The sequence below is a fragment of the Aegilops tauschii genome, chromosome 3 (assembly GCF_002575655.3).
Source record: "Aegilops tauschii subsp. strangulata cultivar AL8/78 chromosome 3, Aet v6.0, whole genome shotgun sequence".
Lineage (NCBI taxonomy): Eukaryota > Viridiplantae > Streptophyta > Magnoliopsida > Poales > Poaceae > Aegilops > Aegilops tauschii.
Window position 1 is genome coordinate 8,713,849 of NC_053037.3, and position 72,089 is coordinate 8,785,937.

General features: G+C 47.7%; 3 protein-coding genes across 5 annotated transcripts; all 3 read left to right on the plus strand.

The window, feature by feature from the left end:
• Positions 1-18,823: 18,823 nt before the first annotated feature.
• On the plus strand, positions 18,824-19,856 carry LOC109777560 (E3 ubiquitin-protein ligase EL5-like). The gene has a single exon (XM_020336175.3). The coding sequence runs from the start codon at positions 18,924-18,926 to the stop codon at positions 19,722-19,724; it is 801 nt and encodes a 266-aa protein (XP_020191764.1). The 5' UTR covers positions 18,824-18,923; the 3' UTR covers positions 19,725-19,856.
• A 31,273-nt stretch (positions 19,857-51,129) lies between these two features.
• On the plus strand, positions 51,130-54,471 carry LOC109778280 (F-box/FBD/LRR-repeat protein At5g56420). Of its 3 annotated transcripts, none has more exons than XM_040403217.3 (5): positions 51,130-51,288; positions 51,636-51,912; positions 52,081-52,974; positions 53,081-53,227; positions 53,761-54,471. In XM_040403217.3, exons 2-5 carry the CDS (start codon positions 51,892-51,894, stop codon positions 54,094-54,096), a joined length of 1,398 nt encoding a protein of 465 aa, XP_040259151.1. In that variant the 5' UTR covers positions 51,130-51,288; positions 51,636-51,891; the 3' UTR covers positions 54,097-54,471. The 3 variants fall into 3 exon arrangements, with proteins under 3 accessions (XP_040259151.1, XP_020192419.1, XP_040259149.1); XM_020336830.4 differs by having other exon boundaries at positions 51,155-51,497; XM_040403215.3 differs by having other exon boundaries at positions 51,189-51,497; positions 51,593-51,912.
• A 12,533-nt stretch (positions 54,472-67,004) lies between these two features.
• Positions 67,005-68,858, plus strand: LOC141042596 (uncharacterized). The gene is made up of 2 exons (XM_073511436.1): positions 67,005-67,403; positions 67,497-68,858. Exons 1-2 carry the CDS (start codon positions 67,134-67,136, stop codon positions 68,856-68,858), a joined length of 1,632 nt encoding a protein of 543 aa, XP_073367537.1. The 5' UTR covers positions 67,005-67,133.
• Positions 68,859-72,089: the final 3,231 nt, after the last annotated feature.

Genomic DNA, 72,089 nt, shown 5'->3' on the forward strand with positions numbered 1-72,089 from the left:
AACCGGGTTATATTATTCAAATCTTTAATAGCCAACATGGCTGGATTTTTATTATGGTTATCAATAACCAATATTATGATTGAGGTTTTCAAAGTCGCTTCAGCGCAATGGATATTATTTTATCAATGGATATAATTTATTCTACAATGGAAGGAATAGTCCCGAGTCGCTGTAGGCTTACGACCCGACACTTGGGGGCTACATTATTCAAGTTGAGACTACATCAAATATGCAGTGTCATTTTTTGCTCACCTTATTGAAGACCCGACTCATCACATTGTAATGAGCCGGCCCTTGGAGGCTACCAATTGCTCTTGTCAACAATTCAAGCTCTACCGCTTCTAACTGCATAAGGTTGCTCAATCGACAGTCTAAGCATAAAGCCATAGGTATGATATTTTATGTTAAACATTACGGTCAGAGTAGCCCTGGTTATGGACTATTTGTCCCCAGTGGCTTCAATGGGATATCATGACCTGCCCGGCGGTAAGCCGCCAGGGCACTTGTGCTTTCTTTGTGTGCAGGGTAATGATAAACCAGATTTACATCAATCAATGCTATTATAAGCATAAAGTGATCGTTTTTTAACCAACGGACCAGTAGTGTTGCGCAAAAACAGAAACGTGCACGATGGCAGGACAGATTCAAGTTTTCACTACCCTATTACATGGCTGTATGAGCCGAATGAGATCAAGTTTTTCAAGGATCAAATATATAAACCGCCAGGCGGTTCAATCTTCTTGGCCTTGCTGATTGGAGGCCTCTGGTTCATCCCTTTCCGGTTCTTCGTCCTCCTCCACCATCTGAAAGTTTGGTGATGACCAATTGATACCAGATAAAGCTTGAAATTCAGCTTCGTCATCTATAAGATCAGACGGCTCAACTTCAGGGGAAAAAGTGTGCTTTCGAATTGGGGGGATTAAGTCCATCACTCTATAAGCCGGGGTCGGCATCTTCTGATTCTCCTGGTTATAAGCCGGATGGTACTTCGCAAGATCAGAATCATTGGCAATCAGAGTCGCCATTGGACGTATTTCCTTTACGCAAGCTGAGAAGTCCTTCTGATCAAACGGAGTGCCATCTTCCTTTAAGCTTGGGTATCCAGTGGCTACCTCAGACGGGTCAAGCTCTGGTACCCATGCCTTGGCCCGGCTCAAAGCCGTCACGGCGCCAGCTCTTGCAGACGATCGCTTCATCTCCTCAAACCTAGCAGGCAGCACAGAAAGCTTTTTCAACACATCTATCAACAGAGTAGGCGCCTGGTTCGTTGGAGAAATTGCGGCCAATGCACGTTGGGTTCCGGTGTACAGCTATTCGACAAGTGTGTAGACAGCCTTGAGCTTCACACGCATGTCTTGGTTCAAGTTGCTGCTCCTGGGACCTGGATACATCACAAATTGGTTAAATGGCGGTTTGTATTATAACGACAAGGATTCACTTTTGATGACTAGCAAGGTGAGACCATCTGAGAAACACGATGTTTTAAGCCGGTGGGCTCAGTGGTCACCTCTTGAAGAGCCGCCTCTGCTTTTTCAGCCCGCTGCGTTAAAACAGTCTTTTCTTCAGCCCAAGTGCTTTTCTCCGCCTCAAAACTGGTCTTCAGCTTCTCCGATTCAGCTACGCTAAACTAGAATTTTGACTCAGCTTTCCGGGTCTCAGATTCCTGAGTCGCCAGCCGGGTCTGTGCATCATTTAACTGTGACTCCAGTTCAGCGACAGCAGTCTGTATGAAGCACAGAGTTGTCAATACATTCATATCAGGATTACAAGAGTATAAGTCCCAAGCCTTTTGCAAGCAATAACACTTGGCACTTGGGGGCTAATGTCTGTCAAAGAGTTTCTTTAAGTAACACGGCTCTTCTGAATAAAGTCCCAAGCACTTTGCAAGCAAGATTACTTGGCACTTGGGGGCTAATGCATATTGCTTGTGTCTTTCTATTGATGAGCCGGCTGTGCTGTAAACAGTCCCAGCCGACTCATGGGGGCTACACAGATAAGCTCTCTTTTCTTAAGACAATGGTAAATAGGACCGGCCTATTCATGCTGATTAAACCGGCCCTTGGGGACTACGGATGCAAGGCTACATTGTTTCAAACATCCGGTTTAATTTTAAACCGGCCTTGGAGGGATTCTATGACAGAAGCTTATGGATTCTTCTAACTCTACGGCCTATTATCATAACCAGTAGACTTGGGGCTGGAAGGATATACATAACTTATTTAAAAGCCGGAAGACATACCTCATATTTTTGGTGCATCTGCTTCACCATATCAATTTCAAGGTCGCGACAGGAATGAACTTGGTTGAGATAACCAGAGAATACTTCATTAACGTTCAGTTGAGAGTAATCAGCAATGTCTAATTTCATTTTCCGCTTCTCGATGAACTCATCTTTCGCGGAGTGTTTGGCCAAGACGGTTGGATGTTCCGGTTCTTTGAAGCTGGTGCCAGTAATTATGACATCTTCACCATGATCTTCTGGCGGCTTAAGTGGATCGGATGACTCGGTGAGTTCAGGATTGACATCCGTGTGATCACGGGAGAGGTCAGGAATTTCAGGTGAAGCGTCAGAGGCCGGTTTTTCTAGTTGTTTGTCAGAAGTTTCAGGTACAGAGATTTGCTGTTCCGGCTCAGTGACTGTAGGCGCTTCGGTTGGCTTGGTCGCTTTCGCCTTCTTATTTGGCTTCGCTTGTCCACTGTACGGGTTATGATAAGTCAATATAAGCATAAGAATATAAAGAGGTACAGAGTAAAAAGTGATTGCCGTTACCCAGGGGTAGTTTTAAAAGCCGGCAACTCAGTTTGCGATGAGTCGCCAGAGGAAGAGCGGGCAATTTCCTGGTCAAATGAAATCAACAGGGTTAAATGATAGACAAATAAGACCCACCAGCAGGTAAAAGGAGTAAGTTAAAAAAGGACTTCGTTTCGCCGTTTTAGAGGAGCGGGAGTGTTCGGTAAACCGGAGGACAATTCTTCACCTCCACTGGTCCGGGTCTGACATCGATTCTCGTGTTGCTGTTGCTTCAAAAGAAAGTGAGGATCTAAATAAGCCAAGGGGTGTGAAAACATTACTTTCCGGGTTACTTGCCGAAGTTTCTGTCTTGGCAAAGGTTCTGAACCGGAGGAAATAATAGTTACCTCTTCTTCAACTGCTTGGCTGGCTCTCGTGTCATCCTGATAATAGTCAGTGTCAATAAGATGATTGAAAAACAAGCCAAGAGAGTCAAGGGCTACCTCCGACTCAGAGGTGTCATCCAGACTAAGCATATCAGAGGCGCTTGGTTTCTTCTTTTTCTTGGTGGTCTTCTGGGAGGCTTTCTTGGCGGCTTTCTTGACAACCCTGGCCTTCTTGGCAGTTTCATGATCATATTTCTCTTTCCAAAAGTCAAACTTCGCCTGTAAAGGTCATTAAAGGTTGAGTTAATAAAGGTATTTGAATAATGAAGTAAAGGTAAAAAAATCAGAGACTCACATCCGGTGGTGGGTTAAGTTCGCAGAAAGGGGCCAGACCCACTTTAACGCAGTCTTCCGGGTCTTCATTCAGAAGGGACTCGGTCATTTCATTAATTGCCTCGTCAGTTAATTGCACAGAGGTGTGGCGCAGTGGATCCTTTACACCACCAGTGTAAGTACACATTAAGCCGGGCCGACGACTCAAGGGTATGATCCGCCAAGAAACCCAGCACCGAACCAAGTCAATGCCAGTTAACCCATTGGCCAGCAGAGCCTTGACTTTTGCAATAGTAGGGGCAAGCTTTGCACGTTCAGCAGTGGTAAGTTTTTCATGAAGATGACGCTTTGGGTCCAGGCGCTCAATGCGATAACCCGGCAATGGATTCTCGTTAGCCGGAGAGGTATATTTGCAATAAAACCATGTCTTATTCCAATCTTTGGGGTGACTCGGCAAGGTCGCGTAAGGAAAGATGGCGTCTCTTCTTCGCTGAATTGAGATTCCGCCAAGTTCCAAGCTGGGTCCGTTCGTGTACTCATTTTGGCGGTTTAAATAGAAGTATTCTCTAAAAAGTTCAACACTGGGCTCCTCTTGAAGGTATACTTCACAAAAGACTTGAAAATTGCAGATATTTGACACGGAATTGGGTCCGATGTCTTGAGGATGGAGCTGAAAGAAGTGCAGAACATCCCGGAAAAACTTAGAGCCGGGTGGTGAGAAGCCCCGGTTCATGTGATCAGTGAATACAATGACTTCGCCATCCTTTGGCTCAGGTTTTTCTTCGCCCGGTTCAGGGGCGCGGTAATGCATAACACTCTTTGCGGGCAAGTACCCGACTTTGACAAAGTCTCTGAATGTGCCCTCAGTGACGACGGAGGGGACCCAATTGCATGTATAGACTGTCTTTGGCGGCATTGTGAAAGAAAGAAAACCTAAAGGAAGGGAATAATTTACCGGTTCAATTCAGTTGGTGAAATCACAAGTTAACAGTTGTAGTATACGTTCAGAATGGCGGCTTAAGTGAGGACTAATGATATATGATTAATTATAAACCGGATATGTAAGCCGCCAGGACACGTACTGGTATTCAAGATCTGATAAGAGCAAAATTTTACTAAGTGTTGGGAAAAACAAGTTTCACAGATTGAAGCTATGAGATTGGATCTGCGGCAGTTCAGAAAAAAGGAAATAAATCCTAAACCTAAGGTGGCGGCAGCAGAAAAGTGGGGGTGCCTAGATGAGATCTGCTGCGATGAGGATATGCTCTAGTATCAAAAACAGGTGCCAAAAGTGCTACCGCGCGAGATTTGTACAACTTTCCAATGAAAACTATGCGATTTGAGACGGAGAAGGGGAAGAACGGTGATGAACACCGACGAGCAGAGAAACCCTAAAAACAGATCTATGAAGGGGAATGGGGAAGACTTACTGACGCTGATTGACAGCAGAGGAGCACCGTGGCGTTTCTGGTCAGTTCAGGGTGATGAAGTGGCCGGAGTTGATGAAGAGGACGAAGGTCGACGGCGGCGGAGCTCGGGTGCACTGGGACGTCGCGAGGAGGAAGAAGAAGGAGAGAAGGCAAAGGGGGAGAATGAGAAGTGAGCTCATGGCCCTATTTATAAGGCCGGAAGGATAAGTGGCATGCGCGGGAATCGAGGAGACAGAAAAGTGGATATGTGACGGCGTGAGCGCCTCGATTTTTGGAAGGGTCAGTTAAGAAAAAGATTTATTAAGATTTGGGCCATGCGTCGTATGAATTACAGGTGACGTCACGGCGGGTTACCGCAATTTCCGGGGATGATGTCATGGCGGGTTACAGCATTGCACAGGAAGATGAAGAAAGATTTCTTTCTAAAATGTTGAAGATTGACATGAACAAGTTCAAATCAACCTGAGGCCTAATGTTGGGGATATGACTATCAGATAAGACCCGCCCGGGAGGGGCCGGGTCATCCATTATGACGGTTCATCTAAATGAAGCCCAAGAGTATACTCAAGATGGCGGTTTATAGATCGGCTTGTTAAAAGGCCCAAATCCGGAGGCGGCTTAAGGCCCGTAAGTGTAAACCGCCATGTATATGTAAAATTGTATTGTAAGGCATGTAAGATAAGTTACCGAGCCGTACACGTTTGTATGAGCCGGCCGGGACTCTGTAGGCCACAGGGCATCAACCCATGTATATAAGGGGACGACCCAGCAGCGGCTTAGGGCAAGAAACAACAACTCGAGAGCCAGGCAAAGCGTGTTTGCTCCCTAGTAATCGAAACCCTAGCAATACCACCTCAAACTGGACTAGGCCCTTACCTTCACCGCAAGGGGCCGAACCAGTATAAACTCCTCGTGTCCTTGTCCCGTTTAACCCCTTTAAGCTAACCTCGTCGCAATGGTTCCACAACTAAGTCCTTCTATGAGGACATCTGCCGTTACACTTCCACGACAGAAGGTGTACCCAATTGTTTCCTTAGGGTATCCTATGAAGACGCACTTCTCCGATTTGGGTTCGAGCTTATCAGGCTGAAGCCTTTTCACACACACACACACACACACACACACACACACACACACACACACACATATATATATATTCGTCGCCCTGGGTGAGGAATAGTTATTCTTCACCCCCCTCTATTTTACCATCAATACACCGTAATTTTACGTTCCGTAAGTTTTGTCTTATTTCTGACGTAAAAAGAGACCGTAAGAAAATATATAATCGTCGTAAAAAATATTTTATGTTATGTAAAATTACAAACGTAAAAATATAGTGTAAAATACACATAAACTGCAAATAAAAAAGAATTAAATGGAAAACACAAAATTAAAGGAAAAAGAAATCATAAACCCAAAACCCCTAAACCTTTTAGAACCGGTAGGTGTTACCAACCGGTACTAAAGGTCTCCCAGCCCCCGGTGCAGGCTCGAGCCACGTGGTGGCCCTTTAGTGGCGGTTCGTGTTGAACTGGGACTAAAGGGGGGGGGGCTTTAGTCCCCACCCTTTAGTGCCGGTTACAGAACCGGCACTAAAGGGCCTTACGAACTGGTGCTATAGCCCGGTTCTGCACTAGTGTCCCCATGATCTTGAAGTCTCCGAGTGGTCCGGGGGAGGCAATCTAACACGTGGCAGGGTTGCATATGGCGAGGAAGACACCGGTGCCAGCCATATAGACACGCCTCTCGAAGAGGGGAGGCCGTCGCAGGAGGCCACCAGATGGTAAGGCTCGTCGAACCGGACGACGGTGCCGGCCTTTCCGGCCTGGTAGTTGAAGGCAAGGATTACTTTGTGGCCATGGTTGTGATTGGCGTAGTGTGATAGAATGGGGAGGGCGGGCTGGCGGGTGTGGTGGGCGAGGAGGAAGTCGCGGGTGGGGGTGGCGCTGCGCCAGTCGCGGCGGACGGCACGACAGCGGAGGTGTTGGGGAACGCAGTAATTTCAAAAAAATTCCTACAAACACGCAAGATCTATCTAGGTGATGCATAGAAACGAGAGGGGAGAGTGTTGTCTACGTACCCTCGTAGACCGAAAGCGGAAGCGTTATGACAACGCGGTTGATGTAGTCGTACGTCTTCACGATCCGATCGATCCTAGCACCGAAGGTACGGCACCTCCGCGATCTGCACACGTTCAGCTCGGTGACGTCCCATGAACTCTAGATCCAGCCGAGGTCGCGGGAGAGTTTCGTCAGCACGACGGCGTGATGACGGTGATGATGAAGTTACCGACGCAGGGCTTCGCCTAAGCACTGCAACGATATGACCGAGGTGGAAATCTGTGGAGGGGGGCACCGCACACGGCTAAACAATCAACTTGTGTGTCTATGGGGTGCCCCCTCCCCTGTATATAAAGGAGTGGAGGAGGGGAGGGTCGGCCCTCTCTATGGCGCGCCCAAGGGGAGTCCTACTCCCACCGGGAGTAGGATTCCCCCCTTCCCTAGTTGGAGTAGGAGAGGAAGGAAGGAGGAGAGACGGAGAAGGAAAGGGGGGCCAGCCCCCACCCCAATTCGGATTGGGCTTGGGGGGGGCGCCCCCACCTCGGCCTCCTCTACCTCTCTCCCACTAAGGCCCAATAAGGCCCATATACTCCCCGGGGGGTTCCGATAACCTCCCGGTACTCCGGTAAATGCCCGAACTCACCCGGAACCATCCATTGTCCAAACATCGCCATCCAATATATCGATCTTTATGTCTCGACCATTTCGAGACTCCTCGTTACGTTCGTGATCACATCCGGGACTCCGAACAACCTTCGGTACATCAAAACACATAAACTCATAATACCGATCGTCACCGAACATTAAGTGTGCGGACCCTACGGGTTCGAGAACTATGTAGACATGACCGAGACTCATCTTCGGTCAATAACCAATAGTGGAACCTGGATGCTCATATTGGTTCCTACATATTCTACGAAGATCTTTATCGGTCAAACCGCATAACAACATACGTTGTTCCCTTTGTCATTGGTATGTTACTTGCCCGAGATTCGATCATCGGTATCCCAATACCTAGTTCAATATCGTTACCGGCAAGTCTCTTTACTCGTTCCGTAATACATCATCCCGCAACTAACTCATTAGTCACATTGCTTGCAAGGCTTATAGTGATGTGCATTACTGAGAGGGCCCAGAGATACCTCTCCGATACTTGGAGTGACAAATCCTAATCTCGATCTATGCCAACTCAACAAACACCATCGGAGACACCTGTAGAGCATCTTTATAATCACCCAGTTACGTTGTGACGTTTGATAGCACACTAAGTGTTCCTCCGGTATTCGGGAGTTGCATAATCTCATAGTCATAGGAACATGTATAAGTCATGAAGAAAGAAATAGCAACAAACTAAACGATCAAGTGCTAAGCTAACGGAATGGGTCAAGTCAATCACATCATTCTCTAATGATGTGATCCTGTTAATCAAATGACAACTCATGTCTATGGCTAGGAAACTTAACCATCTTTGATTCAACGAGCTAGTCAAGTAGAGGCATACTAGTGACACTCTGTTTGTCTATGTATTCACACATGTAGTAAGTTTCCGGTTAAAACAATTCTAGCATGAATAATAAACATTTACCATGATTTAAGGAAATATAAATAACAACTTTATTATTGCCTCTAGGGCATATTTCCTTCAGTCTCCCACTTGCACTAGAGTCAATAATCTAGATTACATTGTCATGATTCTAACACCCATGGAGTCTTGGTGTTGATCATGTTTTGCTTGTGAGAGAGGCTTAGTCAACGGGTCTGCAACATTCATATCCGTATGTATCTTGCAAATCTCTATGTCCCCTTCTGACACTTGATGACGGATGGAATTGAAGCATCTCTTGATGTGCTTGGTTCTCTTGTGAAATCTGGATTCCTTCGCCAAGGCAATTGCTCCAGTATTGTCACAAAAGATTTTCATTGGACCCGATGCACTAGGTATGACACCTAGATCGGATATGAACTCCTTCATCCAGACTCCTTCATTTGCTGCTTCTGAAGCAGCTATGTATTCCGCTTCACACGTAGATCCCACCATGACGATCTGCTTAGAACTGCACCAACTGACAGATCCACCGTTCAATATAAACATGTATCCGGTTTGCGACTTAGAGTCATCCGGATCAGTGTCAAAGCTTGCATCGACGTAACCATTTACGAGGAGCTCTGTTTCACCTCCATAAACGAGAAACATATCCTTAGTCCTTTTCAGGTATTTCAGGATGTTCTTGACCGCTGTCCAGTGATCCACTCCTGGATTACTTTGGTACCTCCCTACTATACTTATAGCAAGGCACACATCAGGTCTGGTACACAACATTGCATACATGATAGCACCTATGGCTGAAGCATAGGGAATGACTTTCATTTTCTCTCTATCTTCTGCAGTGGTCGGGCATTGACTCTCACTCAACTTCACACCTTGTAACACAGGCAAGAACCCTTTCTTTGACTGGTCCATTTTGAACTTCTTAAAAATCTTATCAAGGTATGTGCTTTGTGAAAGTCCAATTAAGCGTCTTGATCTATCTCTATAGATCTTGATGCCCAATATATCAGCTTCACCGAGGTCTTTCATTGAAAAACTTTTATTCAAGTATCCTTTTATGCTATCCAGAAATTCTATATCATTTCCAATCAACAATATGTCATCCACATATAATATTAGAAATGCTACAGAGCTCCCACTCACTTTCTTGTAAATACAGGCTTCTCCAAAAGTCTGTATAAAACCATATGCTTTGATCACACCATCAAAACGTTTATTCCAACTCCGAGAGGCTTGCACCAGTCCATAAATGGATCGCTGGAGCTTGCACACTTTGTTAGCATCCTTTGGATCGACAAAACCTTCTGGTTGCATCATATGCAACTCTTCTTCCAGAAATCCATTCAGGAATGCAGTTTTGACATCCATTTGCCAAATTTCATAATCATAAAATGCGGCAATTGCAAACATGATTCGGACAGACTTAAGCATCGCTACGGGTGAGAAAGTCTCATCGTAGTCAACTCCTTGAACTTGTTGAAAAACTTTCGCAACAAGTCGAGCTTTGAAGATAGTAACATTACCGTCAGCGTCAGTCTTCTTCTTGAAGATCCATTTATTCTCGATGGCTTGCCGATCATCGGGCAAGTCAACCAATGTCCACACTTTGTTCTCATACATGGATCCCATCTCAGATTTCATGGCCTCAAGCCATTTCACGGAATCTGGGCTCATCATCGCTTCCTCATACTTCGTAGGTTCGTCATGGTCTAGTAACATGACGTCCAGAACAGGATTACTGTACCACTCTGGTGCGGATCTTACTCTGGTTGACCTACGAGGTTCAGTAGTAACTTGATCTGAAGTTTCATGATCACTATCATTAGCTTCCTCACTAATTGGTGTAGGAATCACTGGAACTGATTTATGTGATGAACTACTTTCCAATTCGGGAGAAGGTACAATTACCTCATCAAGTTCTACTTTCCTCCCACTCACTTCTTTCGAGAGAAACTCCTTCTCTAGAAAGGATCCATTCTTAGCAATGAATATCTTGCCTTCGGATCTGTGATAGAAGGTATACCCAACAGTCTCCTTTGGGTATCCTATGAAGATACATTTCTCCGATTTGGGTCCGAGCTTATCAAGTTGAAGCTTTTTCACATAAGCATCGCAGCCCCAAACTTTCAGAAACGACAACTTGGGTTTCTTGCCAAACCACAGTTCATAAGGTGTCGTCTCAACGGATTTAGTGCCCTATTTAACGTGAATGCAGCCGTCTCTAAAGCATAACCCCAAAACGATAGCGGTAAATCAGTAAGAGACATCATAGATCGCACCATATCTAATAAAGTGTGGTTACGACGTTCGGACACAGCATTACGCTGTGGTGTTCCAGGTGGCGTGAGTTGCGAAACTATTCCACATTGTTTCAAATGAAGGCCAAACTCGTAACTCAAATATTCTCCTCCACGATCAAATCATAGAAACTTAATTTTCTTGTTACGATGATTTTCCACTTCACTCTGAAATTCTTTGAACTTATCAAATGTTTCAGACTTATGTTTCATCAAGTAGATATACCCATATCTGCTCAAATCATCTGTGAAGGTCAGAAAATAACGATACCCGCCGCGAGCATCAACACTCATCGGACCGCATACATTGGTATGTATTATTTCCAACAAGTCTGTTGCTCGCTCCATAGTTCCGGAGAACGGAGTCTTAGTCATCTTGCCCATGAGGCATGGTTCACAAGTATCAAGTGATTCATAATCAAGTGATTCCAAAAGCCCATCAGCATGGAGTTTCTTCATGCGCTTTACACTAATATGACCTAAACGGCAGTGCCACAAATAAGTTGCACTATGATTATTAAACTTATATGTTTTGGCTTCAATCTATGAATATGTGTATCACTACTATCGAGATTCAACAAAAATAGACCACTCATCAGGGGTGCATGACCATAAAAGATATTACTCATATAAATAGAACAACCATTATTCTCTGATTTAAATGAATAACCGTCTCGCATCAAACAAGATCTAGATATAATGTTCATGCTCAACGCTGGCGCCAAATAACAATTATGCAGGTCTAACCCTAATCCCGAAGGTAGATGTAGAGGTAGCGTGCCGACCGCGATCACATCGACTTTGGAACCATTTCCCACGCGCATCGTCACCTCGTCCTTAGCCAATCCTCGCTTAATCCGTAGCCCTGTTTCGAGTTGCAAATATGAGCAACAGAACCAGTATCAAATACCCAGGCGCTACTGCGAGCATTAGTTAAGTACACATCAATAACATGTATATCAAATATACCTTTCACTTTGCCATCCTTCTTATCCGCCAAATACTTGGGGCAGTTCCGCTTCCAGTGACCAGTCCCTTTGCAGTAGAAGCACTCAGTCTCAGGCTTAGGTCCAGACTTGGGCTTCTTCACTTGAGCAGCAACTTGCTTGTCGTTCTTCTTGAAGTTCCCCTTCTTCCCTTTGCCCTTTTTCTTGAAACTGGTGGTCTTGTTGACCATCAACACTTGATGCTCCTTCTTGATTTCTACCTCCGCAGCTTTTAGCATTGCGAAGAGCTCGGGAATTGTTTTATCCATCCCTTGCATATTATAGTTCATCACGAAGCTTTTGTAGCTTGGTGGCGGTGATTGAAGAACTCTGTCAATGACACTATCATCACGAGGATTAATTCCCAGTTGAGTCAAGTGGTTATGGTACCTAGACATTCTGAGTATATGTTCACTGATAGAACTATTCTCCTCCATCTTGTAGCTATAGAACTTACTGGAGACTTCATATCTCTCAATCCGGGCATTTGCTTGAAATATTAACTTCAACTCCTGGAACATCTCATATGCTCCATGACGTTCAAAACGTCGTTGAAGTCCCGGTTCTAAGCCGTAAAGCATGGCACACTGAACTATCAAGTAGTCATCAGCTTTGCTCTGCCAGACGTTCTTAACGTCATCAGTAGCACTGCAGCAGGCCTAGCACCCAGCGGTGCTTCCAGGACGTAATTCTTCTGTGCAGCAATGAGGATAATCCTCAAGTTACGGACCCAGTCTGTGTAGTTGCTACCATCATCTTTCAACTTAGCTTTCTCTAGGAACGCATTAAAATTCAACGGAACAGTAGCGCGGGCCATTTATCTACAACAACATAGACATGCAAAATACTACCAGGTACTAAGTTCATGATAAATTAAAGTTTATTTAATCATATTACTTAAGAACTCCCACTTAGATAGACATCCCTCTAATCATCTAAGTGATCACGTGATCCATATCAACTAAACCATGTCCGATCATCACGTGAGATGGAGTAGTTTTCAATGGTGAACATCACTATGTTGATCATATGTACTATATGATTCACGCTCGACCTTTCGGTCTTAGTGTTCCGAGGCCATATCTGCATATGCTAGGCTCGTCAAGTTTAACCTGAGTATTCTGCGTGTGCAAAACTGGCTTGCACCCGTTGTATGTGAACGTAGAGCTTATCACACCCGATCATCACGTGGTGTCTCGGCACGACGAACTGTCGCAACGGTGCATACTCAGCGAGAGCACTTATACCTTGAAATTTAGTGAGAGATCATCTTATAATGCTACCGCCGAACTAAGTAAAATAAGATGCATAAAGGATAAACATCACATGCAATCAATATAAGTGATATGATATGGCCATCATCATCTTGTGCCTTTGATCTCCATCTCCAAAGCACCATCATGATCACCATCGTCATCGGCTTGACACCTTGATCTCCATCGAAGCATCCTTGTCGTCTCGCCAACTATTGCTATCACGACTATCACTGCCGCTTAGTGATAAAGTAAAGCAATTACATGGCGATTGCATTTCATACAATAAAGCGACAACCATAAGGCTCCTGCCAGTTGCCGATAACTTTTACAAAACATGATCATCTCATACAACAATTTATATATCATCACATCCTGACCATATCACATCACAATATGCCCTGCAAAAACAAGTTAGACGTCCTCTACTTTGTTGTTGCAAGTTTTACGTGGCTGCTATGGGCTCAGCAAGAACCGTTCTTACCTACGCATCAAAAACCACAATGATTTTTTGTCAAGTGTGTTGTTTTAACCTTCAACAAGGACCGGGCGTAGTCACACTCGATTCAACTAAAGCTGGAGAAACAGACACCCATTAGCCACCTGTGTGCGAAGCACGTCGGTAGAACTAGTCTCGCGTAAGCGTATGCGTAATGTCGGTCTGGGCCGCTTCATCCAACAATACAGCCGAATCAAAGTATGACATGCTGGTAAGCAGTATGACTATTATCGCCCACAACTCTTTGTGTTCTACTCGTGCATATAACATCTACGCATAGACCTGGCTCTGATGCCACTGTTGGGGAACGCAGTAATTTCAAAAAAATTCCTATGAACACGCAAGATCTATCTAGGTGATGCATAGCAACGAGAGGGGAGAGTGTTGTCTACGTACCCTCGTAGACCGAAAGCGGAAGCGTTATGACAACGCGGTTGATGTAGTCATACGTCTTCACGATCCGACCGATCGTAGCACCGAAGGTACGGCACCTCCGCAGTCTGCACACATTCAGCTCGGTGACGTCCCACGAACTCTAGATCCAGCTGAGGTCGCGGGAGAGTTTCGTCAGCACGACGGTGTGATGACGGTGATGATGAAGTTACCGATGCATGGCTTCGCCTAAGCACTGCAATGATATGACCGAGGTGGAAATCTATGGAGGGGGCACCGCACACGGCACAATCAACTTGTGTGTCTATGGAGTGTCCCCTTCCCCCGTATATAAAGGAGTGGAGGAGGGGAGAGCCGGCCCTCTCTATGGCGCGCCCAAGGGGGAGTCCTACTCCCACCGAGAGTAGGATCCCCCCTTCCCTAGTTGGAGTAGGAGAGGAAGGAAGGAGGAGAGAGGGAGAAGGAAAGGGGGGCCGGCCCCCACCCCAGTTCAGATTGGGTATGGGGGGCGTGCCCCCACCTTGGCCGCCTCCTCCTCTCTCCCACTAAGGCCCAATAAGGGCCATATACTCCCCGGGGGGTTCCGGTAACCTCCCGGTACTCCGGTAAATGCCCGAACTCACCCGGAACAATTCCGATGTCCAAACATAGCCATCCAATATATCGATCTTTATGTCTCGACCATTTCAAGACTCCTCGTTATGTCCGTGATTACATCCGGGACTCCGAACAACCTTCGGTACATCAAAACACGTAAACTCATAATACCGATCGTCACCGAACGTTAAGCGTGCGGACCCTACGGGTTCGAGAACTATGTAGACATGACCAAGACTCATCTCCGGTCAATAACCAATAGCGGAACCTGGATGCTCATATTGGTTCCTACATATTCTACGAAGATCTTTATCGGTCAAACCGCATAACAACATACGTTGTTCCCTTTGTCATCGGTATGTTACTTGCCCGAGATTCAATTGTCGGTATCCCAATACCTAGTTCAATCTCGTTACCGGCAAGTCTCTTTACTCGTTCCGTAATACATCATCCCGCAACTAACTCATTAGTCACATTGCTTGCAAGGCTTATAGTGATGTGCATTACCGAGAGGGCCCAGAGATACCTCTCCGATACTTGGAGTGACAAATCCTAATCTCGATCTATGCCAACTCAACAAACACCATCAGAGACACCTGTAGAGCATCTTTATAATCACTCAGTTACGTTGTGACGTTTGATAGCACACTAAGTGTTCCTCCGGTATTCGGGAGTTGCATAATCTCAAAGTCATAGGAACATGTATAAGTCATGAAGAAAGCAATAGCAACAAACTAAACGATCAAGTGCTAAGCTAACGGAATGGGTCAAGTCAATCACATCATTCTCTAATGATGTGATCCCGTTAATCAAATGACAACTCATGTCTATGGCTAGGAAACTTAACCATCTTTGATTCAACGAGCTAGTCAAGTAGAGGCATACTAGTGACACTCTGTTTGTCTATGTATTCACACATGTACTAAGTTTCCGGTTAATACAATTCTCGCATGAATAATAAATATTTATCATGATATAAGGAAATATAAATAACAACTTTATTATTGCCTCTAGGGCATATTTCCTTCAGGAGGAGGGACTTGGGGTCCAGGCGGACCAAGATCTCCCAGAGGATGATCGCATCTGGGAGGCCGCGGAGGAGAGGAGCCGCTCCAGCTATTGCCGCCATGGTCGCCGGCTGGGAGTTGTGCCGGTGGCGGCGGAGGGGATCGAAGTGAATTGGATGGAGATCGAGAATGAATTGGATAGATTTTTTTTGAGGGATATGAATTGGATAGATATACCACTCTGACTGTGGGTGGAATGCTCTCTCAAACTGGCTGGGTTGGGCTTACCCCGGAAGCAGATCACTCTCAATTGAGAAACGTCCTCGTCCTTCCAATTTTCTAGTTCTTCTTTTTTCACCAATCTAAAAAAATTTCTTCGTTTTCCCATGGAGATGCATAATCTACTTCACCTAGCTGGAGATTGTTCTTATCTCTCAAAAAAATATTTAAAAAATAGCCTGCGGTCGAGAGTTGTGTTCAGTCTGATCTCTTTTGATCCTTCCCTTCTCTCCTGCGAGTTCATCTTCCCTGAAGAAAGAGAGACACGCAAAGGGCGATCCGGGAATGTTGATGTAGGATGCTTGACCTGCATGAGGATGAAGGTGACGAATTTGCGTGGGAAGATGAAGCGAAGGTACCTGAGGTGCAAGCTAAGCGGTTTGCTATTGCTAGGGTTCATACAAATAAGGGATTTAGCCCATCAACCCTATATTCATATATGAGGGTGGCATGGAATCCGGCAAAAGAGGTGAGATGACGTATGATTCAATTGAATCTCTTCACAGTACAATTCGGTTGTCTAGGGGATTGGAACACAACTATAAATCTAGGACCTTGGTTTTCATAAATCAAGAAGTGATCATAGTTCTATATGGTGGATTTGAAAATCCACGACAAGTGGCTCCGAATAAATTCCGGTTTGGGCTCGAGTTATGAAACTCCCAGATAATTATCTCATTGAGTCAATAACTAAGGGGATGTTCGGGAACATGGGAGAGGGTACAGATCCAACGGTCGGCTGGGTATGTGAGATCTTCGGTGAGGGCTGCGAGTTAAACTGGATGTGCGGCGGAAGTTAGATCGTTTTGTCTCCGCACTAAAGTAGGAAAGAATTCATGGTATCGGTTAAAAAAATGCTAAAATATGAGAAACTTCCAACTTTTGTAATAACCGTGGGATTATTGGTCATTGGCATCAAGAATTTTCCTTCATTCCTACCCGGCTTGTGGCCGTGTGGGGCTTTGGTCGTTACGTAAGGTTGTCGTATGGTGTGTGGGATCGTCAACGGCTGGTCTAATAGTTTTTGCCTGTCTCTGTGGTCGGTTTCCCTTCTTCGGGCATCTTCAACGCAAGCTGCTTATACAGGCGCTTAGGTGAATAAAAATAAATGATATAATTAAAAAAGCAACCAAGCGCCGGTCTGTTTCAACGCTAGGCGCTAATTAATAGGCGTTAGATGTGGGTGCATGTCTAAGACAATAGGTGGGCTGCGCTGGGCTTCCATCTGGTTGGCGCACGGCCCCTTGCCAACGCGTCCCTTGGCCGAAGGCTTGTTTTGGGATGTGAGACCAGTATTTAAGTGTTGTGTTTGCAAAACAGCAGATAGAAACACCAGGCTTCCATCGTGTAGAAGAGATAGACGAGAAGGGTCAGTTTTGTGTTTTTTCACCGGAGCCTGTTCGGGACATGCTCGTTGTGCAAAATGAACCACGTCTTGCACGGAAAGTACATGTGCTTCGACACGACCTTCTCTACAAGTGTGTATGGCCTACCATTTGCACTAATCATATGGGTTGACAACCATGGATCATCTGTTATGTTGGACTCCTAAGGGACGAGACAATAGGGTTATTTAGATGGATTGTAACCACATTTGTCGAGGCAATGGATGTAGAGGAACCAAAATGCATAATGACAGACCAAGAGAAGGCAATGAACCATGCATTAGAGGAGGCACTTCCGAAGTCCATGCATATCAAGGAAAAATATTGGGGGGGGGGGGGGGGGGGGGGGGGGGACGCAACAGTGTTTTACATGGAACGAAGGGATATGTAAAGACCTCGGTTTACTGACCAATATTCGGTTTTTTTGGGATGTCTGCTCGGACTCTTACCATTGTGGTTGCTCAGAGGGTGTGTTTTGCCCTGCTTGCCCGACCTTTTGATGGTGGGGCCTGGCTGGGTGGCGTGCACCTTGCACGTATTGGTTGATCGCCCATTGATCATCTGGCCAGCTTACTTGGCTTCCTTCTGCTCATGTGGTTCTGGGTGGCAGTGCCCGGCTGACTTAGAGACAAGGCAGGGGAAAAATGTCGCATCACAATAAAAGCATGGCCACAACTAATTAAATTGGTAAATAAAATGAATATCACATCGACCATGCCCATAAAGAAATTAATAGATCTTGCTTTGGTCGGGTGCGCGCCAGATGAGTTCGTGCGTGTTTATTTCTCTGCATGTTGGGTTTGATGGAGGGAACCGTGGAGTGCGTTCGTCGGTTGGTTTATTAAACTTCAAACTTCAATATCTTTTGATATGGAAAAACCTTGAGGTGATTCCTTTTGCAAATTGAACATATCAAAATCTGCATTCTTCATGTATATAGAATTTCAAGTTTTGAATTTAAATTTGAATCAAACTAAAATGTTAACTTGAGCCTTATTCTGGCTATATCTTGTGATCCATGTTATATCTGAAACCTATTCTTTTTGCATATTGAGTCATTCAACACATACTTTTTTAGAGCTTTAAGATTAGGTTTGAATGAAAATTCATTTTAGTTAATTCTAGTCATAATTATAAATTTAAATGACTTCCACTCATATCTTTCAAAGTAAAATTCTTTCTCGTATGAACTTAATATCGAATGAAGATTGTTCCTAGCAAAGTTTGTAGCTTATGTTCGGTTGTTGTTTTCATGTTGCTTATCCTGGTTTCGCCGTCTCCACCTCAACTGGATCGTCTTCCACCTCTGCCCAGCACAAGGAGTCTCCTCCCATTCATCACGCAACCAAGTCAAAGAAAACGGGACGACGAGGACCTCTCACAAGGGTCACGTGTGTTTATATTCGCGCCTCTGCGGCATGCTCCACCCATTTGGCCCGTCATTGACCTGGCCTGGCCTCGTTGACCCGTCGTCATGCGCTGCTGCACGACTGCATCTGCATGCCCCCTTCCTTCCAGCTTCTTTCTCCCCTGCTTCATCCATCCATGTCTGTCAGCGTCACTGACCTGGCCTCTTCGCTCGAGCACTCAATCCGCATGTATATATTCCAGCTCGAGATGGAGGGAGTGCACGGCTCACTCACCACTCACCACTCACACGGAACGGAATTATTCACGACCGAAAGACCTGGTAGCTGGTAGTACAACAAGACACCGACACACCACAGGGCCGGCCGCCATGGACTCGTCGTCGTCGCGCTCGGCGGCCTCCGGGGCCGTGCCCACCGTGTCGTCCGGCGCTGCGTTCATCTCCGCGGCCATATTCCTGCTGTTCCTCACGTTCGCCCTCGCGCTCATCATCCTCCGCCACTCTTACATCAACACCGGCGCGGCGCCCACTCGGCCGCTGGCGTGGGGCGCCCAGATGGTGGCCCCGCCTCCCAGGACCAGGGGTGTCGACCCGGAGCTGCTGCGGTCGCTGCCGGTCACGGTATACCGCGCCGTGGACGGAGTCGGATCGGTGGAGTGCGCGGTTTGCCTGGCCGAGCTCGAGGACGGGGAGGAGGCGAGGTTCCTGCCCCGGTGCGGCCATGGATTCCACGCCGGGTGCGTCGACAGGTGGCTGGCGTCCCACACCACCTGCCCGCTCTGCCGGGTCACCGTCGGTAAGCCGGACGCGCTTACGTCGACGAGTCTCCCTTCCGTACCGCGGGAGCCGGCGAACTACACAGCGAACCTGCCGGCGAGTGTACTGCTCGGGGTTACAGACCAGGCCACGCTCGACGCGGTCACCATGGCCACTGACGGAACGGTGGTGATCGACGTTCCGGAGTCAAGGACCGTGGCACTGGCAGCGACCCCGCGCGACGCGTCCAAGTCTCCGGGCGTGAACAGGCTGAGGTCGGTGAAGAGGCTGTGGAGCTTCGGGCGGCAAGGACCGTCGGGGTCCTCTACGCCCTGCGCCGGCGGCAGTGGAACGGCAGACCTAGAGCAGGGCATTAGAGCATCTCCAGCCGTTGGCCCCCCAAGGGGCGCCTAAAATCGCCGCTTGGGGTGAGCCGGCGCAAAAAATGGCCCCGGGACGAGTTGTTCCCAGCCGCCCGGCCCAGGACCATCTCGGACGCGTTTAAAAAAGGCAAAAATATAGCAAAGTTCGGCATATATTACATAATAGTCGTGGATTTTTATTACATAATATATCTAATTAAAAAAGAAACTGGCTAAACGCGGAGTAGTCGCCGTCGTCGCCGCCATCCTCGCCGCCGCCGTCGTCGTCGGGCTTCTCCTCCTTGACGCGGCCGTCCCTGGTGGACCCCTGACCGGCGTCGCCAACGCGAACTGGTGGCGGCGGCGCGTCGTCGTCGTCGCTGTCCTCGATGACAACGACTCCTCCTTCGTCGCGGCCTCGGCGGCGCTGCGCGAATCGCCGCAGGGCGGCGCACTGGCGCTCCCTCGCCATCTTCAGGGAGTCCGCGAGGAGTGCGAGGAAGAGTGCGAGGAGGAGGAAGAAGAGGAGGCGCCGAACCTCCTGGGCAACCATTACCCGTTGCGTCGGCGGTGAGCCGTGGCCGTGGGTGCCGCCCTCGCCGGGGGGTATGCCAACGGCGGGTCGTTGCCGCCCTCGAGGTACGTCAGAACGCCCTCGAGGGTGCGCCTGGGGACACCCCACCACAGGTGGCGTCCTTCGCTGTTCTTCAGGCCGGCCACCACCGGCGCGCCGTTGGTGGACGCCATCCTCTGTTGTTGCCGGCGCTGAAAGTATGCCGTCCATGCCGCTTGGTTGTCGGCGGCGTACTCGGGGAGGGCGAGTTGGGCGTCGGTGAGGGAGGCGCGCACGACCTCGACCTCGTCGGCGAAGTAGGACGGTTTCGCCACGGCGTCGGGCAACGGGGGAATGGGCACTCCCCCGTTGCTGAGTCTCCACCCCGTTGGCCCGGCGCGCATGTCCGGCGGCACCGGGTTGTTCGCCTGGAACAGGAGCCAAGACTCTTGTTCGCGGAGCGAGCGGCGGCCGAAGCCGTTGACCGCCGCCTCATCTCTGGGGAATCGCTCGGCCATCGGGAGAGGGAGGGAGGGAGAGGGAGGGCTCGACGGCGGCGCTCGGGAGAGGGAGGGCTCGACGACGGCGCTCGGGAGAGGTAGAGCTCGGCGGCTAGGGCTGGTGTGGCCAGAGGCGAGGGAGGCCACCGGCTTATATAGCCGCGCCGCGCCCGTGTGTACGCGTGCGAGAGAGGGGAGGCGTCGGCGCGCCGCCCCGTGACGCGCCGCCCGTGAGGAATCAATGGTAAGGCTGACCGGCGGCAGCCTTGCCATTGATTGCACGCGAGAAACCGAGGCGTTGGGGGGAAGACGACGCGCGGTGTCGCTGACGCGCCGGGCCCGCGGCTCTATCGCGCCAAAACCGCTCGCCCCGGCGCCCCGAGCGCCCCCCAGCGCGCCGGGTTCGGCCTGGGTCCGCCGGCGCTAATTTCGGCCCAGGCCGGCGAAAATCGGGCTCCTGGGACACGACTGGGCCGATTTTTCGGCGCCGGCGCGAAAAAATTGTTGGAAATATGCCCTAGAGGCAATAATAAATTGGTTATTATTATATTTCCTTGTTCATGATAATCGTTTATTATCCATGCTAAAATTGTATTGATAGGAAACTCAGATACATGTGTGGATACATAGACAACACCATGTCCCTAGTAAGCCTCTAGTTGACTAGCTCGTTGATCAATAGATGGTTACGGTTTCCTGACCATGGACATTGGATGTCGTTGATAACGGGATCACATCATTAGGAGAATGATGTGATGGACAAGACCCAATCCTAAGCCTAGCACAAGATCGTGTAGTTCGTTTGCTAAGAGCTTTTCTAATATAAGGTGTCATTTCCTTAGACCATGAGATTGTGCAACTCCCGGATACCGTAGGAATGCTTTGGGTGTACCAAACATCACAACGTAACTGGGTGACTATAAAGGTGCACTACAGGTATCTCCGAAAGTGTCTGTTGGGTTGGCACGAATCGAGACTGGGATTTGTCACTCCGTGTAAACGGAGAGGTATCTCTGGGCCCACTCGGTAGGACATCATCATAATGTGCACAATGTGACCAAGGAGTTGATCACGGGATGATGTGAATTACGGAACGAGTAAAGAGACTTGCCGGTAACGAGATTGAACAAGGTATCGGGATACCAACGATCGAATCTCGGGCAAGTAACATACCGGTAGACAAAGGGAATTGTATACGGGATTGATTGAATCCCCGACATCGTGGTTCATCCGATGAGATCATCGTGGAACATGTGGGAGCCAACATGGGTATCCAGATCCCGCTGTTGGTTATTGACCGGAGAACGTCTCGGTCATGTCTGCATGGTTCCCGAACCCGTAGGGTCTACACACTTAAGGTTCGATGACGCTAGGGTTATAGGGAATAGATATACGTGGTTACCGAATGTTGTTCGGAGTCCCGGATGAGATCCCGGACGTCACGAGGAGTTCCGAATGGTCCGGAGGTAAAGATTTATATATGGGAAGTCCCGTTTTGGCCACCGGAAGAGTTTCGGGCGTCACCGGTAATGTACCGGGACCACCGGAGGGTTCCGGGGGTCCACCGGGAGGGGCCACCAGCCCCGAAGGGCCCTATGGGCTGTATGTGGAGAGGGACCAACCCCTTAGTGGGCTGGGCGCCTTCCCCCCCAAGGCCCATGCGCCTAAGGGTTTGGGGGAACCCTAAGGGGAGGCGCCCCCCTTGCCTTGGGGGGCAAGGCAACCCCCCTGGCCGCCGCCCCCTCCTCAGATTGGATCTGAGGGGGCCGGCCCCCCTCTCCCTTGCCCCTATATATATGTGGGGAGTGGGAGGGCAGCAACAACCCAAGTCTTGGCGCAGCCCTTCCCCTCTTCCATGTCCTCCTCCTCTCCCGCGGTGCTTGGCGAAGCCCTGCAGGATTGCCACGCTCCTCCATCACCACCATGCCGTCGTGCTGCTGCTGGACGGAGTCTTCCCCAACCTCTCCCTCTCTCCTTGCTGGATCAAGGCGTGGGAGACGTCACCGGGCTGCACGTGTGTTGAACGCGGAGGCACCGTTCTTCGGTGCTTAGATCGGAATCAACCGCGATCTGAATCGCTACGAGTACGACTCCTTCATCCGCGTTCTTGCAACGCTTCCGCATCGCGATCTACAAGGGTATGTAGATGCACTCCTCTCTCTCTCGTTGCTAGATGACTCCATAGATTGATCTTGGTGATGCGTAGAAAATTTTGAATTATTGCTACGTTCCCCAACAGTGGTATCAGAGCTAGGTCTATGCGTAGTTTCTATGCACGAGTAGAACACAAAGTAGTTGTGGGCGTCGATTTTGTCAATTTACTTGCCATTACTAGTCTTATCTTGATTCGGCGGCATCGTGGGATGAAGCGGCCCGGACCGACCTTACACGTACTCTTACGTGAGATAGGTTCCACTTACTGACATGCACTAGTTGCATAAGGTGGCTAGCGGGTGTCTGTCTCTCCCACTTTAGTCGGATCGGATTCGATGAAAAGGGTCCTTACGAAGGGTAAATAGAAATTGGCATATCACGTTGTGGCTTTTGCGTAGGTAAGAAACGTTCTTGCTAGAATCCCATAGCAGCCACGTAAAACATGCAACAACAATTAGAGGACGTCTAACTTGTTTTTGCAGGGTATGCTATGTGATGTGATATGGCCAAAAGGATGTGATGAATGATATATGTGATGTATGAGATTGATCATGTTCTCGTAATAGGAATCACGACTTGCATGTCGATGAGTATGACAACCGGCAGGAGCCATAGGAGTTGTCTTAATTTATTGTATGACCTGAGTGTCAATGAAAACGCCATGTAATTACTTTACTTTATTGCTAACCGTTAGCCATAGTAGTAGAAGTAATAGTTGGCAAGACAACTTCGTGAAGACACAATGATGGAGATCATGATGATGGAGATCATGGTGTCATGCCGGTGACGAAGGCGATCATGCCGCGCCTCGCAGATGGAGATCAAAGGCGCAAGATGATATTGGCCATGTCACGTCACTTTATGATTTGCATGTGATGTTTATCATGTTTACATCTTATTTGCTTAGAATGACGGTAGCATAAATAAGATGATCCCTCACTAAAATTTCAAGAGACGTGTTCCCCCTAACTGTGCACCCTTGCGAAGGTTCGTTGTTTCGAAGCACCACGTGATGATCGAGTGTGATAGATTCTAACGTTCGAATACAACGGGTGTTGACGAGCCTAGCATGTACAGACATGGCCCCGAAACACATGCGAAACACTTAGGTTGACTTGACGAGCCTAGCATGTACAGACATGGCCTCGGAACACAAGAGACCGAAAGGTCGAACAGTCGTATAGTAGATACGATCAACATGGAGATGTTCATCGATGATGACTAGTCCGTCTCACGTGATGATCGGACACGGCCTAGTTTGACTCGGATCATGTATCACTTAGATGACTAGAGGGATGTCTATCTGACTGGGAGTTCATTAATCAGATGAACTTCATTATCATAAACATAGTCAAAAGGTCTTTGCAAATTATGTCATACGCTTTAGTTCTACTGTTTAAGATACGTTCCTAGAGAAAATTTAGTTGAAAGTTGGTAGTAGCAATTATGCGGACTGGGTCCGTAAATTGAGGATTGTCCTCATTGCTGCACAGAAGGCTTATGTCCTTAATGCACCGCTCGGTGTGCTGAACCTCAGCGTCGCCTGTAGATGTTGCGAAACATCTGAAATGCACGTTTTGATGACTAGGTGATAGTTCAGTGCGTAATGCTAACGGTTTAGAATTGTGGCACCAAAGACATTTTTGAAACGTCGCAGAACATATGAGATGTTCCGAAGACTGAAATTGGGGTTTCAGACTAGTGCCCACGTCAAGAGGTATGAGACCTCTGACAAGTTTCTTAAGCCTGCAGACTAAGGGAGAAAAGCTCAATCGTTGAGCATGTGCTCAGATTGTCTGAGTGCCACAATCGCTTGAATCGAGTGGGAGTTAATCTTCCAGATGAGATAGTGATGGTTCTCCATAGTCACTGCCACCAAGCTATTAGAGCTTCGTGATGAACTATAACATATCAAGGATAGATGATGATCCTTGAGCAACTCGCGATGTTTGACACCGCGAAAGTAGAAATCAAGAAGGAGCATCAATTGTTGATGGTTAGTAAAACCACTAGTTTCTAGAAGGGCAAGGGCAAAAGGGATACTTCATGAAATAGCAACTCATTTGCTGCTCTAGTGAAGAATCCCAAGGTTGAACCCAAACCCGAGACTAAGTGCTTCTGTAATGAGGGGAACGGTCACTGAAGCAGTACTACCCTAGATACTTGGTAGATAAGAAGGCAAGGTCGACAGAAGTATATTGGATATACATTATATGAATGTGTACTTTACTAGTACTCCTAGCAGCACCAGGGTATTAGATACCGGTTCGGTTGCTAAGTGTTAGTAACTCGAAATAAAAGCTGCGGAATAAACGGAGACTAGCTAAAGGTGAGATGACGATATGTGTTGGAAGTGTTTCCAAGGTTGATGTGATCAAGCATCGCATGCTCCCTCTACCATCGAGATTGGTGTTAAACCTAAATAATTGTTATTTGGTGTTTACGTTGAGCATAGACATGATTGGATTGTATTGTTCATTTAAGAAGAATAATGGTTACTCTTTTATTTGAATAATACCTTCAATGGTCTTGCACCTAAAATGAATGGTTTACTGAATCTCGATCGTAGTGATACACATGTTCATGCCAAAAGATATAAGATAATAATGATAGTACCACATACTTGTGGCACTGCCACTTGAGTCATATTGGTATAAAACGCATGAAGAAGCTCCATGTTGATGGATCTTTGGACTCGCTCGTTTTTGAAAAGATTGAGACATGCGAACCATGTCTATTGGTATATATGCATGAAGAAACTCCATGAGATGGATAGTTTGGACTCACTTGATTTTGAATCACTTGAGACATGCAAATCATACCAAATGGGCAAGATGACTGAAAGACCTCGTTTTCAGTAAGATGGAACAAGAGAGCAACTTGATGGAAGTAATACATTCTGATGTATGCAGTTCAATGAGTGCTGAGGCATGCAGTGGATATCGTTATGTTCTTACTTCACAGATGATTTGAGTAGATGCTGAGTGTATTTACTTGATGAAACACGAGTCTGAATTATTGAAAGGTTCAAGTAATTTCAGAGTGAAGTTGAAGATCGTCGTGACAAGAGGATAAAATGTCTGTGATATGATCATAGAGATGAGTATCTGAGTTACGAGTTTGGCACACAATTAAGACATTGTGGAAAGTGTTTCACAATTAATACCGCCTGGAACACCACAGTGTGATGGTGTGTCCGAACATCATAACTGCACCCTATTGGATATGGTGCATACCATGATGTCTCTTATCTAATTACCACTATCGTTTATGGGTTAGGCATTAGAGACAACCGCATTCACTTTAAAATAAGGCACCACGCAATTCCGTTGATACGACACCGTTTAGAGAAACCTAAGTTGTCGTTTCTTAAAAGTTTGGGGCTGCAAAGCTTATGTGAAAAAGTTTCAGGCTGATAAGCTCGAACCCAAAGCGGATAAATGCATCTTCATAGAATACCCAAAACAGTTGGGTATACCTCCTATTTTAGATCTGGAAGCAAAAGTAATTGCTTCTAGAAACGGATCCTTTCTCGAGGAAAAGTTTCTCTCAAAAGAATTGAGTGGGAGGATGGTGGAGACTTGATAAGGTTATTGAACCGTCACTTCAACTAGTGTGTAGCAGGGCACAGGAAGTTGTTCCTGTGGCACCTACACCAATTGAAGTGGAAGCTTATGATAGTGATCATGAGACTTCGGATCAAGTCACTACCAAACCTCGTAGGACGACGAGGATGCGTACTACTTCAGAGTAATGCGTGATCCTGTCTTGAAAGTCATGTTGCTAGACAACAATGAACCTACGAGCTATGGGGAAGCGATGGTGGGCCCGGATTCCGACAAATGGTTAGAAGCCATGAAATTCGAGATAAATGGATCTTTAAGAAGAAGACGGACGTGGACGGTAATGTTACCATCTATGAAGCTCGACTTGTGGCAAAGAGTATTTTCACAAGTTCAAGGAGTTGACTACGATGAGATTTTCTCATCCGTAGCGATGCTTAAGTCCGTCGGAATCATGTTAGCATTAGCTGCATTTATGAAATCTGGCAGATGGATGTCAAAACAAGTTTCCTTACCAGTTTTCGTAAGGAAAGGTTGTATGTGATGCAATCAGATAGGTTTTGTCGATCCTAAGGATGCTAAAAGGTATGCTAGCTCCAGCGATCCTTCCATGGATTAGAGCAAGCATCTCGGAGTCAGAATATACGCTTTGATGGAGCGATCAAAGTTTTTGGGTTTATACAGAGTTTGTTAGAAACTTGTATTTACAATAAAGTGAGTGGGAGCGCTACAACATTTCTGATAAGTATATGTGAATGACATATTTTTGATCCGAAATGATGTAAAATTTCTGGAAAGCATAAAGGGTTGTTTGAAAGGAGTTTTTCAAAGGAAGACCTGGATAAAGCTACTTACATATTGGGCATCAAGATCTATAGAGATAGATCAAGACGCCTGATGATACTTTCAAAGAACGCACACCTTGACATGATTTTGGAAGAGTTCAAAATAGATCAGCAAAGAAGGAGTTCTTGGCTGTGTTACAAGGTGTGAGTATTGAGTAAGACTCAAGACCTGACCACGGCAGAAGAGAGAGAAAGGGCGAAGGTCGTCCCCTATGCTTCAGACGTAGGCTCTACAGTATGCTATGCTGTGTACCGCACATGAAGTGTGCCTTGCCATGAGTTGGTCAAGGGGTACAATAGTGATCCGGGAATGGATCACATGACAGCGGTCGAACTTATCCTTAGTATCTAGTAGACTAAGGAATTTTCTCGATTATGGAGGTGAAAAGGAGTTCGTCGTAAAGGGTTACATCGATGCGAACTTTGACACTAATCTGGATGACTCTGAGTAGTAAACCGGATTCGTATAGTAGAGCAGTTATTTGAAATGGCTCCAAGTAGCGCGTGGTAGCATCCACAAGATGACATAGATATTCGTAAAGCACACACGGATCTGAAAGGTTCAGAACCGTTGACTAATAACCTCTCTCACAGGCATAACATGATCAAACCAGAACTCATTGAGTGTTAATCACATAGTGATGTGAACTAGATTGTTGACTCTAGTAAACTCTTTGGATGTTGGTCACATGGTGATGTGACCTGTGAGTGTTAATCACATGGTGATGTGAACTAGATTATTGACTCTAGTGCAAGTGGGAGACTGTTGGAAATATTTCCTAGAGGCAATAATAAATTTGTTATTATTATATTTCCTTGTTCATGATAATCGTTTATTATCCATGCTAAAATTGTATTGATAGGAAACTCAGATACATGTGTGGATACATAGACAACACCATGTCCCTAGTAAGCCTCTAGTTGACTAGCTTGTTGATCAATAAATGGTTACGGTTTCCTGACCATGGACATTGGATGTCGTTGATAACGGGATCACATCATTAGGAGAATGATGTGATGGACAAGACCCAATCCTAAGCCTAGCACAAGATCGTGTAGTTCGTTTGCTAAGAGCTTTTCTAATGTCAAGTGTCATTTCCTTAGACCATGAGATTGTGCAACTCCCGGATACCGTAGGAATGCTTTGGGTGTACCAAACATCACAACGTAACTGGGTGACTATAAAGGTGCACTACAGGTATCTCCGAAAGTGTCTGTTGGGTTGGCACGAATCGAGACTGGGATTTGTCACTCCGTATAAACGGAGAGGTATCTCTGGGCCCACTCGGTAGGACATCATCATAATGTGCACAATGTGACCAAGGAGTTGATCACGGGATGATGTGAGTTACGGAACGAGTAAAGAGACTTGCCGGTAACGAGATTGAACAAGGTATCGGGATACCAACGATCGAATCTCGGGCAAGTAACATACCGGTAGACAAAGGGAATTGTATACGGGATTGATTGAATCCCCGACATCGTGGTTCATCCGATGAGATCATCGTGGAACATGTGGGAGCCAACATGGGTATCCAGATCCCGCTGTTGGTTATTGACCGGAGAACGTCTCGGTCATGTCTGCATGGTTCCCGAACCCGTAGGGTCTACACACTTAAGGTTCGATGACGCTAGGGTTATAGGGAATAGATATACGTGGTTACCGAATGTTGTTCGGAGTCCCGGATGAGATCCCGGACGTCACGAGGAGTTCCGAATGGTCCGGAGGTAAAGATTTATATATGGGAAGTCCCGTTTTGGCCACCGGAAGAGTTTCGGGCGTCACCGGTAATGTACCGGGACCACCGGAGGGTTCCGGGGGTCCACCGGGAGGGGCCACCAGCCCCGAAGGGCCCTATGGGCTGTATGTGGAGAGGGACCAGCCCCTTAGTGGGCTGGGCGCCTTCCCCCCCAAGGCCCATGCGCCTAAGGGTTTGGGGGAACCCTAAGGGGAGGCGCCCCCCTTGCCTTGGGGGGCAAGGCAACCCCCCTGGCCGCCGCCCCCTCCTCAGATTGGATCTGAGGGGGCCGGCCCCCCTCTCCCTTGCCCCTATATATATGCGGGGAGTGGGAGGGCAGCAGCAACCCAAGTCTTGGCGCAGCCCTTCCCCTCTTCCATGTCCTCCTCCTCTCCCGCGGTGCTTGGCGAAGCCCTGCAGGATTGCCACGCTCCTCCATCACCACCATGCCGTCGTGCTGCTGCTGGACGGAGTCTTCCCCAACCTCTCCCTCTCTCCTTGCTGGATCAAGGCGTGGGAGACGTCACCGGGCTGCACGTGTGTTGAACGCGGAGGCACCGTTCTTCGGTGCTTAGATCGGAATCAACCGCGATCTGAATCGCTACGAGTACGACTCCTTCATCCGCGTTCTTGCAACGCTTCCGCATCGCGATCTACAAGGGTATGTAGATGCACTCCTCTCTCTCGTTGCTAGATGACTCCATAGATTGATCTTGGTGATGCGTAGAAAATTTTGAATTGTTGCTACGTTCCCCAACAAAAATCGCCTGGGAGGCCTTTCTGGAGGCGCGGCTGGAGCAGGACCGGCCCTGAGGGGGGCAGGGGGGCGGCCGCGCCGGCCCGCACAAGCTAGGGGCCCCACCCAGGTATGTAGGTACTAGTATAGCAGGGTACTAGGTAGGCCCATATCAGAAAAAAATAGACAAAGTAGAGGCCTTTCAGCCTTCACGCACAGCGGCACAGGCACAGGATCACAAAGCCAAACGAGCAGCAGCGGCAGGATTAGCGGCACGCGCGCCCTGATTAGCGACCGCTTCCTTCATCGTTCACGTAAAAAAAATGATCTGCTATCCCTTCACGGCTTGACCTAAAAAAGGGCGATCATGATTTCCCAAGCTCCCAGCCCTAGGCCGCCGACAAGCCGTACTGAAGGTCTGCCGCCTGGCTCTTGCTAATTCCTAATTCCCTTCTCCTAATCTCCATCCGAATCACCGCTGATTTCAGTTCAGGGGCTCCATCGTCATGCTTGGTCAATTGCTCTCCGACCCTAGGCGCCGCAAACAGCACATGGACTGGCGCTATCACGCATTCAACCATCAGAATCAGGTATATTATATTTGCGATTTGCGTTCCTTGATGTGTATGTCGTACCGTTCAATAATTGATGCAAAAATTACTTTTTCAGAATTGTGTGTTAGTATGCCGCCAAGAAACAAGACGTATGCATCGGGTAGCAATAAAAGGAAGAGGAAGAAGGCCGCTAATAAATCGGTACAATCACAGAGTGTTGCACAAAATTTGCAGAAACATTCTTTCTTGATGGTTCATCTGATGTTGAGGTATATGATCTTATTTTTGAATTGAAGATTATTAGATTCACTTTGCCGGATGGCATAATGTTTGCTACATAGATTTTTGGGCATGTCAGAGAAGTTGATTGTTATTCGAATATCTTCATTGCTTATCACAACTTATTTGTTGTGTCTGTGACGATAGTATCGGCTGAAAGAAGTTCTCAAAGTTGAAATTGTAGAAGAATTATTTGAGGTCAACAATGACTTACGAGAGGTTAAATGGTTTGGGTACATTATGCATCAAGAAGAAATTATTGAATGAGATTGTCATCGACCCCATCATAAGTGACTTCGAATCGAGGAATGTTACAAGAAATTTTCAAGGTAATATGTATATTATTATTTGATACGCATACTGATTTTCAATGCATTGGAGTGTTATTAATAATTTTTCACATGTGCATATATATTCATTTTTATTACTATGACATGTTGTGACACCCGGATAATTAGACTACAGTAATTCCCTACTAATGATGCCATGTCACCTCAGTTACTGTTGATAATCTCGCGTTAGTTCGAAACCGGTTCGAATTCAAATTCAAGATCAAGCAAACAATAAAATATTTTCAAATATTAAAACTAAAATGTTGGGGTGTTGCCAAATAATGCATAGGTAATTATTGTCGAGAAACCACAATTTTATAAAAGGTTTAAGTGCACTAAAATATTTAAAACAGCAGCAAAACATTTAACTAACTACCCTTTTCAAATTGATAAAATATTAAACTATTTTGTTTTAGTTGCGGAGCTAATTGTGGTAGTGGCATAATTATTAATGCTCCTTTAGGTACAACTTTTGTATTCTATAAAAGCTAAAATTTAATAAAATAGAAAAGAAAATTAAGTAAAAAGGAAAATACAAAACCGAACAAAATAAAAATAAGAATAAAAGAGAGAGCCCCCCCCCCCCCCCGGGCCAACCGGCCCAGCTGGCCACTCTTGCCGGCCCAGTCGAACCGGCCTACCCGACCTACACGTACCCCCTCGACCGAACCCTAGAGCCCGTCGCCCCCACTTCCCCCCTCTCGTTCCCCCACTCCCCATGTTCTGGATCGAGGCAAACCGCCCCGACCGCATCGCCCCTAGCGCCGTTGCCCGTCGCCCCGCCTCTACCTCGCCGGTGTCGCTCGCGCCACGCGCCTCCCTTGGCCACGCCAGGCCGTGGCCGGGCCTGCCTGCACGCGTGGGCGCTCGCCCGCAGTTCCCTCCACCATCCTTCGTGCGCCCCCTCCTCCAGATCCGCCAGCGCCCGGCGCCATCGCCATGGGCGTCGTCACCCGCGCGCCCCACGGGCTCGCCGTCGCCTAGGAGCACGCCCACGAGCTCCGACGTGCTCTGCTCTGCCTTCCCCGACCCCGGCCTCAAGCTCACCGCCTCTGCATCATCCTCTCCGCCAGATTCTTCCTCGCCGGACTGCCTCCCCGTCGTCGCTCGCCGTCGACCCCGTCCTCCCCCCTGCGCCCCATTGCCCGTGCCCTACAATCACCGTGAGCACCGCACCGCTCCTTCCTCCTTCTCTCCCCTGCCGCTACTCTGCATCGCTCCGTCACCGCCCGCACGCGCCACCGCGCGCGTATGTCACCCCGCTCGCCCCCTCTACTCAGGACCGCCCGCGGCCACCCCGTCGGCCACCGCGACCATCTGCACCCGCCTCCGACGCGCTGGCCCCCGCTCCAGTCCCTCCCTTCGCCGCTGCCGTACGCAGTCGCCGGTCGTCGCCCACGCCGGCCACGCCCGCTCAGTCCCGCTCCGGCCGCGGCCTTGCCTTGTCCCCCCGATCGGGCTCGGCCTCAGCACGGGCGACGCCAGCCCGCACGCCCCTGCCCGCTAACCCGCTAAGACCCCCTGTGCATATGACAAGTGGGGCCCGCCCCTGAGAACGTTTATATACAAAAAGAATTAAAATAAATAAATAAAAATAAAAATAAAATAAAAATAATTAATTAATTTGTTAATTAATTAGTTAATTAACCCTGTTTAGATTAATCTAATTTAATTAATTAATTTAATTAATAGTTAATTAATTAGTTAACTCTAATTACCCTAATCAGTCTATGACATGTGGGACCCACGTGTCAGATGACTGCTGACGTCAGCATGATGTCATGCTGATGTCATCGCAACACTGTTTTTGATAATGTTGAATTAAATAATTAATTAAAATTCAGAAAATGATTAAATCTTTAGAAAATCATATAAAATAATCCGTAACTCGGATGAAAATACTTTCTACATGAAAGTTGCTCAGAACGACGAGACGAATCCGAATACGCAGTCCGTTCGTCCGCCACGCGTCCCTAGCATAGTGGACCTACAACATTTCACCTCCGGTTCATCTGTCCGAAAACGTGAAACACCGGGGATACTTTCCCGGATGTTTCCCTCCTTCACCGGTATCACCTCATACTGCGTTAGAACACGTCTAGCTCTGCCTGTTGTCCTGTTATGCACTTGCTTGCTATGTATTTACTGTTTCTCCCCCCTCTTCTCTTCGGTAGACCCCGTGATGATGCTGATGCCCCTGTGGTCGACTACGTCACCGACGACCCCTCCTTCTTGTCTGAGCAACCAGGCAAGCCCCCCCCCCTTGATCACCAGATATCGCCTATTCTTCTCTATACTGCTTGCATTAGAGTAGTGTAGCATGTTACTGCTTTCGGTTAATCCTATTCTGCTGCATAGCCTGTCATTGTTGCTACAGTTGTTACCCTTACCTGCTATCCTACTGCTTAGTATAGGATGCTAGTGTTCCATCAGTGGCCCTACACTCTTGTCCGTTTGCCATGCTATACTACTGGGCCGTGATCACTTCGGGAGGTGATCACGGGTATATACTATATACTTTATATACATGACACATGTGGTGACTAAAGTCAGGTCGGCTCGTTGAGTACCCGCAAGTGATTTTGATGAGGGGGCTGAAAGGACAGGTGGCTCCATCCCGGTACAGGTGGGCCTGGGTTCCTGACGGCCCCCCACTGTTACTTTGTGGCGGAGCGACAGGGCAGGTTGAGACCACCCAGGAGAGAGGTGGGCCTGGCCCTGGTCGGCGTTCGCAGTCACTTCAAATACCACGCTTAACGAGTTCTGGGTATTTGATCTGAGTCTGGCCATTTGGTTTATACGCACTAACCATCTACGCGGGAGTAGTTATGGGTATCCCGGCGTCGTGGTATCAGCCGAAGCTCTTCTTGACGTCAGCGACTGAGTGGCGCGCGCCGCATTGGACCGTAAGCTCGCGCTTGTATTAAGGGGCTAGGTCTGCTTCCGGCCGCGTACGCAACGTGCAGGTGTGCAATGGGCGATGGGCCCAGACCCCTGCGCGCATAGGGTTTAGACCGGCGTGCTGACCTCTCTGTTGAGCCTAGGTGGGGCTACGACGTGTTGATCTTCCGAGGCCGGGCATGACCCAGAAAAGTGTGTCCGGCCAAATGGGATCGAGCATGTTGGGTTATGTGGTGCACCCCTGCAGGGAAGTTTATCTATTCGAATAGCCGTGTCCCTCGGTAAAAGGACGACCCGGAGTTGTACCTTGACCTTATCACAACTAGAACCGGATACTTAATAAAATACACCCTTCCAAGTGCCAGATACAACCCGGTGATCGCTCTCTAACAGGGCGACGAGGAGGGGATCGCCGGGTAGGATTATCCTATGCGATGCTACTTGGAGGACTTCAATCTACCCTATTCTACATGCTGCAAGATGGAGATGGCCAGAAGCGTAATCTTCGACAGGACTAGCTTTCCCCCTCTTATTCTGGCATTCTGCAGTTCAGTCCACTGATATGCCCCTTTACACATATACCCATGCATATGTAGTGTAGCTCCTTGCTTGCGAGTACTTTGGATGAGTACTCACGGTTGCCTTTCTCCCTCTTTTCCCCTTTCTATACCTGATTGTCGCAACCAGATGCTGGAGTCCAGGAGCTAGAGATCCCGAGGATGATTCTACGTGGAGTTCGGCTTCGAGGAGTAGTTAGGAGGTCCCAGGCAGGAGGCCTGGCCTCTTCGATCGTTGCTACTTTTGTGCTAGCCTTCTTAAGGCAAACTTGTTTAACTTATGTCTGTACTCAGATGTTGTTGCTTCCGCTGACTCGTCTATGATCGAGCACTTGTATTCGAGCCCTCGAGGCCCTGGCTTGTATTATGATGCTTGTATGACTGATTTATGTTTTAGAGTTGTGTTGTGATATCTTCCCGTGAGTCCCTGATCTTGATCGTACACATTTGCGTGCATGATTAGTGTACGGTCAAATTATCGGGACGTCACAAGTTGGTATCAGAGCCGACTGCCTGTAGGAATCCCCCTTTCCAACTCCTTGGCCGAAGTCGAGTCTAGACATTGCAAAAACTTTTACTAACATGGCTGTGTGTCTTACGGGCCCACGTCGCCATTGGGTGGTATTAGGATCTTTTACTCCTTGTCTATACTCTGGGACTCTGATCTCTCGTCTATCCGGGTTAAATGAATTTTGCTAAATCTAACATTAGGATCTCGTTATCACTTTCACCCGGAGAGCCCCTTATTACTGATGATCGTCTGCTGCACGTGAAGACCCTGAAGATACTCTCCGCTGATAACCCGAGAACTTGTGTTCATCATTTTTGCAATTCCCTTTCATCGATAAACTCCTATGGATAACCGCGTATACTCGCCATTCATACAATGTTTCCCAGTTGATCTTGTTATTACAAGATACCCCGAAATTATCTCTGTTGTTTCAAGAATCCTTGAGCTTACTGCCTTGCTGTTCTTTGTCACCTGAATGCCCCTATGGATAATTCTCGCACTTACCGAGTATCCGCTCATCCCCAGTTGATTCAAGTATTTCACAAAAGTGTTCAAAATACCATTCGATCTTCCGAAAATCCTCAAGAGCCTTTTTGCTCTTGAAATTCTTGCTTACTTGCATTATGATTAATCTTAAGTCTCGTAATCTTATTGGCATCTCTTGTCATTATCATTTTGAGTCCGTTGATTCAATTTGTTGCGAATGCTCGCAATCCTCAACCAGATCCTAGAATTCACCCTTCCGGCTTAGACGTCATTTGAAACGTGAGCTGGTTCTCGCCAATCAAATTGTCGTCGATTGTGCCCCTATGTCTATTGAACTTATCCATCCTTGATCAGAGCGTCTGTTTCTGATCCTTCGCTTTGTAAATCATAATTCCTTTGCAATTGAGCTCTAAGTTACTTAGTTGTTTCTATAATCCAAGGTCTTTGCATTGATTCTTCCTCGGGTTATGTGCCGATACTCACCTCAGATCCTTTATGGACCATCAGAACCTTGTTGGATTTTATCCGACAACGTCCTTCATATTCAATCACTTTGGAAGTTCTTTCCCTGATACATAATGCCTTTGGTAAATCCTATTCCTTGATTTGGCCAACCATGCTCTGCTTTCGAGCTGGTGATATTTACTATTGAAGCTTGTGGTATATGTTTCCACAATGCCCCGATGGGTTGAACCTATGCCTTCCATAATATGTGTGAACTCGAAAGATTTCATGAGTCATACTCTTCTGGTATTTTGCCAGATAAAATTTTCAACACCGCAACTTCATCAAACGCGAGAAGTGAATGAAAGGTTATGCATTGAAGAAGTGGGAGTCGACCTTGAACTTTGCGTTCATGCCCATGGACACGATGTAGCTCTTATCATTAAAAGCTTCTCTTAAATTAATTATTCCCTGGGTATAAGTTCATCTTATATCTGGGCTCTGGCCTTTTCAATCGTGGTTCTGACCATGTTCTCCTTTTAAATACCATTTCTCGTGCAAGTTTAAGCACTTGTCCTCTACAGAGCAATACCCCCGTCCAACCTCTACTTTGGTCTGTCGTCGAGTATTACCCCCCTGGTATCTCGAGAATGCCAATGAACTACTTAACTTCTTATGAGTTCTTCATCAACTAATATTCTTGCCGATTCCATTTTTCCAACGGGTTCTGAGTTGTTAGAACCCCTCAAGGACACCGATAAGTGAATCAATTCCGCACTCCCATTCAATAACTCTAAGTAATTTTTGTTGCTTACGAGTTTAATAATCCTTCAAGTCATTCCTAGCCTGCTCGGCTATATCATTAGCGTGCTAAATTTTAACTGTGCTACCTGGTCCTTAATCCCGAAGCACGACTTTCGATGATGAGCTAAGCTTACGTCGATCTTTCTCGTCATATCATTTCACCTTGAACAACAAGCTTGATTTCGAGTTTGTGTCGTACCCATGGTTCCAATAACCTTTCACTTTCATCATTCCTTTGACTTGATGTCATCGTCGATCAATTTCATCTTCTTGAAAACCTCTTGACAAATTTGTCGTGATCATTGTCAACAATTTGACTTCTTCCAAGTTGCGTGTCGAAATTCAGGATGAGAAATACCATCCTTGCCCCTCGATGAATTGTGTTATCATCGACAACATTCTTGCCTTCCCCCCAACACAAACTTGTTCATATTTTGTGTTGTATCTTGACTTCCCTGCTATCCAACCTATGTTATGTTCTACCGTGGAGTATTACCATCTTTGATGTCAAAAATGTCGTGAGCATTACTCCACCTCTTAAGAATTCTTGGTACAGTGATACTTCTCACCATCACCATTCTTTCTTGGTCCCCGTGTTGTTTCTAAAAGGAATACCAACAAATGGTCTGTGATGTGTAAATTCTAAACTTCTAGAAACCCTATTGCTTTGAAGTTATTGGTCTATAGTTTCATTCTACGTCTATGGCTTAATGAATCATCATTCGAACATTGGTTGTGCTACCTAGCCCATATTTCGGGTGCACCTTTCAACCAATGTATAACTGTGTATGTTTTTCCTCGAGCATATATCATTATATCATTTGATCTGGATAATGTTATCTCCTTGTTCACATAGTTGTGGAAATCCATCTTTTGGAAATCTCAATGGATTGTCGCTGAGTCAATCAGTCACCTCCTCACCTCTCCTTGATTTAACGATGAACCCTTGTTCGGAACTCGCTTCCATAGTTCATCTCCCGAGAATCTTCGATGTCGTTTCGACAAATTGTGTTGCACCTTTCTTCTCAGGCATCCTGAGTCTGAGTTATCCTGACACCAATCAGATCTGAATCTCGGTCAGATATGATGGTTGGAACATATTTCCAAGAGTTATAACATTGGTCTATTTATGACCTGGTAAGGTGATGTCATGCCTAGCACACCTGGCCGGTTGGCCCTATTGTTATAGATTCCTTTTCAGCAAGGTTATCCATTCTTCCATGAGGAAATTGTAAGACTTATTCTACAAGTTATTCCTGATGGATCCTGTGTGTTTTCAAAGTCTGTCCTTTGCCTGAAGATCATGTCAATGCTATCTCGAAGCATGTCTATGGTACTCCGATTTTCAACAGAACATTTGAAGCCCAAAGCTAATTGTTTCCTGCTCAATTATCCAAACACCGTTGTATGGGTAATGTCATGAAATTTCTCTCCCCTTACCTAAAGGGTTTTCTACATTATATTATGTCATGGATATCATGCTCTGCTTGTCCTTGGGAAGGATATACCCTTGAAATATGTGTTTAAACACATTTTCCTTTCCATTGTTCTGTTTACTCTGATAATCATATTTTCCTTTCCATTGTTTTGTTTAACCTTTCTTGTAATCTGACTTAGCTGAGCAGAGATAATTCCCTGCTTAGTTGAGCACCTCGTTGTACCACTCTCTCAGTAGACCATGTTACTTTTGTTGATGACATTTCGGTAGCCACCGATGGATGAGAACTTTGCCTATTGGTCCGCCTCGTTTCAACGAGCAGGAAAAATGGTTCTCTTCGTCCCTCGCCCTTGGTACCGACAATGTTGCTGACATATAACTGACAGGCTACCCTCTGACATGCCTTGCTATCATGATCGTGCAAGATGTCACCGCCCTTCCTACTTTAACCACATGGTGGGCCCATAACCCACAGTTCCACAGGATCAAAACCTGACTCTCCTGTGCACCCCCTGTTCCCAAATTAATTCATCGCGCGTGGCCTCGTATGTAATTCACGAGCCACCTTCAAGTCTGATATCAGACACAATACTTATTCCCGTTGCTTTGAACCCCTTTCACGCCCTGTAACAGGCATCGAACGATTGCCTACCCGCTCGAAACTTCCCAGGATACCTCCTTACTTTGCTCTCGATAATTCCGTAAGTTTAAATTCGAGAGTTACTTTCCGCCACCTTCCTCGATGTTAGCTACCAGATAGTCAACCTTTTAGAGGTCCGTTCTCCTGGAATATACCCACCCTTTATTCTTTCGTAAGTACGATGTAGTTCCCGAAGAAAGGATGCCGACTTCGTCATGATGACTTGAAGCAGAGAAATGAAGACCTCAAGTAATGGATTGACCTCTTCGAGAAGAGCAACTAAGACCGAGAACACTCGCTAGAATTTCATAACCGGAACCTCCCAACCTTACGCCTCTCAAATCTCGGGATGAGATTTCTTGTAGTGGAGGAGAATTGTGACGCCCGGATAATTAGACTACAGTAATTCCCTACTAATGATGCCATGTCACCTCAGTTACTGTTGATAATCTCGCGTTAGTTCGAAACCGGTTCGAATTCAAATTCAAGATCAAGCAAACAATAAAGTATTTTCAAATATTAAAACTAAAATGTTGGGGTGTTGCCAAATAATGCATAGGTAATTATTGTCGAGAAACCACAATTTTATAAAAGGTTTAAGTGCACTAAAATATTTAAAACAGCAGCAAAACATTTAACTAACTACCCTTTTCAAATTGATAAAATATTAAACTATTTTGTTTTAGTTGCGGAGCTAATTGTGGTAGTGGCATAATTATTAATGCTCTTTTAGGTACAACTTTTGTATTCTATAAAAGCTAAAATTTAATAAAATAGAAAAGAAAATTAAGTAAAAAGGAAAATACAAAACCGAACAAAATAAAAATAAGAATAAAAGAGAGAGCCCCCCCCCCCGGGGCCAACCGGCCCAGCTGGCCACTCTTGCCGGCCCAGTCGAACCGGCCCACCCCGACCTACACCTACCCCCTCGACCAAACCCTAGAGCCCGTCGCCCCCACTTCCCCCCTCTCATTCCCCCACTCCCCATGTTTTGGATCGAGGCAAACCGCCCCGACCGCATCGCCCCTAGCGCCGTTGCCCGTCGCCCCGCCTCTACCTCGCCGGTGTCGGTCGCGCCACGCGCCTCCCTTGGCCACGCCAGGCCGTGGCCGGGCCTGCCTGCACGCGTGGGCGCTCGCCCGCAGTTCCCTCCACCATCCTTCGTGCCCCCCCTCCAGATCCGCCAGCGCCCGGCGCCATCGCCATGGGCGTCGTCACCCGCGCGCCCCACGGGCTCGCCGTCGCCTAGGAGCGCGCCCACGAGGTCCGGCGTGCTCTGCTCTGCCTTCCCCGACCCCGGCCTCAAGCTCACCGCCTCTGCATCATCCTCTCCGCCGGATTCTTCCTCGCCGGACTGCCTCCCCGTCGTCGCTCGCCGTCGACCCCGTCCCCCCCCCCCCCCGCGCCCCATTGCCCGTGCCCTACAATCACCGTGAGCACTGCACCACTCCTTCCTCCTTCTCATTAATTATTTTTATTTTTATTTTTATTTTATTTATTTATTTTAATTCTTTTTTTATATAAACGTTCTCAGGGGCAGGCCCCACTTGTCATATGCACAGGGGGTCTTAGCGGGTTAGCGGGCAGGGGCGTGCGGGCTGGCGTCGCCCGTGCTGAGGCCGAGCCCGACCGGGAGGACAAGGCAAGGCCGCGGCCGGAGCGGGACTGAGCGGGCGTGGTCGGCGTGGGCGACGACCGGCGACTGCGTACGGCAGCGGCGAAGGGAGGGACTGGAGCGGGGGCCAGCGCGTCGGAGGCGGGTGCAGATGGTCGCGGTGGCCGACGGGGTGGCCGCGGGCGGTCCTGAGTAGAGGGGGCGAGCGGGGTGACATACGCGCGCGGTGGCGCGTGCGGGCGGTGACGGAGCGATGCAGAGCAGCGGCAGGGGAGAGAAGGAGGAAGGAGCGGTGTGGTGCTCACGGTGATTGTAGGGCACGGGCAATGGGGCGCGGGGGGGGGAGGATGGGGTCGACGGCGAGCGACGACGGGGAGGCAGTCCGGCGAGGAAGAATCCGGCGGAGAGGATGATGCAGAGGCGATGAGCTTGAGGCCGGGGTCGGGGAAGGCAGAGCAGAGCACGTCGGAGCTCGTGGGCGTGCTCTTAGGCGACCGCGAGCCCGTGGGGCGCGCGGGTGACGACGCGCATGGCGATGGCGCCGGGCGCTGGCGGATCTGGAGGGGGGCGCACGGAGGATGGTGGAGGGAACTGCGGGCGAGCGCCCACGCGTGCAGGCAGGCCCGGCCACGGCCTGGCGTGGCCAAGGGAGGCGCGTGGCGCGAGCGACACCGGCGAGGTAGAGGCGGGGCGACGGGCAACGGCGCTAGGGGCGATGCGGTCGGGGCGGTTTGCCTCGATCCAGAACATGGGGAGTGGGGGAACGAGAGGGGGGAAGTGGGGGCGACGGGCTCTAGGGTTCGGTCGAGGGGGTAGGTGTAGGTCGGGGTGGGCCGGTTCGACTGGGCCGGCAAGAGTGGCCAGCTGGGCCGGTTGGCCCCCCGGGGGGGGGGGGCTCTCTCTTTTATTCTTATTTTTATTTTGTTCGGTTTTGTATTTTCCTTTTTACTTAGTTTTCTTTTCTATTTTATTAAATTTCAGCTTTTATAGAATACAAAAGTTGTACCTAAAAGAGCATTAATAATTATGCCACTACCACAATTAGCTCCGCAACTAAAACGAAATAGTTTAATATTTTATCAATTTGAAAAGGGTAGTTAGTTAAATGTTTTGCTGCTGTTTTAAATATTTTAGTGCACTTAAACCTTTTATAAAATTGTGGTTTCTCGACAATAATTACCTATGCATTATTTGGCAACACCCCAACATTTTAGTTTTAATATTTGAAAATATTTTATTGTTTGCTTGATCTTGAATTTGAATTCGAACCGGTTTCGAACTAACGCGAGATTATCAACAGTAACTGAGGTGACATGGCATCATTAGTAGGGAATTACTGTAGTCTAATTATCCGGGCGTCACACATGTTTATTAAGGGCCCCGAATTTTTGTTTCGTCCCGGGCCCCCAAAATCTCAAGACCGGCCCTGGGCTGGAGATGCTCTTAGCATCACCTATGCATCCCCGAGAGCTCCGGTCCGGTGTAGCGTTTACCCATGGAGCGGCTAAGCTTCCGTCCTGGTTTATTGGGCCCGTGAGTCATCAAAGCTTGTACCATATTTCTTAGGCCCCTAACGTTAATTACGCGTCATTTATTCCATTGATTCCTCCGTTCATGCGTCACCCGATGCCGATGAAAGGCAGCGCGGAGTCACCAAAGCTTGTTGATTGTTGATTGGACATGTGAGCCCATGAGCCATCAAAGCTTGTTGATTGGACATGCATGCGCGCTGCTACCGGCGGTAGCCACTGCATGCATGTCCAATTAGTTAATAGGGACAATTAATAGAGCGATTAACAGATGCAAGTTAAGCGATTTATTGCTTGTTCTTGGTCTTTGTGCTTTGGCTCACGGGCCCAATAAACCTAGACGGAGGGTGGTATATATAGAACATAGCCGCATAGACATTCTTTTAAAGATTAGTATATGAGAACTAAAAGTTATCCTTCAGTTCAGAGAATCACTAGCTCCATAATATGTGTGTGAGCCTCTCTAGGACGCAACATCCAATAGCAAAGTTTATGACAGTGAAAAGTCGGCACTTTAACCTTGAACTAACACATGGTTTAAAACTCAACGCTCAACTTTAAAACTAGTTGATATACATGCCGAACTAACCACGAGGTACAAATAGCACGAAGCAACCTACAAATAAACGGGTGCAAGAAGCCCCCACTGCGTGCAGCGTGTGGAATGCAATGCGAGACGGCGAATGCAAACAGAAGGCGACGGGAATATAAAGAGAAAGAAGCGTGTTGGACACGATCCCACGCACGACACAAACCGACTTAAAAAGACAAGGACACAAAAAATATCCAAAACGGCGACAATGGGCCACTGACCGACAATACCCAAAACACACGATAGTCACTGGGCCAAAGAGAGACGCCGTGATGAGCAAAACAACGTACGTCCGGACAAACAAAGTCCTGGTCGGGCGTACGCAAGCAATACACCCCTAAGCCAATTGCTCGCGTCTGCCCGGTTGGCACCCGACACTGCCCAATGACAATGGCCACATGCTTGCACCCACGGTCCATCTGTCATGGACCTTACAGTCGGGTCGCGCGGGGCCGAGCCATCCAAGGTGCCACCTTGAGAGGCCCCTGCGGCAAGCCAACCGGCAATGGATAGTTGGGAGGGCCTTTTCGCCGGCGAGGCGCTCAGGGATATGGGTAGTCCAACATCATTTATGGGAGTAATGATATGCACAGTCATACATATTCGACAACAAGAAAACCATGTAAAATCCAGGAGTCCTCGATACTATTGCACCTTTCTGTCAGACGTGATATGGACGTGCTACACTGACAACGCGACCGACGATGGTGGTGGACCGTGGCAGAAGGACAGATATATGTCGTGAAATCCATGAGAATTGCATTTTCTATTCGATTTCCTTCACAGACATACTAATCATCGAAGGACTGCCCCAATTCGGTAACTTACACGTGGACATCTGGAGGACTTTTCAACATTTTTTTAACACCGTACAGACGCAAGAGCTCATACATACGCGCATGCACTCATTCCTATGAACGCACACACGCACAAGCTACCCCTGTGGGCATCTTCGAGAGACTGAACCGGCATATCATCTTGAGATTTATGAAGTCACCATAGGCGCCTCGTCGTCGACGTAAGTGTCTTCTCCCACTGAAAGTGCATCGCCGGAAATCCTGAAATAAATACAGGAATAATGTGAGCACCAGGACCTGAACCCTGATGGGCTGGGGATACCACTGTGCTTCTAACCATCCGACTACAAGTTGGTTCTCACTTTTCTACTATGATGAAAAACCGGCACAGAGATCATTCATTTTTGTTTTGTTTTTGTACTATTAATTGAGTAGTGATGAGTATTTGCAGTACTCCTACTAATCAATTGGTTTATGCATTAATTCGTGTAACTAATTACTACTACCTCATTTTCTGCTTCTATTTATGTTTAAACTAGCCACAATGGGTAGTAACATAGATTGGTAACATGCCCATGTTACTAGTCTATGTTACTATCTCTATAGTGGGGAGTAACATATGTGTGATAACATGTAACACTTTATTTATTAGACTATAGACACATTTTTTTAGAACAAAGACGCCAGATGCGTCCGGCTTTAACTTAATAAAGCCCCCAACAGGCAGCGTAACATGACATAAGTCTTAGTACAACACCAACCAAAAGCCTAACCGGCCCAGACACGAATGCGATCGAAACTAAATAAAGCAAATGTCAAGCCGGCCAGCCACAAGATACAAGGCCGAAGCCCGTACAGAGCACGCATGCTCGTCAGGCCGCAAAAGGAACCACCTCGTCGGTAGTGGTCGAAGGCTCCCTAGCCATCGCATACACTTGCATCAGACGGTCTTGGGCATTCTTGAGAATCTCAGCATCCTTGCGCCTCCCCAACGGACTCCACTGCTGCAAGAAGAGGTTGCATTTGTAGATAATATTAGCCGGATGAGTTGGAAAGCAACCCTCAATAGTCAACTTGTTCCTAGTAAGCCATAGTGCCCAAAGCAGTGCCCCTACACAGCTCCACACTACCCGCTTGGCTGGCCCTTGGATCGCATCTAAAATATGGACAAGCTCTGCCGCCGATCTAGGGTCCCATTGAACTCCTGCGGCCGTGCGCACCGCACTCCACGCGAATCTCGGCAGTGAACAACCAAAGAAGACGTGATTAGCGTCCTCTGGTGTACCACATAGCGCGCAAGGCCCCGAGGCAGGGCCATTGCGCTTGGCTACATTCAAGGAGGTGGGAAGTTTATCTCGGAACATCTGTCAGAGAAACAGTTTGATCTTCAGTGGCAACCGAGCTTTCCACACCCCCCTTATCACGAATTGCGCCGGCCCTTGGCACATCTTGTGATAAAGCGACTTCACCGTGAACTTGCCTGAATTCGTGAGTGCCCAACTCACCGTGTCTGGCTGGTCCGAGATAGCTGATAAGCTAATCATCTGAAGCAAGGTCGCTAGGCTAGCTTGCTCCTGCCCGCTAAGTTCACGTTTGAAATGAATTTCCGGAGGCGTTGCCGCAAGCACCTCCGCCACGGACTGGGCTGGGTCCACCGCAATGTCGTACAAATCCCGGAATTCGGCCCATAAGGGCTGGGTCCCTATCCAGAGATCGGTCCAGAAGCGGGTAGACCGGCCGTTCCCGATTGAGAATTTTGCCCCCATGGCAAATGCCGGTTTGATCTTCTGTAGATCATTCCAGAAGGGGATCCCCTTGTCCGGCCCTCGAAAATTTTCCCGTTGGGGAAGTATTTTGCCCTTAGGAGCTCAACCCAAAGCCCGGACGCCCCCTGGACAATTTTCCAGATCCATTTACACATCAGCGCGATGTTTAGGATCCTCGTGTTAGTGATCCCAAGGCTTTGGGTCGACACACCCACGCCCATTTAACCATATGGTACTTGCGATTAGGGTTCGTTCCTTCCCAAAAGAATTTGGCCCGAGGTGTGTCCATCTTGGCGTGTACCCCTTCCGCCAACAAAAAGAGGCCCATGGCAAACATGGGCAAGGATGGAAGGCTCGAGTTGGTGAGAACGAGCCTTGCAGCCTTCGAGAGGAATTTACCTCTCCAAGGGCAAACCCTACCCCTGACTTTGGCACACAGAGGTTCCCAATCCTCAATCGTGGGCCGTTTTGTGTCCACTGGGAGGCCAAGGTACGTAAACGGAAATTTTCCCACTTTGCAGTTGAGCAAATCGGCTATACGTCGACCCTCCTCTGGCTCTACCCCCAAGTAGAGCACTTCGCACTTGTGGAAATTAATTTTGAGACCTGACATAAGCTCAAAACTGAGAAGAATCGCCTTGACCGTGGCAATACTGTGGTGGTCCGGACGAAACATCAGCAGCGTGTCATCCGCGTACTGAAGGTGCGTCACTCCCCCTGGAATGAGGTGGCCGACCAACCCTTTGATATGGCCTGCCGCGGCCGCTTTGCTAAGCATAGCGGACAGCGCGTCAACTACAAAGTTGAACAAGAGCGGGGACATTGGGTCTCCCTGTCATAGTCCTCGTTTGTTACGGAAGAAGTGCCCTACTTCTCCGTTCACCGAGATAGCAGTCTGTCCTCCCGAGACCAGCTGCATTACTCTATGAACCCAAACCGCCGAAAAACCGCGACTAAGAAGGACCTGACGAAGGAAGTCCCAATTAACCCGGTCGTAGGCCTTCTCGAAATCGAGCTTCAGAAGAATGGCCGGTTCGTTGGTTCGTTTGAGTTCATGAACGATCTCCTGCAGGGCTAGCGGACCCTCCAGGATGTTGCGGCCGCGAATGAACGCGGATTGGTTGCGATGAATCGCTCTGTGGGCTACCGGACCTAGGCGCGTGGCACAAGCTTTAGCACAAATCTTAAAAGGAACATTAATGAGCGCGATCGGGCGGAATTGTCTGATGTTGTCCGCCCCTTGAACTTTTGGAATAAGAGACAGGACCCCAAAGTTGAGCCGCGCTATGTCTACCGTGCCACGCATAAATCCGTTACATATCTCAAAAATTGGGCCTCTAAGGATCGGCCAGAAACGTTTGAACATAGCCACCGGCCACCCATCCGGGCCGGGCGCCGTGTCCGTTTTCATGCCCATCAGGGCAGCGTCTATCTCTTCTGGGAGGAAAGCAAGCCCCAGCTCGTCGTTTTCCCCAGCCAGAATACACTGGGACTCGTCCCAAACAGTCGTACGAAGACCAGCCCTCTGCACCTCGCACGCCCCCATCAGGTTAAGGTAGAACTCATATATATGACGAGAAATGTCCTCTTGTCGCAACAGCAGCCCCTGCTCCGATTGCAACCTAAGGACTGCGCATTTTCTACGGCGACCGTTAGCGTAAGCCTGGAAGTACTTAGTATTTGCATCACCCTTGAGAGTCCACTTCAGCCCCCCCCCCCCCCCCCCGGCGACGCCAATACTCCTCCTCACCGCGTAGCAACGCTTCAACCTGTCCCTCGAGGGCGTATCGATGCGCCCACTCGTGCTCCGAGAAGGCACGCGTGTCCGCCTCAGCGTCAATCCTCGCTATCTCCGCAAGGATCGAAGACTTGAGCACTTTGGCATCCCTCCCTAGGTTGGCTCCCCACCCCTTGAGGCTTGCCCTGAGCCGTGACCCTACCATGTTCCAGAATTCCATCGGGCCCCTCTGGGGCCCGGCCTGGTTAACGCACGCCCACCACTTCTCTTTGAAGATATCGTCGAAACCTGGTGTTTCAATCCAGGCCGTCTCGAAGAAAAACCGTGAACTACGCCTCTGACTGTCCTCCCCCGAGGAGTAAATTAGTGAAACATGATCCGAACCGATCCTCGTTTCGGCGATCAGTGTACAGAGAGGGTATCCCATCTCCCACTCCGGTGACATGAACACCCGATCCAACACCGAACGGTCCGGGTCTAATTGCTTGTTTGTCCATGTAAACCTCGTGCCAGACCTGGCCACTTCCCTAAGTGCCATGGCGGCAATAGCAGTGTTAAACATGGTCACCCTTAACCAGTTTATATTACCATTGTTCTAGTCCGCTCCTGAACGGATCAGGTTGAAGTCCCCTCCCACAAGGATAGGGGTCGCCATTGCGGTCACCGCGGTGACCTTGGCTTGGAGTTCTCCCAAGAACTCTGCCGATCGGGCGTGATCGGCCGGGCCGTATACCTGAATGACTACGAGCTCACGAAGCGAAGCTCGTATGCGAAAGTGAGCTGCAATGAAGAAAAGCCCCACGTCCCAGGAAATAACCTCATACAAAGTATGATTCAAACCCAAAAGCATACCCCCCGAGTGCCTGACTGCGGGTACATGCTGCCACTCGAAACGCTCAAGCGGATCTATCGAGAGCAGGTCGTGAAAGCGGAACTCTGCCTTGATCGTCTCTTGTAAACCTACAATATCGACTCCTTCCGAGCGCATATAATCCTTAAGTTGAGTACGCCACCCCGCGTGGCCGAAGCCCCGAATATTCCAAAAAAGAGCTCGCATCTAGATCACACGATTACGTATACGGACCCCTCTCGAGGTAACCGCCTTCGCCACGCGCCTCGCCTTGCCCCTGCTCAGCGAGGAAGAGGGTGCACCCCCTGTTGCATGACCCCTCTCATCGGGCACAGAAGGAGCAGCAACGTCCCGTCCCTCGGGGGCCCCTGTCCTCTATTCAGCACGCGCTGCGGCCGCGGCCGCCAGCTCTGCCTGCGCCAGTTCCTTTGCGCGAACCAACGAGATTAATTCCTGGGCTCCCCTCACGCAGGAGGGGTCAACACCGCTCGCATCCAACACCTCATGTAAATGTTCGTTAGAGAAGGAATCTAAGACCGTGAAACGCGGGGGTGGGTTACCTGAGATCTCCATGTTCTTCTGAGCCTGGAGCAGTTGGGCCCGCTGCACCGAAGGCATGTTCCCCTTGGCCCCTTTGGAGCGCGAGCTGGTGCGCACCGGCGCCGCCGGCACCGTCTTTGTCCTCTTGGCCTTGGAGATCGCCGCCGTCTTGGAAGCCTCGAGCAGCAGCGGATCAGCAGCGGGAGGCGCAGTCGGGGCAGCCAGCGCCATGACCAACTGCCGCGGCGTCGGGGGCGCGCCCAGCGGCTCCATCAGGCGCACCGCCTCCGCCGACACCTTGCGCACCGCGGCCTTCTTCATGAGCTTCACCGAACCACTCAGCGTTCCCCCATGGCCGCCCGACGCTGGAGATCGCCCGGAGAGGAGGAGGGAGGGGCTGGGGGAAAGAGCCCGCGGGGAACGACCCCCGCCAGCACCCGAACCCCCAGCAGGGTTTGAAACCAGGGGCGGCGAGGTCATCGAGCCCAAGTTAGACCCATACTGGTTCGGGATCGCGATCTCCACCCCAGCAGGCCTGCCCACGGCCACCTCACGCGGCTCCCCCACCGCGGCCACCTGCGCCGCCGGGCCCTGCACCGAGATCCCGAGCTTGTCCCACGCCGCCGTGTCGATAGAGTCATCCTCCATGCTTGCGTCAGGGTCCTGGTCCTTGTCCTCCGTCTTGTCCTTGTCGTGGTCACGCAGGCCCTTGTCGTTGGAAGGCGGAGGAGGGGGAGGAAGAGCAGGGGCGGCTTGGCGCGCCACCTCCAACTCCGGCTCGAGCTTGACGTTGTAGCCGTCTCCGTTGAACCAAATCTGCACCGAGCCGCGCAGCTTGGCCGGCGCACGACATGCAAATCGCATGCGCACCGGACTCGAGCGGATCAGTGAGAGTTCGTCCACCAGAAGAGGCCGACCAATCATGGTTGTGGCCGCCATCAGGCGCTCCACCCTACGCTGCTTCGGAGGGATACCCCACATCTTGACCCAAACCTCGGGCATGGACATGGCCTTGGGCTCGGCGAGGACAGCGTCGCGGATATCCGCCATGATATTGTTGATGGAGAGGAAATGCTTGCCGCTGCGCGTTGCCATCCGAAGCATCACCGGGTCCGGGAAGGCCACCGAGAAGCAATCCGCATCAAAGGGGGCCACCTGCCAGTCCCATTCTCCCTCGAAGAGATGCGGAAGCTCCGCCTCCAGGATTTCTTTGGTCAGGACCCCGGGCGCCGCCGAGACCAAGGCTGCGTTGGCACCCAGGAGGCTCTCCGGCGCTGAATCCGCCTCCGCAGGATATTGAAGGCAGAAAAAGCTGCCACCAGCGAAGGCATGCCCCATGGATTGCATCAACAGCGGCTTGCCGCGCATGGGGCAATTAGCTGAGGCGTGCCCTTCTTGACTGCATAGGACGCACAGAGGCTTGAAAGAACAGTTGCTCTGGTAGTGCCCCGCTCGCCCACATTTGAAGCACTCGGGGCCGTCCGCCTCCTCGACGGGGATAGGCTCCGCCGCCGTGCCGTTGGAGGAGGAGGGCTTGGAAGTCGCCGGACCCGCCATCTTGTGCTTCTTCTGCTTCAGCTTGGAGTAGGGGTCGCCGACGCGGTCGCCGCAATGTGGGTGGATCTCGTCCTTGTGCTTGAGCTCCAATCCACGCTTCTTGTGCTCCTCCTTGCGTTTCTTCTTGCGCTCCTAATCTTTGAGCCACCATGGAGGTGGAGGCCCCCATCCTCCATCCTCACCCGCACGCTCCACAGCACGCTCCGCCGCCGATGGGCGCGGATCTCGCTCTCGCCTGCGCTCCGCCCCCGGATCCGCCGCCACCCGCTTGTCCGCACGCCGCTCCGCCTTGGATCCCATGGCCACCACCTCGGCGAAGGAGCGCACGAGGGGTGGAGGAGGAGAGAGTGGGTGGAAGGAGCGCGCAGATCCGCCGAAGCGCCGCACCTCCGAGTGTGTGGCTGGAAACCCTAACGAACAATCTAGGGCACCCCACGGGATCCAGAGCCACTTATACGACTGGCAAGCCACACGCGGGCCAGAAGTGGCAGGCCTGGGCCGAGCCGCGCGGCCCACCTCCAACTCACCCGTGGCCACCACAAGGGGGCCAGCAGCTGGGTCCACAGACGGGCCACCTGGGCCACTCATGGGGGTGCAGCCCACCAACAGCGCCTGGCCCAACGACTCGCCCGAACCACCTGAGCCAACCCTAGGCCAGGGGTCCTGTTCCGCCGCCGCCGCCGCCTGCTCCCCCGCTGGTGCCGCCACCTCTGACAGCGCCGCGGCCGGCTCAGACGCCTGGCTGCTCCCAGGTGCGGTGGAGCTTCCAACCGCGCGACGCGTCGCTCCCTGCGGCGGCTGCTTCACGCTCGACGCTTCCCCGACGCCCCTCGACGAAGCCCGGCCGAATGCCCCTGGTCGCCGGGCACCACGCCCACCGGGCGCAAACGCGGAGCGCCGACCAGCTTTGAGAGAGCCCCCGAGCTCCTCCGCCCTGGCCACGAACTCACCGACCGTCGCCCGAGCACATCCAGCTCCTGCTTCCGCTCCCGCAGCGACCGCCACCGCCTGGTCCTCGTCGTCGCTCTCCTCTGCCAGCGCCCAAAAACGGCTCCCCTTCCAGCCCGCAGATGCCATCACACCCGCCGCCGCCACCGGAGCCACGCGCGGCGACCGCCCGGACAGCCGCCCATCCTCCCGCCTCGCCGGATTCCTCACACCCCGGCGCATCGCCCAGCCCGTCGCCACCCAGATCGCCAGGCCGTACAGGAGCCGTTGGGTCTAACCTATCCATCCGTGTGTCGACTATAGACACATCCTGCCTTGATATGTGTGATGTTACTCATACTACTAGTAACTAGCTATGTTACTATTTTCCTCTCTTTCTTCATTTATTGGTTGCCACATCATCTATTTTATCTAGATATGTATGATGTTATTACCTATGTTACTCCCATTGTGGGTAGTCTTACCCTGTACCGCTGGCGCGACTGAATTGACCCAATTATCTCGCCTTTCTCCCGAATTTCCCTCGTCTTCCTCCCGTGACACCCCCCAGCCCCCGGCGGCCAGAAACAGAGTCGCCCTGGTTCGGTGCGTTGTCCAAATTCAGATGAGCCGCCGGCCAAGAATCCCCGAAACACCCCGTATCGACTGGTATGGGATAGCGTCACTCGTCTGGACCTCTCTCTCTCTCTCTCTCCTCCGCTCGCCCCGACACTGTTCTCCACCACGAGACCCACCCGAGAGCGGCCGCGCCGGCGATCCCCCTTCCACCGCCGCGAGCAGCAACACCGGGCCTGGCTGTCGCGACCACCCCTCATTCGCCATCTTTCTTTCAAACAAGGAGGGCAAGCACGTCGACGGTGCGCGCGCCACCTTCCCCTGTTCCCCTGCTTTGAACCAAATAGATCACGATATCAAAGCCACCCCGCCACACTCATCTTTGTTTCTCTTTCAGCTCCTTTTGATCTGGTTCATTCATGCCCAATTAGTCCGTGCAGGAGGCGGATCCTATCTTCAACCAACAAGGCCGGACCGCTGGGTTCAAATCTGTTGCGGAGGAGGATTCCTGATGGTATCCGAACCAACAGAGGATTGTCTAATCCGGTTCGTCCTAGTCCCCGTTTCTGTCTTCTTGGTAAGTTACCCAAGAGCAGCTGCAAGGCCGGCCGCCTGTCTCAATAAGTAGCCTATTGACTACAACTCCGGCCGCCGGCCTCAACAACTACTCCAGATAGCAGCTGCAAGGCCGGCGCCATGGAGTCAACCTGCAACACCGTAAGTTCATACCCCTTTTGCCTTCTTGTTATTACTAGTATCAATTAAACTAGGCCTTCTAATCTTTAAGTAGAGATTTTTATACTGTTACTACTTACCTTGCCCATGGAGAATTGAATATATATCTTTTGTCCCTGTTTTGATCCAACTAGTTTAACTCTTTTGCAGATCATCAGAGATGAAGATAGCACTACTGCAAGCGAAAACGAAGACAGGATCAGCGCGCTGCCCGACCATCTTCTGCTCAAAATCCTCGAATGCCTTTACATGCCCACGGCAGTTCAGACCGGCGTGCTCTCCACACGATGGAGGCACCTCCCGCATCAGCTCTCCAATCTGCAAATTAGTGCTCAAGACTTTCCAGGCACACTAGTGGATCAGATAATGACCGAGTACACCGACGCGACAAGGAGATTTCTATCTCCTCCGCCTTGTGGATGCAATCGGGTCATCAAGATCCTGCAGCTCTGCTTCTACCTAGCAGACCCTTACTTGTCCTCCATCGCTCATGCCGTCGGGGATGCCGTGAAGATCGGCGTACCAGAATACCTCGAGTTTGCGGCGACTGGCCATGTTAAATGTCCAAGTGAGGCTGAACTAGTACTGTTCAGACAGCGCTTTATGTCCTTCTTCCATGCTTGCCCTGGTCCCTTCAGTTTGCTCACCAAACTGACGCTGCGGAGCCTTTCTTTTGAAGACTCAGATATCCCCAATATCCTCAACACCTGCAATCAACTTAAGCTCCTTTCCTTGAGATCATGTCAAATGGGCCAGGACCCTGTCCTCAAGATAGATGCTCCATGCTCGGAGCTCACAGGACTTGAACTTATCGACTTTGGGTGTGAACAAGTTGAACTAATCTCTGCCCCTAAGCTCCTGGAATTGGTCTATGATAGCTGGTGCGGTGAAAACCCCCCAGTGTATTTTCGCTATGTCCCTCAGCTTGTTAGAGTATGCTTCGCTTCTCCTGCCCTATCTTGGCAGACGCCATTCACATTGAGCGAGTGCCTATCTGGTAACAGAAACCTGTCAATACTGCATCTAAATTTCCGCACTCAAATGGTAAGTTACAGTTCCCTCCTCGTCTACATCAGGTTTGTTTGTTTCAACGTGTCCCTGTTAACATCATGACATATTCCTCATATTTCTATACTTCGTTCTGCTGCAGATTTGGATTGAACCTGAAGATCCTCGACAACTTACTCCTATATTCAGTAAACTGAGAGATGTGCATCTTTACAATATCTTTGCAGAGTGTGATCTGAATTGGACTATGTTTATCCTCGAAGGTGCACCTTCCTTGGAGAACTTTTATGTAAGTCCGTTACTTCAGTTGTTCCAGTTAACCCACATCTTGGCCTGGATATAATTTGTTTGCATGATATGTTTCCATCAGCAAAAAAAAATCGACATGTCCGTTTAAGTGTGTGATATCAAAATTTAAAATACCCAATAACTCTATCCTATCACATGTTGACCTTTTTGAGATGCACGAATAGGAGATCTCATGAGTATTACAGTAATGATGTACAATCTTGCTTGGATGCTGCATAGCGTTTTTTTCACAGATAATGTCGATGCACGACGCATAATTTTTCCTGTGAGGTCTAATCTCATGTTGGATTCCTCCAAGTTTCTAGGGAATCCTCAAAAATCATTCATTTGTTCCAGACAAGCTATATAGGCCATTCCAAAACTGGTTCTAAAGAGGGTGTTAGCTTTATAGCAATCATTCTTTACTTGGATGTATTGACTCTTGTTATTGCTGTTGTTCTTTATCTTAGATATTAATATCGAAACGAATGCCAACATTTAATGTAATGTGCTGTTTATTTGTGGTCCATGAAGCTATCTCGGCGTTCATGTGAGCTCAGTAAGACAGAGGATAGTGCTGAGAAGACCAATGTGTTGTGGGAACCGTCCGAGGATTCGAAGTACTTGAACTTGAAATTGCTCGTGATGAACGGTTTTAAGGAGGAAGACAAGGTGATGAATTATGTAAGACTTGTTATGGTACGAGCTGTCGTCTTGAAGAGAATCGAGTTGTATGATGAAGACCCGTGCAAGTGCAGTGCCATCAATCATGAGCCTCCAAGATTTCTGGTAGATGAAGCTAGCAAGCAACGGATTAGGGAGCAACTCACCCATGGATCCTCCTCATCTGCGGAGATAATAATTGGATGATGGACACAGTCCAAGAATAATGAAGAGACAATAACGATGGATAACGTCAATGAGTACTAGTCTCATATGAGAATAAAAGACTGGTTGGCTGTGCCTAACAAGAAATAATCCCACTCTGGCTGTTGCTGGAGTGACGTGTTAAGAGTGCTTGCTATTGTGCATTAGGCTGTTTTAGCATTTTAGCATTTTAGCTGTTTGTGGCCAAGTATATTTTTCTATGTGGGCAATTTATGATTCATGCACCGTATACATTTCTGTTTTACTTTGAAGTTGGCTATTGTGTGCTGATCTGTGCATTTCAAAATGTATGTCTTGTATTTTATTTAAACAATGTGTAGTTCTTGTTTAATTCATGCTGGGACTGCTCATTTTCTATCTGCGCCACTTATGCTCATTTTGTTATTTTTTTTGCCGTAACCCTCTCAACTTTCTTGCACATGCTATGTGGATGAAATGATGATATCATGCCAACTTTCAACCTTTTCAGAGTTCATTTGAAATGCTTTTCAATTTTAGGGTCTTATAGCTCAAAATAATTAGTAAATGCATGAAAAATAACAAATGAAGTCAGAAAGGATTGAAAAATGATGATGTGGCTTTGAATGGTGCATTTTGAACACACAAAAAGTCAGGAGTTCAAATAAGTTTTAAAAAATGAAATCCCTTTGTAACAGACGAGTTTCCGGATGAAATCCTGATACTTTGAAAGAGATTGTCCGTTTTGTACACGAAGTGCATCCAGTTTTTGCCGTAACCCTCTCAACTTTCTTGCACATGCTATGTGGATGAAATGATGATATCATGCCAACTTTCAACCTTTTCAGAGTTTATTTGAAATGCTTTTCAAATTTAGGGTCGTATAGCTCAAAATAATTAGTAAATGCATGAAAAATAACAAATGAAGTCAGAAAGGATTGAAAAATGATGATGTGGCTTTGAATGGTGCATTTTGAACACACAAAAAGTCAGGAGTTCAAATAAGTTTTAATAAATGAAATCCCATTGTAACAGACGAGTTTCTGGATGAAATCCTGATACTTTGAAAGAGATTGTCCGTTTTGTACACGAAGTGCATCCAGTTTTTGCCGTAACCCTCTCGACTTTCTTGCACATGCTATGTGGTTGAAATGATGATATCATGCCAACTTTCAACCTTTTCAGAGTTTATTTGAAATGCTTTTCAATTTTAGGGTCTTATAGCTCAAAATAATTAGTAAATGCATGAAAAATAACAAATGAAGTCAGAAAGGATTGAAAAATGATGATGTGGCTTTGAATGGTGCATTTTGAACACACAAAAAGTCAAGAGTTCAAATAAGTTTTAATAAATGAAATCCCTTTGTAACAGACGAGTTTCTGGATGAAATCCTGATACTTTGAAAGAGATTGTCCGTTTTGTACACGAAGTGCATCCAGTTTTTGCCGTAACCCTCTCAACTTTCTTGCACATGCTATGTGGATGAAATGATGATATCATGCCAACTTTCAACCTTTTCAGAGTTCATTTGAAATGCTTTTCAAATTTAGGGTCGTATAGCTCAAAATAATTAGTAAATGCATGAAAAATAACAAATGAAGTCAGAAAGGATTGAAAATGATGATGTGGCTTTGAATGGTGCATTTTGAATACACAAAAAGTCAGGAGTTCAAATAAGTTTTAATAAATGAAATCCCTTTGTAACAGACGAGTTTCCGGATGAAATCCTGATACTTTGAAAGAGATTGTTCGTTTTGTACACGAAGTGCATCCAGTTTTTGCCGTAACCCTCTCAACTTTCTTGCACATGCTATGTGGATGAAATGATGATATCATGCCAACTTTCAACCTTTTCAGAGTTCATTTGAAATGCTTTTCAATTTTAGGGTCTTATAGCTTAAAATAATTAGTAAATGCATGAAAAATAACAAATGAAGTCAGAAAGGATTGAAAAATGATGATGTGGCTTTGAATGGTGCATTTTAAACACACAAAAAGTCAGGAGTTCAAATAAGTTTAAAAAAATGATATCCCTTTGTAACAGACGAGTTTCCGGATGAAATCCTGATACTTTGAAAGAGATTATTCTGAGCTAAAAGCAAAAAGAATAAAAAAATAAAGCAAAAATCAAAAAAAAATAAATAATTCAAAAAACAAAAAAATACTGGAAAAAATAAAAAATGCCGCCTAATGGGCCACACGGCCTGCATACGACTAGAAACCCATCTGCACATGGGCCAGGATGCAGGCCCGTAGGCCCAATAGGCCCAACATGGCAGTGACAAAGGTAGGCATGTGTAACGCCTGCATATTAGAGAGGAGCTCAGCACCTGAGCTGCAACGCAGCTTATAAACAGGTGTTGAGCTCTCTCAGCTAGCGACGTGGGACTAAACTTCCCACCGCACCGCGCCAGCACATTAGTCCCGGTTGGTGGCTCCAACCGGAACCAATGCTCCCCTTTGGTCCCGGTTGATGCCACCAACCGGGACCAAAGCCCTCTGCTTCCCGCCCTTTGCGCTGGTGAAAAGAGGCCTTTGGTCCCGGTTGGTGCAACCAACCGGGACTAAAGGGTGGGTATTGGTCCCGGTTGGTGCCATGAACCGGGACCAATACCCTTGCTATATAACCAGGACTTGTGAAAATTTCACATCTCCGTCGCCAGTGGCCCCCCGCCCGACGACGCCACGAGCTCGATCTACGCCGCCAGGCTGCCCCGCCGCCGTCGCCGTCGCCCGTGCCCCCGAGCCCACGCCATCGCCCGTCGCCGTCGTCCTCCGCTCCCCGCCGCCGTCGCCGTCGCCCGTGCCCCCGAGCCCACGCCATCGCCCGTCGCCATCGTCCTCCGCCCTCCGCCGCCCACGCCGTCGCCCTCCGTCGCCTGATGTGAGCCGCCGCCACGCCCTCCTCCTCCCTGTAATGGCCGCCGCCGCGCCGCCGCGCCCCCTAGCTAGCTATTACATATGTGTAGTTTAGATTTGTAATTTAGTTTGTATTAATTTGGATGTGTAGTTAATTTAGTTGTTGTAATTTAGATGTATTAATTTAGATATGTAGTTTAGATTTTTCATATTTAGAAGTCATTTATGTATGTTCATATTTAGAAGAAAAAGAAGGAGAGAAAAAAGGAAAATAAGAAGAGGAAGAAGGAGAAGAAGAATCAGAAGAAGAGGAGAGGAAGTAGAGGAGAAATAAATAAGAAGATGAAAAAGAAGAAAAAAAGAGTAGAAGAAGAAGAAATAGAATAATATATTATTCTATTTTTTCTTCTTCTCCTCTATTCCTTCTTCTTCTCCTCTTTTTTCCTTTTTTTCTTCGATCTCCTCCTCTATTCCTTTCTTCTTCTCCTCTTTTTTTCGTCTTCTTCCTCTTCTTATTTTTTATCGGGTATGTCGTTGTCGATATATGTACCCCCCTCCCCGATAACTTTTAGTAAGTACTACTTAGAAAGTGTTTAATAGAATTAGTTAGAAAAATAATAGAACTAGTTAAACTTGCTAGTTTATTTGTAGTAAGTACTACTTTATTCTATTTATAGTAAGGAAATTAATAGAACTAGTTTGTTTTTTTAGTTAAAGCAATTATTCCCGCATCGACGTCGACGATGCCTATCCCGCATCCTCGTCGTCGACTCGGCGGAGGAGGCCGGCTTGATCAGAGGGGCCATGTCCGGGACTGGGCTCCGCCGGGCTGGTTTTGGGAGGTGCTACCTTCCGGTGGGCGTAGGTTGGTGAGGAACCAGCCCGTCGTTGACCCGATCCTTGTTTGGTGGCGCTCGCGTGGGCCGGTGACGGTGCCGAGGCTTCCGGACACCGCGGAGGTGGTACGTCACCATGTCAGCGAGGAGGACCAGCACGTCTGTCGCTACATGGTTGCGTTGGAGGGCAGGTTCGACAATACCTGGCAGGTTCTTCAGGGATCTCACTGGAGCTATGATCCTGTGATGGTTCCGTCCCTTTGGGTGTCCACCGCCCCCGCCGATACCCGTCGGGCGCTACTGTTCTAGCTGTACTAGCGATGCTATATGTATGATAGTATTCGAGGTGTATTAGTGATAATATTCGGCGATGTACGGACGCATGGAGATGATGTAGTTTTGCTTATAATTGAATGCATCCTAATTTGAATACTACTTTATTTTGTGATTTGATTTTGCTTATTGAATGCTCAGAGTGGAAAACTACTCCGATCCTACTTTGAATGCTAAAATTGGAGAGCACTATGATTAGTTGATAGCTTATAGGGTTTTTGTTTTCGCAGAAATCTAGGAGCCCCCCCGGCCCCTCCATCATCCCCGCCGTCGTCCCCGTCACCGCCCCCTCCGACATCGAGGTGAGACCATCCAAATCCTCTTTTAGAAGGATAATTAAACGATATTTCGGGTTGACTGTAAGTCTGTCGAGTCTCCACCATATATGAGAGGACGAAGAATCCCGACTGTTGTCGTGGGGGTAGCTTCTCCTTCGTTCCCGTGTGCTAGACAATTTGGTGTAATGCACTCGAGAACGAAAGGAGGAGCTACCATCACCGACGGTCGCAAATGTCAGAGAGGAATCAGTGAGGGAGAGTTCCACCATATATATATATAAGAGGACGAAGAATCTCGACTGTTGTCGTGGGGGTCGCTTCTCCTTTGTTCCCGTGTGCTAGCTAGACATTTTGGTGTAATGCACACGGGGACAAAGGGAGGAGCGACCATCACCAACGGTCGAATGTATACACCACGTGAGCTGAGAGTTTTCAAGAAAAGACTCGACAAACCGATAGTCAACCCGTGATGAATAATAATGATCTAACTTAGGTTTTTTAGTACATATATTTAATTATAGATGTTTAATATTTGAATTATGAACATAGGAAATGTCGTACTCGGACCACGAAAGTCTCCCGGGGGAGTACGACTGGTGCCACGACGACCGAGGTCAGTGCGACAGGCCTCACCTGGACGAAGATCGGCGCTTCAGTATTAAGCTGGAGGAGACGTTCGATGTTGAAACGGTACGCAATGACGACAAGTGTTATTTTTTCGTAATTAAGCACGACTTCAACTATTTCAACGTGTACTTTTCATCTTTTACAATTGGGCTAGCTTATCCCATGCCATGCAAGACGCTACGTCTTGGAGAGGATGGGTTTTGAAGACCATGAAAGTATGGAAACAAAGAAAATTCACCTAAGGACCCATCATGATATAGATTTTGAAGTAAAGCTGAATAATTCTGAGAGCGTAACCCATTTTGGTTGCAAAAATTGGGAAGCATTTTGCAAGATGTATGGTTTTGATGAGGGTATGCTTGTCACCATGGATCTTGGTGATCCTGACATCGAGCAAGACAATATGGACATTTGGGTCCTTGTTGATACGCCACCAATTCTACCGCTATGTGAGTTTCTCAAACATAGTTATTAGCTAATTTATATTGTTCATTTCAAAATAGTTGACAGCTTATTTTCATTGACAGCTTATTTTGATTGTTCAAACAATGTGCGGAACATGGTAGACAGAACCTACTACACCGATGGCTCTGAGTTAACTTATAAGGAGAAAACTCATCTGGTCGGATTTTGTACTGATATTGAGAATTACAATATCTACAATCAAACTCCTCATCATTATGGTCCTCCATACGTGCCACTAGTGCACGTGTTGAACTACGGTAACTACTATGGAGATACCCTGGTAAGATTTCTTATTATTATGACATCCGTGCATATTTTGCATAGTTCTAAAACTAGTACATTATCATTGCTAACTATGAAGTTATTACTATGTTTTTCAACAGATAATCCCAGAGGATTGTGTGCCTCATTTGATGTATCAGAATGTAGGCTTGATGTTTTGAATATACAACCAGGTCATCCTACGAATCTCAACTGTCCATACCGGATTTCTAAAAGAAGTGGAGACATGCAAATCAAAGAATGGAAAAAATGTATGGACAGTCGCAAGGAGCTTCTTGGAAGCAAAAGGAAGCGAGGCGCAAGAATTGGAGATAGGATGATCTCCATTCTCCATAATGGAGAGTCAGGGTCTATATTGTTTTATGCTATTTTACCTTAAAGAGGGTATTTCGGTCCTACCTAATACTGATGATCATGTGCTAAGAACAATTAAGTAGGGTTGGTTCGATGACTGTGAGGATGATGATCGTATGACTTGTTATTAATAACGAGTAGAAGTTGTATGATGATGATTAGTAGGACTTGTTATTATATATGATGATGCATGATGCGCGCATGAAGAGTTATTATATATCAGCGGGTGAAATGAACATGGATTGGATTGAAGTGAAGGCAACATGCATGTGGTGCGTGTCGAAAGTAGTACAATCCAAACTTGATCAAGTCCGGATTAGTATTACTTTCGACATGCACCACATGTTGCCTTCACTTCAATCTAAGCCATGTTTAGGCATAGCAGTACGTAGCGTTGGTAAACCAAGCACGGAGATATAAGAGAGGACACTTCTCTCTAATAGCTACCTAATAACAACCTAAATTAACCCCCCAAAACCCCCAAACCCCCCCCCCCTTTAAAAAAAACAAAAACCTCAGCTCCTGCCAGGTGCTGACGCGTGGATGCCTATTGATCCCGGTTGGTGGCACCAACCGGGACCAAAGGCCCTCCTGCCTGGGCTCCCCGCACCGGCCACGTGGATGGCCTTTAGTCCCGGTTCGTGTAAGAACCGGGACTAAAGGGCTAGGGCATTAGTAACGACCCTTTAGTCCCGGTTCCAGAACCGGGACTAAAGGCCCTTATGAACCAGGGTAAAAGCCCCATTTCCTACTAGTGTGCAGAAACATAATCAGCAAAAGCAATACCTTGTGGGGTTGTTGGCTGATCAGGTGTTTCGAGAGGAACCACAACTTGTTGTGTATCTACAATAAAGGAAAGGAATAGCAGTGGTTAACATCAGAACTTTCAGGAAAAGCAGTGCAACTACAAGAAAGTAAAGGAATAGCAGTGGTTATCAGGGAGCATTTGAGCTGAGGAGCAGATGAGGACCTTCGTATACTGCATGTACTATACAACTGATGTTTTTCTTCACCAAAGCTTTAATGTAAAGCATCTGGACTCATGGAAACACTCTTTCCCAAGACAGTGTTGTTGCAAGCATTTTTTAGACTAGCAATCACATTATAAGGTCAACAAGTAATTTAACTAATCAGTCTCAGGCTACTATTACAAAAATAATCGCAACCAGCTCTAAACTTCTAATCAGCATTTCTACAATAACGTCCGGGTCATGAATTATCACAACACCGTTGATTGCATAAAACAACACAGTTTACTCTCATCGCTAGTACTAGAGACCAGCACGAGCAACCATACCTTGCAGATTAGCAGCAGGTGCTACCTCGAGAACTAGGGTAAGCTCAGCACCTGCAAAAAGGACATGAAGTGATTACAGATCCACGATTACACAATGAAGGAGCAAGTGCAAGAGCTAGTATACCTTGCTCCTGGTTAACTTGTGCAATTTCTACTGACAGAATATGATACACAAGTTGCTCATGTGACAACCAACTTTCCAGATTATCATTAAGGAGATCAACCACAGCCTTGGAAAACAGTCTATTGCAATTTTGGTTCCAGATGGAACATATTTATGCTAAATGATTATTGTCTATTTTGGGGGACAGAGATTACCTTTGCCTTCTTAAGCAAACTATTGAGTCTTTGAAAAGCAGATACAAATCAGGGGGATATTTAACCTTCATTTATATTGCACAAAGTTGAAATTGCACATTGTTATTGTGTTCTACTATTCCGGAACCATTTGTTCTCTCTGTTAAATATATGAAAAGCAAATATAAAACATTCCATGCTTACTACTTATTGTCTTATACCATGTTCATAAATATTCATATGTACATGTCCAACCATGAGTCCAGATGCCTTTTGGGAGGCTCAATTTTAAAGAAACTTCTAAATTATGACATTTTTCTGGGTTATAGCAATAACTATACTAAATCCAGGCTCAACCTGGCTCGTTTGATATGGCTGATTCGGCCGTTCCTAGCGAGCCAGACTCTGGGCCGCTTTAAGGTATGTGCACGTGCGAGCCAGGCCTCCGTGTACACTACCAAATAGATTTTTCTTGCATCCAGTTGGCCTGTTTGGGGGATGATGCAGCCTACCAAACGCACCTCAGATATACTTTAAGATTCTTGGCACGTTTTTTGGATTGTGATATATTTTGTTTTGTTTTGTAGTGTTACATAATATGTCATTGTTTTTTCCTCATTTTAAATTATACGATGTTTCAAATTATCACTTTCAGAGTGGATTTGCTGGCATACAATGAAACATTACAGTACACTTTCAAACAAAGGAAAAACAAACAAAATATCATGTGATAATTTGAAAGGCAACAAAATTTGCCAAATATCAAAAATCATGGCATGAACCACACAACAACGACTGACGGTGAATGTATGAACGGTATTTCACAGTAGAAAAACCACTCTGCACACTCTTATCTGGGTTGTGTCAAGCAGGGCATGAACCAAAGGGATTTTGCCCAGTCCACGTCCAATTCCACTTCCACTTCCATTTCCAATCCCAACAGCTTATCGAGCATCTCGTCCGGTGCGCGCGGCCAAGCCATCCATTCTGTTTCCAACGGCCTCCCGACCATGCCGGTCGGTGCGCGCGGCCAAGTGATCCGGCCGGTGACCACGTCCATGGCCCACAAGCCTCGACGCCCAAGGCATCCAATGGCGAAACGGTCGCAGAGCGGGATGTTGGTGAAGTAGATGGAGTTGGGTCTGAGCCAGCCGTTGCTGTCCACGGGGACCGACATGGACTGGTTGCGATCCCCGATGAGGAACGCGCGGCCGACGATGCTCCTCGCCGGCGTCCACTTCTGCTCGCCAGATGCTTCAGGATGGAAGCGCATCACCGCCATGTCCCGGAGGTAGAAACACGGCGGGTATCCGTCGCCCTCGCTCCGGCTCCACACCACGTGCAGCGCGCCGTCGCCGGAGAAAGCCAGGTGGTAACTGCGGCACATGACCATGCCGTTGAAGGGGGGCTCCAACACGTCGAGCGGCACGGGAGAGGGGGACGGCGCGGCCATGTCGACCACCCACACCTGGCCGCTTGTGGCCATGTAGTAGAACTTGCCTTGGTGGTACGCCACGTCCAGCTCCCGCCTGATGCCCTCGTGGTCACCGCCGACAAGCTCGGGGAGCCGAAGCCAGCGGTCGGTGCCGGCCCTGGTGCAAAACACGGCTTCGCTGCAGTGAGACACGTAGGCGACGGCGTAGTCGTGCGCGGTTGGGCTCGGGGAGAAGGCCACCTTCCGGACGACGACGTCCAGCTCAAACTCGAGATCATGCTCGGTATCCAACGCCCATCGCCAGCCGGTCACGAGCGGAAGCTCAACGCGCGCGTCCGTGAGCGGGTTGACCAGCGAGATGGCGAGGTTCCGGACGTCCACGACGGTGACGATGGCGAGCCAGCTGCCGTTGGAGCCGACGCAGCGGGCGCGCGCGCCGCCCGGGGGCGTCCACCGGAAGGAGTTCATGGTGGGCGCGGAGAGGATGATGAAGGAGTCGGTGCAGCCGTCGACGCAGGGTATGATCACCCACGGCGCCGGCATTGCGCGGGCTTGATCTTCCGGGATGGCTTCCCTCCATGCGCGGCACACAGCGCGGAAGCATATGCGACCAGGCACGGCGAGGAGCGCGCCTACGCAGCTCAGGAGATCGCTGGGCAGGGTGGCCCAGTTTCCGTTTGCGTGCGCGGCCTCCATCCTGCGCGCAGCCGATCTGAATTGCCCTTTGGCCTTGGTTACCCGCCCATATTATATCTCAACTCATGGCCATGGGTGTATGAATCGATCTAGGATTCCAGAGGATTTCTATATGGACGTGGGCACCGCCGGTAACCGAGTCAATTTCTACTTAAAAAGTTCTACAAAATCCCTACTAGTTCGTTTCGGATTGCAACTCTCGAAACAGGGAAATATCAGATTTAATAACCAACCAGTGCTTGAACGATAAGGCCATCTCCAACAGATCCCATTCTTCCCGAAAAAAAAAACAGATCCCATTCCCCACAATTTTGTTATCACATAATTAGAGCTAGGAAATGAAAATTGAAGGGGTACAAGACTTCAAATCTATTTTTGGTTAGGGGGATTGAGAATTCATAAGGAAATAGTCATGTGACTTGAGACTTCAATTTCCACCGTTTTATTAGAGCGAGTCAATCTTAACCCTTCATCATAACTTACACTCACTTCCCTTGTCTAGTCCATCTTCAATTCCCACCAACCAAACAAGGGATAACAGTTTCTCCTCAAATCCACGCACATAATTCCTGTCATGCGCCAAACAGAGGATTAGAAATAAAACAACTCATCTCATGTATAATCTCAATACAACCCCTTGCTCTAAACTCCCATTTCCCTCCTCAAATTGTAAAACAGTATAACATAGCTAGCTAGGAGCCTCCACAGCGATTTCATTGTCTCAGCCGTCGGATCATCTAATGTACGATGCAGATCAAATTCGGGCGTCCCTGCTCGCCCGCGCGCGTCGCGCGCCGTCTCGTGGGCCGCTGCTCCACGGAACGACCTCCTCTTCCTCTTAGTAATCGGGCCGTCAAGGCCCACTTATTCCCACCCAGACGCTAACAGCCAGCCTAGGTTGCCAGGTTTCAGCGCTATCACCCCCCATCGTTCCTCTGTTCCTCCGCGTCGCCGTCCTTCCTCCTCTCGATGCGGCGGCCTTCGTCCCTCCGGGATGCGCCGGCGATCCGCCGGTTCGCCTAGGAGGCTAGGACTCGAGAGAGAAGAGAGGTCAGGCCCTCGACTTACACATCCACTCCGTACGCCCCGAAGCTTCCACGCCACTTCCTCCTTCCGTCACTTCTCTGCGTTGGGATAAGAAGAGATGAAGATGCGATGAGGAGCACCCTATAGAATGGGAAGGCAAGTAAAACAGGGGCGTGCTTCAGCGGCCAACATCTCCTCGCTAGTGTTCTTGCGTGGCTTGACGGCACTAGCTCCCTTTCAAGCACAGGTTCAAACCCTCTCCAATGTTTTTAAGTACTATCCATCACAACATTGTTCTATTGAAAATGTTTACCATTTGTACTATCAATATGGCAATCCCTGGTGTTTAGTGTTCTAGCGAGAATTAGTGTGTACTTCTGTCTCATGTCCATGGGAAAGAACGGTGTATCTTTCTGTTAGCAACTAAAGAATATATCACATGGCCAAATGCTACCAAAAACAAAAGAGAAAAGTATGTTTTTCGTCCCTCAAGTTCCCAAAAAGCGCAGACTTCGTCCTTCAACTTTTTTGGGTCTACTTTTGGTCCCTCAAGTTCCAAAACCGGTCAAGTTTCGTCCGAATTCCGGTTTCGCTAGAAAACAGGACACGTGGCGTGGTATTCTCTCTCCCCTCACTTGCCACGTCTGACCCGCCGTTGGGTCAAACAGACCGCCCGCGCGCCGCCGTCAGCTCACTCTCCCCCCTTTCCCTTTCCTCTGTGACCTCTCTCCCAAACCCTAGGCTTGGCGGCGGCGGATCCCGATTTGGCGTGGTGGTCGGCGTTGGCGTCGGAGCCAGGGACGGCGGCGCCGATCTGTATAACACCGGCGACGACGAGAACTATCAGGACAGCGACCACCGGCAGACCTTCAGGTATGTTTTTTTGCGTATATTGTTTAGGATTCGTAGGTAGATGCCATCCACTTAGGTTGTAGCCGAATCTGAAATTTGTGTCCATCTATTGTAGGGAGTAATGGATCCTCTGGATTTAATTCATGTCATGTTCCATTATAATGGCGAATTTGTGAAGAATGGGAACCACATGATGTATTTGGGAGGCAGTGAAGCTATGTCAGACATTGACAGAGATAAGCTTTCTTTGCCCGAGCTTTTGGGGCATTTAAGAGATCATTGCACTGATGTGGAGGGGATACAATGTCAGTTATATTGGTTAGTTCCAGGAAAAGAGATGAATGATGGACTTGTTTTTCTGCATGATGACAACACTGTTCTTAAGATGGCTGAGTTTGTTTGTGATGGAGGAGTTGCAGATGTGTATGTTGAGAAGCATGCTCTTGCTGATGGGGAAGAAACAGTTGCAACGGCATGGTCTGCTGGAGAGGAAGAGGAACAGTTCACCCCTTTAAGTGTAGTTATGCCAGAAGAGCAAGTGCCCAGATTAGATGGGAATACTGATGCACAAGATGGAGAGTCTGATGAAGAGGACAGTGATTATATACCTGATGATGAGTCAGCATCCGAGGATGATGAAGAAGCAAGAAAGATCAATGCTGACTATGTAGAGTACAAGAAGAAACTCAGGGCTGGCAACATTGACATTTTAGATGAAGTGTTCATTACAGATGCAGCAGTAGGTTCAAGGGAAAATGTTGGAGAGGATACAGCTGCTGAAAGCTACTCAGACAGCTCAGATTTTGATGACTCTTTTGAAGAAAACAGTGATGGAGAGGCTATCAGCAAACCCAAAAAATATCCTGTGTACAAAGACAGAGGAGAAGTACCAGAGTTCTGTCTTGGAATGAAATTTGAATCAAAGGAAGAGTTCAGAAAAGCAATAATTACTTATGGACTGCATCATAGAAGGTTAATTAGGTTTAAGAAAAATGATTCTGTAAGGTGCAGAGCAGAGTGTGATTGGGGGACATGTCCCTGGTTCTGTTTACTAAGTAGGACAAGTAGGTGCAATAGTTGGCAGGTGACATCTTTCATAGATAAACATTGTTGCCCAAAAAGGAAGGACAACAAGCTGGTCACTTCAGTGAGGATTGCACAAAAATACGATAAGCTCATTAGAGGGCACCCAGGATGGAAGATTGACAGCTTGAAAGCACATGTGCAAGAGGACATGTTTGCAAATGTGAGCACATCACAAATTAAGAGAGCAAAACAAATTGTGAAGCAGAGAGTGTATGATTCCACCAAGTTCCAATACTCAAAAGTGTTTGATTATCAGTTGGAATTGCTGAGGAGCAATCCAGGAAGCACTGTTGTTGTCAAACTTGATCCAAAGGAAAGAGTACCGACATTTCTGAGAATGTATGTGTGTTTGGCTGCTCTGAAAGAAGGTTTCAAGGCAGGTTGTAGAAAAGTAGTAGGAATGGATGGATGTTTTTTCAAAGGAGCAACAAATGGAGAGCTGCTCTGTGCTATAGGGAGGGATGCAAATAACCAAATGTACCCAATTGCATGGGCAGTAGTTGAGAAGGAGAATAATGACTCATGGGATTGGTTCTGTGATTTACTGTTTAGAGATTTGGAAGTGGAAGATGGTCAAGGCTGGGTGTTCATATCTGACCAGCAGAAAGTGAGTGCTACATAATTTAGAGATCTCCATAATTTATTGCTACTTTTTGCAAATTGGAAATGCTAATTAACAATTTATTTTTTATTTTTTCAGGGAATTATAACAGCAGTTCAGAACTGGGCACCATTGGCTGAGCATAGGAATTGTGCCAGACATATATATGCTAACTGGAGACTTAAATTCAGAAACAAGGACAGGCAGAAACTGTTCTGGAGATGTGCAAAAGCATCAAATGTAGCTCTGTTTAATCATGCTAGGGAGAAGTTGGCCAAGGAAACTGTTATGGGTGCAAGGGTTGTCACTAAAACAGACCCATGTCACTGGAGCAGAGCATGGATGAGGTTAGGATCCAACTGTGATAGTGTAGACAACAACATGTGTGAGAGCTTTAATAAGTGGATTGTGGAAGCTAGATTCTTTGCTGTTATTACTATGCAAGAGACCATTAGAAGGAAAATCATGGTAAGGATACAAGAGAACAATGACAAGTGGCCAAAGTGGAGTGGTACTATCTGTCCAAACATTATGAAAAAACTTGAAAAGATGATCAATGAGTCAGCTCATTGCACTGCCATATCTAATGGCAACAACTGCTTTGAAGTGACACAAAGAGTGCAGTATAGATTCAAAGTTGATTTGACCAACTGGATATGTAGCTGTAGGTATTGGCAGCTCTCTGGTTTACCATGTGCACATGCTGTGTGTGCTATACACATGGTCACAAATGACATTTCTGGCTATGTTGCTAGCTGCTTTTCAGTGGAGAATTTCAAGGCAACATACTCACACTTCCTCCAGCCAGTAGATGGTATGGCAACTTGGCCTGAATCCAACAGACCTAGGCTAGCAGCTCCAGGATATGTAAAAATGCCAGGAAGGCCAAGAACTAAGAGGAAGAAAGGGAAGGGAGAGAAACCCACTGCACCTAAGCACAGGATGGGTAAAGTTGGCACAATCAGTAGATGCTCTGTTTGCAAATGCACAGGTCACAACAAAACAAAGTGTACTGCTCCTAAACCATCTGCTAGCAGTGCCCCAACTGCTAGGAATTCTAGTGCAAAGCCAACTACAAAGGGCAGTTCTAGGCCAGCTACAAAGGCTAGTCCTGTGCAACCCTCACAGGAAAGCACAAATGTGAGTAGCAAGAGAAAAGCTCCATCAGACATTCCATCTACTTCAAGAAGGCCACCTTCAAATGTTAGCAGATTCAAGCCTTTCAAACCACCTCAGAGCAAGGTCACTGCTACCTCAAAGGCCACTGTGAAGAATGTTCATGTCAATGTTAGCAGCAGCTCTGGAGTTACTATGAATTTCAGTTCTGGAGCTGCTAACACCAACTTCACTGGAGCAAATAAAAGAGCAAAAAAGTGCCCAACAAGCTGCTTGAGTGAGGCCAGTGTGTATGTTCAGAAAACCTGTGTGTTTGTTTCCTTCTTATCTCATGTCTCCAGTTAAATTTGAACACTGTGCTTTGTTTCCTTCAAAAAACCTGCTGTTTGTGTACTGAACAAGATGAACCTGGGCTACTTGTTCTAGCACTTACAATTGTGTGCTTGCTCTCATTTCCTGTTGAATATGTGTGCCTACTTGCTGTCCAAATGCCAAAAAGATATCAAGCCAATATGTACAACTGGTCAGTGCTTATAAGCACAACAAACTAACATACATAGCATCTTAGCCTATTACATTCAGTTCTTGGCAACAGCTAGCAGTGCAACTTACAAAAACATTACATTTTCAGTCCAATAAGCACAGCTAGCACTGCAAATAAAGCTATATTGCTACCAACTAACACCCAGATAAACAGATCCTTCTTGTTTAGCTCCATCTTCATTGCCTTCGTCTTGGATATCATCTTCTGCTGCATTTTCTTCTCTTTTTCTTCCATGTCAGATTTCTTATCGGCCAACATGAGCTCCAATTCCATCTTACAATCTTCAGCCTTCAACTTTTCTGCATAAAGTGCATTGATAGATCTCTGCGCTGGTGCAGGCCATTCAGGATCATACCACATCAGAAAATCACATGCTTGTTCATCCTAAAATTCAAATAAATTGCATCAGTTCATCCGAACATTACAATGCATATTTGGTAGAAAGAAATGAATGTGACAACTAAATTCACCTCCCGCATGCAACAAATGAACCTTCTGCATGTGTTCACACCTTCATAAGCAACCTTTCTCACCGGCAAAAATCCACAAAAACAACTAAAATTGCTCTCGGTTTCAATGCCGCAAAACTCTGGATCTTCAATTGCGAGTGGCACTTTGCCAGATATCAGTTCCTCAGGCATATAGACCTATTCAACGACAAACAACACCCAACAGCACCTCCCCTTAGTCCCTCAATCACCAGGGAAGAACCCTAAATCCCCAAATCCCTAACCCTAGATCACAAATTGGCACTTACCTGTGTAGGAGCACAACTGCTTCTGTCCGCACTCATCCACCCAAGGATCTCCTCGCGAGTTCGCATGGCACCGGCGGGGAAGGGGAACAAGGCGCTGGCAGCGAGCAAGGCGACGATGCCGGGCAAGGCGACGGCGAGGTCGGGACGGAGAGAGAGAAGAGGAAAAGAAGAGCGCGAGGGGAAGAGTGAGCTGACGGCGTCGCTCGGGCCGTCTGTTTGACCCAACGGCGGGTCGGACGTGGCAAGTGAGGGGAAAGAGAATACCACGCCACGTGTCCTGTTTTCTAGCGAAACCGGAATTCGGACGAAACTTGACCGGTTTTGGAACTTGAGGGACCAAAAGTAGACCAAAAAAAGTTGAAGGACGAAGTCTGCACTTTTTGGGAACTTGAGGGACGAAAAACATACTTTTCTCAAAACAAAAATATCCTGAGCACGAGGAACAGGGTCAGATCAAAGTAATGAAATAGTACATGAGTAACTAAAGAAAAATGATACCATTTAAGGCACAGGTTGACAATCTATAGCTATTAGAATCCAAGTACATGAGTAACTGAAGAAGAATGTCCAAATGTAAAGAATGAGTGAGAAGGACTATCAGTGGAAGTGTTACTTGGACGAATTATGTAGCAATTACGCAGCATTATCACCATGCCAGATAGTAGTTTTTCGTTTTCTGTTAGACAATGAATGATGGACAAGAAGATTGCTCTACTATCAGGTAAGGTACAGATTCAAATCTATTGATTTTAATAACCGGGCGCTCTGCACGGTGAGCCACGTGTATTTTGTGTTATCCTTTTGAATTTAGAAACTATTGTGTTCTGATGATTTTTGGTTCCGGGGTTACAGCGAGGATGAGGGATTGTATCTTGCCAAATTTATTTTTACTACTGTATGCTGCGAGATTCTAATGTACTTCTCTTCCTAGAAAGGAGATACATGTTCCAAAAATGATAATACAAGTAAATAATGAGATACCTCTCTTCTGCAGATTCTGAAAGAGTTTTTCTGAGAACATTGATTTGAGAGATTCCACAGCTTGGAGTGGTGATTAAAAATCAAGAGTACTGTGGCCGTTATTGTCTGATGGCTCAGCGTGACTGTCTTTGTCTGAGAGGCAACGTAGAATCACAGACGAAAAGGCGGAATGCTGTCATGGGGTAATTTTATTCTATGTCTTTTCAACACTTACTTTTACCAAGCATGTTTGTTTAAGCATGAATATATGTCGGTTTTGTGACGCTTACCAGAGATCTACGCTGCAGTCACGGGGCTAGATCCAGTAGCCTTCCGCGGAACTTGCACTACCCCCATCTCCTTTCCTAACTGATATCTCTACTTCTATCGCTTTCTTCTTCACAAATCCATAGGTCTTGATTATTTCTCTCAATGGCTGGAAACTGCATGTATCTTGATGTGATGTCGCTGAAAGATGTAAAAAAAAAACACTTACACTATAGTCTATTTTTGTCTGGCAAACTGATCGACTTTGATTAAATTATCACTTTATTTTGTGATTTGCTTGCCTACGTGCATATGCACACAATGTGAATGTAAGAGCACAAGCTCGAGGTGATAATGTTCTCCTTTTTTGGTTTGCCGGTTGGAACGCAAGGTTGAGATATTGATTTCTCCTCTCCTATAACACCTATTTGATATTGTTCATGGCTTATAATGCATGCTTAGACATACATACATTTTTTTGGGGCCCTTGTTCATGTCGAGAAAATATGCTTTGCCGCAAAAAAAAAGAGAAAATATGGTGCATTTTTTGTGAAAAGAGAAAATATGGTAGCTGATAAGTAGTGCCTCCTCTTTTGCCCTTTTAATGTGCAATTATGAAGACAAAATTGAGATATACAATTGTGGCGCTGATAAGCATAGCAACCTTCCAATTCAACGATCAAGTATTCTGAAACTTCATTTATTATATATACTTTTAGGAATGGACGGGCGCGGCAACGCGCGCTATCATGGTCTAGTATTAACAGTAGCATCGAGGAAGTTTCCCTTCAAAAAAGTATCAACGAAGTTGAAAAGAAAAACTAGCTTCTGGAGGCCGTTGGATGCAAGCAGTTTTTTTTTCTTTTCCTTTTTTTAAAAACTCGGATGAGGCATGGTTGCATGCAGCCCAGTGGAAGTTACCTGATTACTCCTAGGAAGCAATCACATCCAGCTTGATAAACACTGGGCAGGGGAATGGGAGTTTACATAAGGGTGTTTATGGAGGGATTAGGCATAGGAAATAGATTTTTACTCCCATTCCCTTGTT

Bases quoted from the DNA above. Each gene is read 5' to 3' on its own strand.
- LOC141042596 (XM_073511436.1), top strand. From the start codon at position 67,134: ATGTATGTGTGTTTGGCTGCTCTGAAAGAAGGTTTCAAGGCAGGTTGT. The intron at 67,404-67,496 runs GTGAGTGCTACA...TTATTTTTTCAG, and splicing joins TCATATCTGACCAGCAGAAA to GGAATTATAACAGCAGTTCA.
- LOC109777560 (XM_020336175.3), top strand. From the start codon at position 18,924: ATGGACTCGTCGTCGTCGCGCTCGGCGGCCTCCGGGGCCGTGCCCACC.
- LOC109778280 (XM_040403217.3), top strand. From the start codon at position 51,892: ATGGAGTCAACCTGCAACACC. The intron at 52,975-53,080 runs GTAAGTTACAGT...GTTCTGCTGCAG, and splicing joins TAAATTTCCGCACTCAAATG to ATTTGGATTGAACCTGAAGA. The intron at 53,228-53,760 runs GTAAGTCCGTTA...TGGTCCATGAAG, and splicing joins CTTCCTTGGAGAACTTTTAT to CTATCTCGGCGTTCATGTGA.